The sequence below is a fragment of the Manihot esculenta genome, chromosome 18 (genome assembly GCF_001659605.2).
Source record: "Manihot esculenta cultivar AM560-2 chromosome 18, M.esculenta_v8, whole genome shotgun sequence".
Taxonomy (NCBI): Eukaryota; Viridiplantae; Streptophyta; class Magnoliopsida; order Malpighiales; family Euphorbiaceae; genus Manihot; species Manihot esculenta.
This window is the reverse complement of record NC_035178.2, coordinates 13899776-13971864: the sequence shown is the minus strand read 5'-3', so window position 1 is coordinate 13971864 and position 72089 is coordinate 13899776. Positions and strand designations below refer to the sequence as shown.

Here is a 72089-nt window from a genome sequence, read left to right as displayed (position 1 = left end):
TCAAATCTTGATACATCTTGGTGGCCCCTAGGTGAATATTGTACCTGGCATTATGAGCTTCCCTCATAATGTCTCCCTTTAGACTGATGTCATCTGGTACACATAATCTGCTCCCATTGCGGAGGATCCCCTTGCTGTCCAATTTGAATTCACTATCTTTGCTTGACTGAATAGTCCTGGCAATCTTCACTAACTCTGGGTCCTCATGCTGTTTCTGAGCCACCTGCTCCAGAAACACAGGTGTCACTCTCAACTGGGCTATCAAAGCACCTGTACCAGACAACTCAAACTGTAGACCTTCATCAATGAGCTTGTAAAACTCCTTCACCACCGGTCTCCTCTCTGCCGATATATGGGACAAACTGCCGAGTGATTTCTGGCTTAAGGCGTCTGCCACAACATTCGCCTTACCCGGATGGTACTGAATCTTGCCATCATAATCACTTAGCAGCTCTACCCATCTTCTCTGTCTCAAATTCAAATCTCTTTGACTCAGGATGTGCTGCAGGCTCTTATGATCTGTGAAGATCTCACATTTTACCCCATAAAGGTAATGCCTCCACATCTTGAGTGCAAAGATTACGGCTGCCATTTCCAGGTCATGTGTAGGGTAATTCAACTCATGCTTCTTCAGCTGCCTAGAAGCATAAGCAATCACCCTTTCATTCTGCATTAGTACACAACCCAATCCCACTCGGGATGCATCACAAAACACTGTGAAATCCTCATTGCTAGCTGGCAAAGCTAACACTGGTGCCGACGTTAACCTCTTCTTAAGCTCTTCAAAAATCTCTTCGCATTGGTCGGTCCACACAAACTTCTGATTCTTCCTGGTTAACCAGGTCAGAGGAGCTGCAATCTTAGAGAAATCCTGGACAAACCTCCTATAGTAACCTGCCAAACCCAAGAAACTTCTGATCTCTGTCACTGAAGTGGGTCTAGGCCAGTTAGCCACAACTTCTACCTTCTTGGGATCCACCTCTATTCCATTTTCCGATACAATATGCCCCAAGAATGAGATGCTCCTCAGCCAGAACTCACACTTGGAGAACTTGGCATACAAGCCATGTTCCCTCAAGGTCTGCAGAACCAACCTCAGATGATGGGCATGCTCCTCTGCATTCCTAGAATACACTAAGATATCATCTATGAAGACAATAACAAAGTGATCCAGGTATTGGCTAAACACTCTGTTCATGAGATCCATGAATGCTGCAGGGGCATTGGTTAACCCGAACGTCATAACAAGGAACTCAAAATGCCCATATCTGGTCCTGAAAGCTGTCTTTGGCATATCTTCCTCTTTTATCCTCAGCTGATGGTACCCAGATCTCAGATCTATTTTGGAGAAACAACCCGCTCCTGCTAGCTGGTCGAATAGATCATCGATCCTTGGCAATGGGTACTTATTCTTGGTAGTGACCTTGTTCAATTGCCTGTAGTCGATACAAAGTCTAAGGGATCCATCCTTCTTTCTCACAAATAATACTGGAGCACCCCAAGGTGAGGTACTCGGTCGGATGAAGCCCTTGTCTACCAGCTCTTGCAACTGCTCCTTAAGCTCCTTCAATTCTGCTGGTGCCATCCTGTAGGGAGGGATAGAGATCGGTCTGGTTCCAGGCATTAATTCTATCTCGAACTCTATCTCCCTAGCAGGTGGTAAACCTGGCAGCTCGTCTGGGAAGACATCTAAGAACTCTCTGACCACTGGCACCGAGGCGGGCTCTCTAACCTGACTGCTAAGCTCTCTCACGTGAGCCAAATACCCCTGACATCCCTTCCTAAGCAACCTACGAGCCTGAAGAGCTGATATCAGACCTCTAGGTGTACCCCTCCTGTCTCCCCTGAAGACAACCTCTGACCCATCCTGACCTCTGAACCTGACTACCTTGTCCCTGCAGTCCAAGGTAGCACCATGGGTAGATAACCAGTCCATCCCTAGAATGACGTCAAAATCTGTCAAGTCTAGAACCACAAGGTCGGCGGAAAGGCATCTCCCCTCAACAAAAACTGGACTGCACTGGCAGACTGACTCTGCCACTGATGGATCACACTTGGGTCCACTGACCCAGAGAGGACACTCTAACCCAGAGATCATCAGACCCAACCTCTCGACGGCTCTCGGAGCAATAAAAGAATGAGATGCACCAGGGTCCATCAAGGCATATACATCTGAACAACCAATGACGAGATTACCTGCCACCACGGTGTTAGATGCATCTGCCTCCTGCTGAGTCATCGTGAAGATCCGCGCTGGAGCTGATGGACCTTCACCTCTGAAACCCGCTGAAGAAGAGGCTGACCCTCTCCCTCTGCCTCTGCCACTGGCCTGAGTCGTGGCTGGAGCTGCTGGCTGCGCTACACTACCTGAAGCTGTCTGCTGGGACTGAGCCATAGGTACTGTCCTAGGACACTCCCGAGCCATGTGTCCCTCTTGCCCGCATCTGAAGTAGGCTGCTGTCCCAGCCCGGCAAACTCCCTTGTGTGGCTTACCACACCTTGCACATACTGCATTATCCGCACCAGAGCTTAAGCCACTCCCTAATCCCAGACTGAACTTGATCTTGTCCTAGAACTTGTTCTTCTTCTGCTTCCTAGTGGTGTTACCCCACCTTTTGCTACCTGAAGCTGCTGCACTCAGAGAAGAAGAGCCTGGGGTCTTAGAACCAGAAGGTTGTGCCACTAACTGCTTAACCGTCCCCTGAATGATGGCACTAGCCTCCATTTTCCGGGCCATATCCACTATGGCATGGAAGCTCTCCCTATCTGCTGACTGAATCAAGGAGGAATACCTGGAATGAAGCTTCATGATATACCTCCTTGACTTCTTCTGGTCTGAGTCAAGATTTTGCCCTGCAAACGGCAACAGCTCCAAGAATCTGTCTGTGAACTCATCTACACTCATATCATCAGTCTGCCTCAACTGTTCAAACTCTATCATTTTCAATTCCCTTGAGCTATCAGGGAAAGCCCATCCTGCAAACTCATTAGCAAATTCTTCCCAAGACATACTATCCACCCTCGGATTCACATAATTCTTAAACCACTCACGGGCCTTTTTGCATTTGAGTGTGAACCCAGCCATCTGAATGGCTCTACTGTCATCAGCTCCTATCTCATCAGTAATCACCTTGACCCTCTCAAGATACACAAACGGGTCATCCCCTTTTTCATATTGAGGGGCACCAAGCTTCATGTAGTCGGTCATCTTGACCTTGCTCCCTCCAGATGAGCTAGGTTTAGGTACTGGGGTTTCTGGGACAGCTGGTGCTGCTGGTGGAGGAGGAGGTGCAGCATCCCCTGGGGTAGGGTTTGCTGTACCTGGATAGTAAGGTGGAGGTGGGTACATGGGGTACTGTGGGTATGGTGGGTAGTAAGATGGGTATGGCATGTGAGAAGGGTAAGGATTAAAGCTGGGGTAATCCGATGTACCTCCCATCGAATACCCGGGATTTTGTGAAAAGGGTGGGTAGTGAGGTGGCTGAACAAATCCCGAGGCCTGGGTGCCTCCTTGGGACTCTCCCATTCCCTCTTCCGACATGCTCACTCCTAAACTGCCATCCCTCCTCTGGTCCACATCCATCTCATCCCCCAAATCAACTGACATTCCTCCCTGAACTGTTCCCCTCACTGATCTGCTTCTACCCAGATCCAAAGACCTTCTAGGGTCTCTTACTGCTCTTTCTCTGCTGGACCTACTTGACATTGCCCTAGGCAATGCTGGAGGACGGGCATCAGTGCCCTCGTCCTGGGGTGGTACTCCAGTCAATCGTGCAGATCGACGAGTTCCTCTCATCCTGTTTTCTGAAAAATAGTACACATCACATAAACATTAGCATCATATGGTTCATGTGAGAACACATGAACCCGCATCACATACATATCATTCAAATCATAGCATTAATGCACATGTATATAATCATGGCATTTCACATCATCATACAAGACAGGACTCCACATCCTATCCTAGTGGACATGACCTTTCCTATTGTGCTTGACCTTCTATGACATCTATAAGCCCAACACACTATAGGTCCGACCATATGAACCTAGGGCTCTGATACCACTCTGTAACGACCCGAAAATCGGACCGCTACCGGCGCTAGGATCCAGATCGGCTTAAGGCCGCCGGGACCCGTAGCAAGCCTGACATACAACCTGTAAACCTGTTTAATCCCATACATGATCAACATATACATAAAAATTTGAACTTTTCTCATTCAATTACCAAACTCAACCTGTGCATGCATAAAATCATAACTATAATCATTAACCCCACATTGGAATCCTCATCAATGCTCCAATGGGGTAACATTCATACATTAAGTTTGGTTTACATAAAACATTCATAAATCATTACTTTGGAGAGATCATGTATCAAAAGGGATAACCATACAAACTAGGGTCAAGCACATTCTAATCCTCAATAACATCATTTCATTACATAACTATTCAATACAATACATTTCAATATCCGTCATGTCCACCACTAGCTATTACATAAACAAGACTTTACTCTAGCTGACCTCCTGGTCTATCCCGTACCTGCAAACCTGGGGGATTAGGGAAAGGGGTGAGCTACTAGAGCCCAGTGAGCAGAATAATAAAACATTTAAAATACATGCTATCATGGAATGCATCACATCACAGGTAAATCACATCAAGGATGGTGTTGTCACCTATAGTCCTCTACATTCCAAAGTGCCGGGACGTAGAATGGGTCAACCGGTCTTTCTCTTAAACATAACATAACATAACATTCCAAGATGCCGGGACGTAGAATGGGTCAACCGGTCTTTCTCTTACATAGTGCCGGGACGTAGAATGGGTCAACCGGACTTCCATACCATACCATACCGTATCATATCACATCGCATCATATCGAGGACTAAGGATCATCCAACATCCATCCACATCCATCATAGAATTATGCAATGCAGCATATTCGTGAATTCTAATGCAAACAACCTAGGATAACATGGCATTCATGATGCATGAACATGCTCAAACTTTATAATTTATTTGCTTTAAAACATAAAGGTTTATTCTACTCACCTCAGCTAGCTTTGACAATGACTGAAGCAGCTGACTCACTGCTGGGGTCCTCGGTTCCTCGGGTCTGAACCTACACAGGTGGACTCAAATGAGGGACCAAACATACTAGAACATGACTCTAAAAATATCCCCCAAAAACCCCCTAAAACACCTCAAAATAATCATGCAAAACATGCAAAGGAAGGCTGAACAGGGCACTTTCGGCGGCAGGTTCGGCGGCCGAAAGTCCCTCCAGAGCCGAAAGTCAGGCAGGTTCGGCGGCACCTTCGGCGGCCGAAAGTGCCCTCCAGAGACGAAAGTCCATTTTCGGGGGCATGCTTCGGCAGCCGAAAGGCTTGCCTCCCAGGCAGGTTCGGCGGCCGAAACTCCTTCGGCTGCCGAACCTGGTTTCTGCCAAAAGGGCAGAAACTTGGCTCTTATGCACATTTGCCTCCCAAAACCTTCAATCATGCATATAACTCAACCAAAACATGCATAGAAACATACATCAGCTCCTAGGGGCTTCAAACTATCCTAAACCCCAACTACAACACATAGCAAACAACACATCAACTCACATTGTCCACAAGTTCACATAAAACCTAACCATGCTCATCTAACCTAAACATGCATTTCTACCCCATGAATCAACTTAAAACTTACTTAAAATATAAAAAGAGTTCAAGATCGACCCTTACCTCTTGAAGATCGAGAGGGGAGGCGACCTAAACTTGGAGAACGAAGGGAGAGGGCTCCTGAGTCTTCCAAGCTTCAAAACTTGCTTTATGCTCAAAAATCTTCAAAACAAAGTTGTAAACTCATAAAAATCATGAAGAATGGAAGGAAAAAACTCAAAATCGGCGAGGGACGGCGGAGAGCTCACCTTGGCCGAAAATGGGGAGAAAAGCTCACCCGTTTCGGCTAAGGGACCCCTTTATAGGTGGCTGGCCAGGCCACATTTGGGGGCCGAACGTGCCTCCGCATGCTTCTGTAACGACCCGAAAATCGGACCGCTACCGGCGCTAGGATCCGGGTCGACTTAAGGCCGCCGAGACCCGTAGCAAGCCTAACATAAAACCTGTAAACCTGTATAATCCCATACATGATCAACAACATGCCTAAAAATTAAAACTTTTCTTTCCATGAACATCAACCAAACTCAACCTGTGCATAACATTAACATAACATTGATCCCTCTGTGCGATCTCATCAGTGTCCCCAATGGTGACAAAACATATGCTGAGTTGGTTTACATAAGTGACATAAAATAACCAAGATCATGTATAAAAAGGGATACAACATTCTATGGTCAAGCACACACTAACAACCATAAACCTCATTACATAACTATACTGTACTTTCACATTACAATCTGATCATGTCCATTGCTAGCTATTACATAAGCATGACTTCTTTACTCTATCCGGACTCCCGCACTATACTGTACCTGCAAGCCTGGGGGTAAAGGGAGAGGGGTGAGCTAAAAGCCCAGTGAGCTGAACTATAAAACATATTAACACTATGCTTTAATGAAATGCATCATAACACAGACAATTCACATAAGGGTTGGGTGAACTTGTCACCAATTAGTCCAAGCTAACATAGTGCCAGGCCGTAGCTGTAATACCCGGCATGTTCAGACATCGAAATTCCTACCGTCCGATGGAATCTAGGATGTCAGAGCATCCCTGAAGGGTAGAGTGAAGGTTTTCTAAAATGTTTTTACATGTTTTAAGCTTTTGTTTTAGAAAAGAAATGAGTTTTGAAGAGAAAAGGCTAAGGAAGTCTTTGCCACTTTCGGCTCCCGAAAGTTGAAGTTCGGCCGCCGAAAGTACCCCATGTTCGGCCCCCTAAACTCTAATGTTCGGCCTCCGAAGGTGGTGAGGTGTTGCATGTAGCTTTAGCCACCAAATGTGAAGCGGTGGTTCTTTGTTAAAGGTGTTTTTTGGCCGAGAAAGGAGGTGCTTAAGCTTTCCTTTGGGTCAGAGACATGTTCATGCTTCCCCTTAGTGACTTACCTAGTTTCTCATCAAATCTTTCAAAGAAAAACAAGTTTAAAGTGAGTTTAAGATAGTTTTGAGAAGTTGTGGAGTTTAAGAACTTGTGAAGCTTGAATCTCCATCTTTTCAAGTTTGGAGTCACACCAGCCTTTGTTCTTCAAGAGGTAAGTGTGAATCCTTAGTTTTTATCATGTTTTACATAAGCTTGATGAAGGAGAAGGGGAGTTATGCATGTGTATGCATAAGTTGTGCATAGTAGGGTGCATAAATCGTTTATGCTATATGTATGCTTGATGTGTGTTGTTGGTTGGAGTTTTAATGTGGTTTAAGACTCCTATATGCATGATTAAGTGTTAGAGCATGTTTGGAGAGGTGGGATGCATGTTTGGAGGGTTAGTGTTTGGATGGCATGGTTGTGCACGAAGCTGAGTTCTGGATGAACTCAGGTTCGGCCGCCGAATGTGGGAGTTCGGCCGCCGAACCTCTTCTGAAGGCAGTTTTGGCTGCCTAAGGTTGCCCCCGAACATTTGGACTTTCGGATCTGTCATGCACATTCGGCCGCCGAAGGTGCCCCCGAAAGTGCCCTGTCCAGCTTTCCTTTGCATGTTTTCCATGATTGTTCTAAGGTGTTTTAAGGGGTTTTTGGGGAGATGTTTAGAGATATGTTAGAGTATGTTTGGTCCCTCATTTAAGTCTATCTGTGTTGGCACAGACCAGAGGAACCAGAGAGTTCAGCAGTGAGTACCGCTTCAGGAGCCTGCAGAGTCAGTCAGAGTCTGTCAGAGGTGAGTGGAACTACACTTAATTCTTTTAATTAAGAAATGTAATGTTTTTAGCATATTTCATTCATCATGAGTATGCATAGGATGATTGCATTAGAAATCACGAATATGTTGCATTGCATAGTTAATTGTTGATGTGGGTGAATGCTGAATGATCCAATAGTCCCAGACAGGAAGTCCAGGACCCCATTCTACGGCCTGGCAGGTATAGAGAGTTCAGGACCCCATTCTACGGCCTGACAGGTTTGTTTTTGTACAGGAAGTCCAGGACCCCATGCAATGGCCTGGCAGATTTATTATTTATATAGGAAAAATCCAGGACCTCATCAATGGCCTGGAAATTTAAAATATGTATGTATGTATGTATGGATGTATGTATGCATTACAGGAAGACCAGGACCCCAGTCGACGGCCTGGCACGGATTAGATACTGGGACTATGTGGTGACAGGTTTACCCTAGATGTGAATTGTCTGTGATATGATGCATTCCATAAGATCATGTTTTAATGACAGGTTTTATTGTTCTACTCACTGGGCTATAGAGCTCATCCCTCTCCCTTATTCCCAGTTTTGCAGGTTTCAGTATACAGGTTGTACAAGGGCAAGTCAGAGGTGCATAAAAAAAATAAAGAGCTTGTAATAGTTAGAGTGGATATGTAATATTAAAGAGATGTATTAGTTGTGTAAATAGTTAAAGTGTGCTTGACTTAGTTATTCTATTTTATAAGTCTTTTGTATACATGATCAAGTTATGTAACTGTTTTACAAACAGGTGAAAAACCAGGCTTAACAGGTATGATTTAACCCATCTAGAGCAAGCTCTAGTCAGGGGTACAGAGTACAAAGTATAGAGATTGTGCATGCACAGGTTAAGCCATAGTTCAGAGAAAGAAAAGTTTTTATTTTCACAGAAAATATATGATCATGTATGAGTTTTTACAGGTACACAGAGAGTATAGCAGGCTTGCTACGGGTTCTGGCGGCCTTATGCCGACCTGAATCCTAGCGCCGGTGACGGTCCATTTCCGGGTCGTTACAGTAGCATGGGGTCCTGGTCTTCCTGTCATACATACATTACTTACCATTATCCCAGGGCCTCCTCTGGGCTCCTGGTCTTCGAGTCCACAATCGTGCCAGGCCGTAGAATGGGGTCCTGGTCTTTCATTTCCGTGCCAGGCTGTAGAATGGGGTCCTGGTCTTCCTGTCATGGACTAATTGGGTCATCCAACATTCACCCACATCAACAACAATCGATGCAATGCGGCATATTCGTGAATACTAATGCAATCATCCTATTGCATAATCATGATGCATGAAACATGATAAAACATTTAATTTAAAAGATTAAGTTTAGTTCCACTCACCTCTGGCTGACTCTGACAACACCGAAGCAGCTGAACTCACTGCTGGGGTCCTCGGTTCCTCGGGTCCGAACCTACACAGGTGGACTCAAATGAGGGACCAAACATACCTCAACATAACTATAAACTACTCCCCAAAAACCCCCTAAAACATCATGAAACAACCATGGAGAAACATGCAAAGAAGGCTTGGACAGGGCACTTTCGGCGGCAGGTTCGGCGGCCGAAAGTCCCTCCAGAGCCGAAAGTCAGGCAGGTTCGGCGGCACCTTCGGCGGCCGAAACTCCCAGACAGAGACGAAGCTCATGCATGTTCGGCGGCACTTTCGGCGGCCGAAACTGCCCGACAGAGACGAAAGTCTCCCTTTCGGGAGCAAACTTCGGCAGCCGAAAGGCTGTCTTCCCAGCCATGTTCGGTGGCCGAAAGTCCTTCGGCTGCCTAACCTGGTTTCTGCCAAAGGGCAGAAACTTGGCTCCCAATGCACATTTCGCCTCCAAACTCATCAAACATGCATATAGCTCAACTAAAACATGCATACAAGTTCCTAGGGGTCTCAAACAATCAAATACCCCAACTACAACACTTCAAACACACACAATCAACACACATTGCTCAAAACATCAATATTAACCCATAACTCAACATATACCCTAACATGCATTTCTATCCATAGATCTTGTATAAAACTTATTTAAAACACATAAAGAGCTTAAGATCAGCCCTTACCTCTTGAAGATCGAGAGGGAAACGACCTAAACTTGGAGATCCACGAAAATGAGCTCCTGAGTTCCCAAAGCTCCAAAACTTGTTTCAAAAGCTTAAATCTTCAAAACCAAGTTAAAACAAGTGAAAATCTCGAAAGATTTAGAGGAAGAACATCAAAAATGGGTGAGGGACGGCGGAGAGCTCACCTTGGCCGAAAATGGGGAAAAGCTTGCCCGTTTTCGGCTAAGGGACCCTTTTATAGTGGCTGGTCAGACCACGTTCGGGGGCCGAATGTGCCTCCGCATGCATGCCATGTTCGGCGGCCGAACATGAGGTTCGGCGGCCGAACCTGGACTTCCCTCACTTATGCTTTCGGGGGCCAAAAGCACTCCCGAAGTGCATGCATGTTCGGCGGCCGAACTTGGGATTCGGCGGCCGAACCTGAGTTTTCCTCCAATGCTATTTTCATGCAAAACTCATTTAATTTCATACTTAAAACCATTAAAAACATGAAAACATTTTACAAAAACATGATTTTACCCTACTAGAGGCTTCCGACATCCGAGATTCCACCGGACGGTAGGAATTCCGATACCGGAGTCTAGCCGGGTATTACACATGCCATGTTCGGCTGCCGAACATGAGGTTCGGCGGCCGAACCTGGACTTCCCTCACTTATGCTTTCGGAGGCCTAAAGCACTCCCGAAGGGCATGCATGTTCGGCGACCGAACTTGAGGTTCGGCGGCCGAACCTGGGTCTTCCTCCAAGATTATTTTTCATGCAAAAACTCATTTCTTACTTGATTAAAACCATAAAATACATTTAAACATTTTATGAAAACATGGTTTCACCCTTCTAGAGGTTTCCGACATCCGAGATTCCACCGGACGGTAGGAATTCCGATACCGGAGTCTAGGAATTCCGATACCGGAGTCTAGCAGGGTATTACATTGAAGATGATGAAGATAATTTTGAGAAGCATATAGAAGATTCAATTCTCTAAACGATTGTTTTGAATTTACTGTTGAAATTGCATGCTATGTATTATTGAATTTTATCTTTTCATGCCTTGACCAATTTGCAGTGAAAGAATGCATGTCTGAATTACATCACTTATATCTTAAATAATGAGAATATCAATATTTTGACAGGGGAAGACAATAAAATAGTACGCAACATCTTCTTTTTTCTTAGTTCTTCGATTATCAAATTGATTTATACCCAACAAGTCAGTTTTTAGTTTTCACAAGTTGCTCATTTATCTCTGGCATTTTGTTTAGTGGTGTTGGAAGCAATTTTTGGATAATGGAGTGAGAAGGAGCTTAGGATTTTGAAAAGATAAAGCATCTAAGGACCCATAATTATGCAATGATATATTGGTAAATATACCTGAAGATGATGAAGACAATTTTGAGAAGCATATAGAAGTTTCAATTCTCTGAAAGATTGTTTTGAATCTACTGTTGAAATCGCATGCCATGTATTATTGAGTTTTGTCTTTTCATGCCTTGATCAATTTGTAGTGAAAGAATATATATTTGAATTACATCACTTATGTCTTAAATAATGAGAATATGATATGTTATGGGTAAGTTTGGACTTCATCGCAATGAGAATAAATGCTGTGATATTTAGGATCATCAAAATCATCCTTTTAAGATTCTATGAAATTAAAGGCTTTTTCCCATATTTTTTAGTGAGTTGTATATTAGTAGATTAAGATATGTTCTTTAAGGTTATTTTCTGTCTATTTAATATATATTTTTATAAAAATTATTTTCTTGACAAAACGAAGGGGAATGACCTTCATTTGTTTGGTTGCAATAGAAAATCAAAAAGAACTATTTTCTAAGTTATGCAATAGCATGCCAAATCCCTCTCCATTTCTCTGTGTTTGTATCAAGTCTTCAAATGAAGGTCAATTTTTTTTTTTTGTTTTAAGGAAAATTTTATAATTTCATAATATACTCTCTTATTTGACTAATGATTTAGAATGTTTAATAGAACATCATGGTTCTATTTTGAAAATATTGACATTTTAATTATATCTAGATATTATAGGAACTAACTAATTAATTTTATTAAAATTTAGAATGTAATGACCCGGAAACCGGACCGCTACCGGCGCTAAGATCCAGATCGGCTTAAGGCCGCCGGGACCCGTAGCAAGCCTAACATACATTTATCACCTGGTCAAATCCCATACATGATCAAAACATTAACACAAAAACTTAAACATTTGATGTATATACCGAACTTGACCTGCATGCTACATAACTGTAAACATAAAAGAACCCCATACTAGAGTCCTCATCGAAGCTCTAGCTGGGTCAACAATTACATACATCAAGCTCGGATCACATCCGATGAACCAAAACCTAACTTGTGCATGCCTCAAAACCATAAACATAAGACCTCCACTAGAGTCCTCATCAAATACTCTAGCGTGGTAAACATCACATGCCACAAGTTTGGTTCAAACACAACTCATCACTAAAACATTACATACATCATGTACTAAAAAGGGATTAACCAGACCTTAGGGCCAAGCACAATACTAATCCATAACATAACTCTACTTTACGTTACATTACATCACATTATCTTACAATACATTACATCAGTTTACATTACATGTCCACTCTAAAACATTAATCTATTACAAGCCATAACCTTTACCCTTGACGTCTTCCTGGACTACCTCTGACCTGCAAAACTGGGATTAGGGGAGAGAAATGAGCTAAAAAGCCCAGTGAGTAGAAATAATAAAAAAAAATAGTTCATTAATTACATGCTGTCATGAAATGCGTCACAGCACAAACAATTCACATCACGGATTGGACATGACCTCAAAACTCCCTCTGTCAGTGCCCGGCCCCCAAAGGAGCTCACACAGGACTTTCAATCACATACTATGGTGCCCGACCCTAAAAGGGCTCACACAGGACTTACCCAACATAGTGCCCGGCCCCCCTAAAGGAGCTCACACAGGACTTTCAATCATGATAGATCTATGGGCTGTTGAAGTCGCCTTGGTCCATCCACATCAACAGTAAATAATGCAATGCGTCATATTCGTGAAACTAGTGCAATCAACCTATTACATAAAAACATGATGCATGAACATGCTTTAGGCATTTGATTTAATTTAAAAACATAAGGTTCAGTTCTACTCACCTCTGGCAGACGCTGGACTGACTCTGCAACAGCTAACACTGCTGGCCTCCTCGGTCCCTCGGGTCTGATCCTACACAGGTGGACTCGAATGAGGTGCCAAACACACTCTAAACAACTCATAAACAATTCCCCCCAAACCCCCTAAAACATCACCAAAGCATGAATAGAAAACACCCAAGAAAAGGCTGGACAGGACACTTTCTGCGGCAGGTTCGGCGGCCGAAAGTCCCTCTAGAGCCGAAAGCCATACAGGTTCGGGGGCACTTTCGGCGGCCGAAAGTCCTTCCAGAGCCGAAAGTCTAGCACCTTCGGTGGTAGGTTCGGCGGCCGAAGCCTCTTATAGATCCGAAAGTCCTGGCATTCGGGGGCACGTTAGGCGGCCAAAGCTGCCTTCCATGCAGGGTTCGGCGGCCGAACATACCTTCGGCGGCCGAACCTGGTCTCCTCTGAACAGCAGGTCCGAATCTGTCACAAGCAAAACCACCTCCAAACCACCCAAAACCTCACATGCTCTCACCCAAACATGCGAACACACTCCCACATGCATATAGGGGCATAAACTAACTTAAAACCCCAACACAAGCATCACATATCATACGTTGGGCATAAAACCCACATAAACCCTAACATGCATATCTATCCATACTCAACCATCAAAACTTCTTTAAACTTGCTTAAAACTTCATTAAAACATAAAGGAAGCAAAGATCTACACTTACCTCTTGAAGATCGAGGGTTGGTGCGATCCCTAACTTGGAGATGCGGAGGAAACAAGCTCCTTGGGTCTCCAAGTTCCAAAACTTCGATCTAAGCTTTAAAACTCTTCAAAACAACCATGAAACTCATAAAAACATGAAGGAGTTGAAGAAAAAGCATGAAAACGACCAAAGGAGGACATGAACACACCTGAGAACGAGAATGGGGATAAAACTCGCCCATTTTCGGTTTGAGGGCCTTTTATAGGTGGCCGGTCAACGACCTTCGGCGGCCTAAACTGCTTCCGCAGCTTCACCACCTTCGGCAGCCTAAAGAGCCTCCTAAAATGTCCCATGTTCGGCGGCCGAACTTGAGGTTCTGCGGCCGAACCTGGCTTCTGCCCTCAAAGCTTTCGGAAGCCTAAAACACTCCCGAAACAGCCCCATGTTCGGCGGTCGAACTTGAGGTTCGGCGGCCGAACCTGGGTTCCTTCCTCCTTGGCCTAATCTTTTAAAACCTCAATTTCTTTTCCATTTAAAACCATAAAATCAAGTAAAAACATTTTAGAAAACACATTTTACCCCTCTAGAAGACTTTGGCATCTTCAGAAATTTCAGATTCCAACGGAGATTCAGCCGGAAGGTAGGGATTCCGATGCCGGAATCTAGCCGGGTATTACATAGAAACTCTATAGTAGTTCTCCCTTTGAGTATTTAGTTTAAATTGGGTGATTTGTGATATTGATTCTACTTTGAATTGGACTATTCCTAAATTTCAGTTCACTTTCAATCCAATCAAATCAATATTATTCAATTTGAAATTTCATTAAAATCCAGAGATCCTATTGTAATTTTTTCCTTTACGTATTTAGTTGAAGGGAAAAGTATAAAACAGTACCATGTGGTTTCATGGATTTTTCACTTTAGGGTCTGTAGTTTACTTTAGAGCGTGTAGTTCAATTTTGTATCAAAATAGTATCTCATGGTATCGTGTCATTTACAATATCTATACCCCAAAATAATGTGAAACTATTAGGGACAGAGACTCATCATTCGGCAAGGCCGAGATAGGAAGAGGACATTCAGAATTACAAGATGTTAGGGGCAGAGAATCATCACTCGGCAAGGCCGAAGCAGGAAGAGGACACTCAGATCTACAAGATAAAGGATGAAAGAATATCTCAATTAGCAACAATAATTGATCGTGATTTCAGTAGCAATTTAAGATTGTAATAAACTTAACTCAAGCCTTAATTTTAGGCTACAATTAAGCTTACCTTTTCTTGTTAAACTCTATGTAATCTCTATATAAGGAGAACATGTTTATGAAATAAACAAGTAAAATTTGATTAATCACACCCGAGGTCTTAAGCTCCCTCTCTCGAGCTTTCTTCTCTATAATCATAGGTCGTTTTAGGAAGGTTTCGGGCACATAACAACTTGGTATTAGAGCCAAGAGTCATGGGAGATGCTGATTGGCAAGACAAGGTGAAAACATTCATGCAGGAAACACAAACAAAGGTGCAATAGATGCAGGAATCTCATGCAAGAGTGGAACACCAGACAGTTGACTTATCACGACAACTAATGGAATTCGTCAAAAGTACTGGCAAGACCCAGCAAACAAGAAGAAAGGGGAGCCACTAGCCATAGCCAAGCCAATTTGCCAAAATGAAATGAAGGATGACTCACAACATCGATAGTTCCTCGATATAATAAGCTAGATTTCCTTTCATTTGATGGGACTGAGGATCCTTTTGGCTAGCTCAATTGGTGCAAGCAGTTCTTCCAAAATTAGCAAACAATAGAAACTGATAAGGTGAGCCTTACAACCTTCCATATGGTAGGAGAAACTCAATTGTGATACTACAAACTCCAACAGGAAGAACCTAGGATTAATTGGGGCACTTTCAAAGAATACTGCAACTTATGCTTTAGTCCTCCAGTGCATGGCAATCCTTTGGGCAAGCTCATCAATTTAAAACAAAGGGGCACTGTGGAAGACTACCAACACCAATTCCAATCTCTACTGGCAAGAGCTAAGACAGTCCGACCTGACCAGCAAGTTGACCTCTTCACTTTTGGGTTAAATGACCCTATCAGAATGGATGTGGAATTGCAGGACCCCCGCAACTTGGCAACAATAATGAATCTCACCTGTGCCTATGAAAGACGTATGCAACTAGAACGAGGTCAGGATATACGAAGAAGCAACACAAACTATCATACCACCCTGCATCTACCATCAACATCAGCCCAAAATTGGCAAGCAACACAAACGAAGGAAGCAGATCAGTTAAGACCATCACAACAGGCATTAGTACGATCAGTAATGCAACATCTTCTCCTATATAAAAAAGCTAAATAAGGCAGAAATGGCTTTGTTATAATTGTGATGAATTATATTCCTTCAGACATTAATGCAAAAGGTTGTTTTGGTTGGAAATGGATGATATTGACTGCAATACAGAATCATAGGAGCCTGAGGAACTTGGGAAGCCAAAGATTTCCATCCACACCATAACAGGAAAGCAAAATGACTGAACCATGCAACTCACAGCTATTATCAACAACCGACCCTAGCAGGTTTTGTAACGACCCGAAAATCGGACCGCTACCGGCGCTAGGATCCAGATCGGCTTAAGGCCGCCGGGACCCGTAGCAAGCCTGACATGTAACCTGTAAACCTGTTCAATCCCATACATGATCAACAATCATACATAAAAATTAAAACTTTTCTTTTCCTCATACACCAAACTCAACCTGTGCATGCACTATACATAGCATAAACATAAACTTGACCCCTCTGTGGGATCTCATCAATGCCCCAATGGGCGATACATCATAAGTTGAGTTGGTTAAACATAAACATTAATAGACATTAAAATCATGTATCAACAAGGGATTACAACAGACTATGGTCAAGCACACTTCTAAACCTCAATATCATCATTACATAACATAGCTAATCATAACATTACATCATTACATAATTTGTCATGTCCACTTTCTATCTATTATGAAACCAGGACTTCATTACTCTTGCTGACCTCCTGGACTACCCTGTACCTGCAAGCCTGGGGGTTAAGGGAGAGGGGTGAGCTACAAGAGCCCAGTGAGCAGAATAGTAAAACATTTAAAACATATGATAACATGAAATGCATCACACCACAGCTAATCACATCAAGGATGAATTTGTCACCAATAGTCCCCTACATGGTCCAACTGTGCCAGGGGCGTAGAATGGGCCTCACTGGTCTTTCTCTTACATAACATAACATAACATAACATAATCCAACTGTGCCAGGGGCGTAGAATGGGCCTCACTGGTCTTTCTCTTACATGGTGCCAGGGGCGTAGAATGGGCCTCACTGGTCTTCCGTACCGTATCATCATCATCATAGCATAGGGGGACTAAAGGATCATTCAACATTCATCCACATCATCAAACATATTATGCAATGCAACATATTCGTGAGTCTAATGCAAACACCCTATTATATTTCATGGCATTCATGATGCGTGAATCATGCTAAAACTGATTTATTTATTTAAAAGCATAAGAGTTATTCCACTCACCTCTGGCTGAAGCTCTACTGACTCAGAAGCAGCTGAACTCACTGCTGGGTCCTCGGTTCCTCGGGTCCGAACCTACACAGGTGGACTCAAATGAGGGACCAAACATACATGAACAAAAATCTAAACTACTCCCCAAAAACCCCCTAGAACATCATGAAAAAATCATGCAAAGCATGCAAAAGAAGGCTGGACAGGGCACTTTCGGCTGCAGGTTCGGCGGCCGAAAGTCCCTCCAGAGCCGAAAGTCAGGCAGGTTCGGCGGCACCTTCGGCGGCCGAAACTCCCAGACAGAGGTGAAACTCATGCATGTTCGGCGGCACTTTCGGCGGCCGAAACTCCCAGACAGAGGCGAAAGTCCTCTTTTGAGGGCAAGCTTCGGCAGCCGAATGCTGCCTCCACAAGAGGGTTCGGCGGCCGAAAGTCCTTTCGGCTGCCGAACCTGGTTTCTCCCAAAAGGGCAGAAACTTGGTTCAAACATGCACAAATGCCTCAAACTCATGCCATCATGCATTTAGCTCAACCAAAACATGCATACAAGCTCCTAGGAGTCTCAAACTACCTTAAACCCCAACTACAACACATCAAACAACACAAATCCAACATACATTGCTCAAAACATAACATTAACTCAAAAACTCATATAAACCTACTCATGCCATGCTACCCCATAGATCTTCATAAAACTCACTTAAAACATGAAACGAGCTTAAGATCGGCTCTTACCTCTTGAAGATCGAGAGACAGACGACCAAAACTTGGAGATTGGAGATTTTCAACTTCCTTGGGTCTCCAAGCTCAAAACTTGCTCAAAACTTGAAAATCTTCAAAACAAGATGAAAACTTGTGAAAATCGTGAAAAATTTGAAGGAAGAACTCAAAGATTGGTGAGGGACGGCGGAGAACTCACCTTGGCCGACAATGGGGAGAAAAGCTCGCCCGTTTTCGGCTAAGGGACCCTTTTATAGTGGCTGGCCAGGCCACGTTCGGGGGCCGAACGTGCCTCCGCATGCATGCCATGTTCGGCGGCCGAACTTGAGGTTCGGCGGCCGAACCTGGACTTCCCTCACTTATGCCTTCGGAGGCCTAAGGCATGCCCGAAATGCCTGCATGTTCAGCGGCCGAACTTGAGGTTCGGCGGCCGAACCTGGGTTTTCCTCCAAGACTATTTTCATTCAAAACTCATTTTCCTTTTTACTTAAAATCATCAAAAACATTAAAATATTTCATAAAAACATGATTTTACCCTTCTAGAGGTCTCTGACATCCGAGATTCCACCGGACGGTAGGAATTCCGATACCGGAGTCTAGCCGGGTATTATAGGTTTCTTGGCCTTTTACAGCCTTGATGAGCTTCTGTGTATTTTTTCAGCCTTAATGAGCTTCCAAGCATTTTCTCAATCCTTACGAGCTCCTTGGCTTTTTACAGCCCTGACGGTCTTCCTGGCCTTTTATAGCCCTAACAGGCTTTCATGTATTTTTTCAGCCCTGACAAGCTTCCGAGCTTTTTTGAGCTCTGACGAGCTCCTTGGCCTTTTCTAGACCTATTAAGCTTTTAGGCATTTTTCAGTCCTGACAAACTTTTGGGCATTTTTCTATTCCTTGCAAGCTCCTTATAAACTTCATTTTCTCATTTGGCAGCTCGCACTGCCTTCGTCGATCATTAAAAAGTCTCACCCACCTACAATAGGCCTTCCTCTTTAGCAAAAAGTTCTAACTCTCCAAAAGTGATTTTAAGAGCACCGACATATGCCTCTGATTCTCTTTGTGAGATGGGACCAATACTCTTGGTCATATGGCCTGGCTCATACCTGTCTTGAGGCTTGAGCATCAAATGCCTTAAAAACTTCTCATGAAGTAGGATTAACACTCGGTAGGTCGGCCTGGCATATACCCGCCTTGAGGCCTAGCATCAAATATCTTAAAACTTCTCGTGAAGCGGGACTAACACCCAGTAGGTTGGCCTGTTATATATCCGCCTTGCGACTTGGCATTAAATGCCTTTAGAAATTTATCTATAAAGTGGAACTAACACTCGGTAGGTCGGCCTGATGTATACTCGCCTTAAGGCCTGGCATTAAATGCCTTGAAATCTTTTTGTGAAGCAGGACTAATACCCGGTTAGTCAACCTGATGTGTACCTGCCTTACAGACTGGCATGAAATGCCTTTAGAAACTTTTCCTGTGAAGTGGGACTAACACCTGGTAGGTCAACCTAGCTTATACCCGCCTTGAAGTCTAACATTAAATGCCTTAGAAACTTCTCGTGAAGTAGGACTAACACCCGATAAGTCGGCCTGCTGTATACCCACCTTGTGGCCTGGCATCAAATGCCTTAAAAACTTCTCATGAAGTGAGACTAACACCCGGTAGGTTAGCTTGGCTTATACCCGACTTGAGACTTGGCATTAAATGCCTTAGAAACTTCTCGTGAAGTGTGATTAATATCCGGTAGGTCAGTCTGGCTTATACCCATCTTGAGGCCTAACATTAAATGCCTTAGAAACTTCTCGTGAAGCAGACTGACACTCGGTAGGTTGGCCTAACGTATACTCGCCTTGAGGCCTAGTATCAAATGTCTTAAAAACTTTTCGTGAAGTGGGATTAACACCTGGTAGGTCTACCTGGCTTATATCCGCCTTACAGACTGACATTAAATGCCTTAGAAACTTCTCGTGACGCAGAACTAACATCCGGTAGGTCGGCTTAGCGTATACTCGTCTTGTTCTTTGGCATTAAATACCTTGTTATGCGGGATCCATGTCTGAATAGTCTCGTGGCCTTTTATGAATCTATTTGTTTCCACGATCTAATGCCCGAATTATATACAGGACTTATGTCCGGATGGCCTTGTGGCCTTTGTTTGCTTGTTTTCGTTGCCCAACGCTCAAATTATATGCGGAACCCATGCTCGGATTGCCTTGTGGCTTTTGTTTATTTATTTCCGTAGTCCAACGCCCGGATTATATGGCCTGGCAAATTCCCGCCTTGTGACCTAGCATGAAACGCATTGCTATGCGAGACCCATGCCCGGATGGCCTTGTGGTTTTTTTATGAATGTATTTTCGCGGTCCAACTCTCGAATTATGGCCGGCGACTGCCTTATAGCCTAACATGAGATGCCTTGCTATGTGGGACCTATGCCCAGATGGCCTTATGGTCACTTTATGGATGTGTTTTCACAGTTCAACACCCAGATTATGGCCTGGCGACTGCCTTATGGCTTGGCATGAGATGTCTTATTCTGCTAGACCCATGCCCGGCTACCCTTGCAGTCGTTTTATGAATGTGTTTCTGCGGTACAATGCTCAGATTATGCCCTTTGTTATGGTCTCCATGCTTTCATCCATCCGACGTTTCTGATTTTCCTATAAAAAAATAAGCTTGAAGAATGCATCATAATTTTATAATATTTCCATAAATCACAGACATTTTCTAAAGATAAAATAAGAGACTCGATCATTTGACTTGACCAATTTTAAAACTCAGAGTTTGACTCACGATATGGACATCTGTGATATTCTCTGTCATCCCTATCAAAATTTAGTCCTCCTGCAATTGCCTGAATAACCCCATAGGTTCACTATGGAGAAACCAACCTGCCGACCTAAGCAAACTTGTCCGGAGAGCTTGGCCTTATTCTTTCTTTTTTTTTTGTTTGATATGATTTCTTCTTTTCCTATTAGCTGGCACCAAACATCAACCTTTCTACTCTTTCTGATAAACTTCTGAAGTGTGTTGTTTCTTGTTAGCATCTCAATCTCGTCTTTCAACTGTCGGCACTCCTTCGTTATATATCCGTGGTTTTCATGAAAATGGCAGTACCTGGTCCTATCTTGTTTTCTGGCTTTCTTAAGGTTGAGTTTGAGAAGTCACCTGATCTTCTTATCATTTTTCCTAATCCACATTAGAATATGTATTCGTGAATCATTCAATAGGGTGTAATTCTTATACTTACTTTGGTCATTTCCTCCTTTGGAGACTGGGTAACTTTGGTGTTCTTCCCTGTATCCTTGCTTCTCCAGCTTTTGGTCTTATTTTTGGCTCGTTCTTTTGTCCTCTTTTTATCCTCCCTGGTACCTTGGAGCAACCCGTACTAGCTTCCTGCCGATGTCCTTCGGAGCATCGTCTGATGACCCCTCTCCCTTGAACTTATCTTCCCTTTGGACTGCATCTAGATTACCATTGTCCAAGGTCTTGAGGTATCAACGGAGACTTTCTCCCTTACTCTGAGTGTAATACCCGGCTAGACTCCGGTATCGGAATTCCTACTGTAATACCCGGCTAGACTCCGGTATCGGAATTCCTACCGTCCGGTGGAATCTCGGATGTCGGAAACCTCTAGTAGGGTAGAAACATGTTTTCATAAAATGTTTTAAAGTATTTCATGATTTTAAGTATGAAAATTAAATGAGTTTTTGCATGAAAAGTCTTTGGAGGAAAACCCAGGTTCGGCCGCCGAAAGTCAAGTTCGGCCGCCGAACATGCATGCTTTTTGGAGGCACGTTAGGCCCCCAAAAGCATGAGTGAGGGAAGTTCAGGTTCGGCCGCCGAAACCCAAGTTCGGCCGCCGAACATGGCATGCATGCGGAAGCACTTTCGGCCCCCGAACGTGGCCTGGCCAGCCACTATAAATGGGTCACTTAGCCGAAATGGGCGAGCTTTCTCCCATTTTCGGCCATAGCTAGCTTCCAACCTCCCTCTCCCCAGATCTAGTGTTTTTCCTTCAAATCCCCACCATTTTTCTTGAGTTTTAACCTCACATTGCAAGTTTTGAGCTTTTAAACAAAGTTTTGGAGCTTGGGGACTTAGGAGCTCTTTTGCTTGAATCTCCGAGTTTAGGTCGTCTCTCTCTCGATCTTCAAGAGGTAAGGGCCGATCTTAAGCCCCATGTATGTTTTAAATAAGTTTTATGAAGTTTTATGGGGTAGAAATGCATGTTTAAGTTAGTTGAGCTATGTTAGGTTTTATGTGATTTTTGAGCAATGTGGCATGTTTGAGTATGTTTGAAATGTTGTAGTTGGGGTATATGTTTGTTTGAGGCCCCTAGGAGCTTGTATGCATGTTTTGGTTGAGTGGTATGCATGATTTGAGCTTGGGAGTCGAAATGTGCTTAGGGGAGCTGAGTTTCTGCCATTCGGGAGAAGCTCAGGTTCTGCCGCCGAAGGGACTTTCGGCCGCCGAACCCCCTTGTGGAGGCAGGCCTTTCGGCTGCCGAAGTTGCCCCCGAAAGGGAGACTTTCGTCTCTGTCTGGGACTTTCGGCCGCCGAAGGTGCCGCCGAACATGCATGAGTTTCGTCTCTGTCTGGGAGTTTCGGCCGCCGAAGGTGCCGCCGAACCTGCCTGACTTTCGGCTCTGGAGGGACTTTCGGCCGCCGAACCTGCCGCCGAAAGTGCCCTGTTCAGCCATTTCTTGCGTGTTTTCCTATGATATTTCCATGATGTTTGAGGGGGTTTTTGGGGAGTATATTAGAGTTATGTTTATGTATGTTTGGTCCCTCATTGGAGTCCACCTGTGTAGGTTCGGACCCGAGGAACCGAGGACCCCAGCAGTGAGCCAGCTGCTACAGAGTTGCCAGAGCTAGCCAGAGGTGAGTGGAATAAACCTTAAGTTTTAAAATAAATGAAATATGAAATTTGAGCATGATCCATGCATCATGAATTGCCATGAGATATAGTAGGTTGTTTGCATTAGTATTCACGAATATGTTGCATTGCATTTATGATGTTGATGGGGATTGGTTATTGGATGATCCTTTAGTCCTCATATGATATGATGATGTTATGGCATGATATGGTATGGAAGTCCAGGTTGTACCCATTCTACGTCCCTGGCACGATGTAAGAGGAAGTCCAGGTTGTACCCATTCTACGTCCCTGGCACAGTTGGACTGTATGATATGTTATGTTAAGAGAAAGACCGGTTGTACCCATTCTACGTCCCGGCACAGTTGGACTATGTAGAGGACTATTGGTGACAATACCATCCGAGATGTGATTTGTTGTGATGTGTTGCATTCCATGAAAGCATGAAATTTTAATATATTGTTTTCTACTATTCTGCTCACTGGGCTTCGTAGCTCACCCCTCTCCCCTAACCCCAGATTTGCAGGTACAGGGTAGACCAGGAGGTTAGCCAGAGTTTTGAAGTATGTTTATGTAATAGCTAGATTGTGGACATGACAAATTGTACTATGATGTAATGTAAGAAATTTCAGTATGTTATGTAATGAGGTATATTGAGGTTATAGTTGTGCTTGACCCTATGAGTATTGTAATCCCTTGTTGATACATGATCTTAGAAATGTTTTATAATGTTCATGAAAGCCAACTCATCTCATGTTGTATCGCCCGTTGGGGCATTGATGAGATCCCACAGAGGGATCATGATTATGATCATGACTATGTACATGTATGTTCAGGTTGAGTTGGATGTTTAAAGGAAAAGTTTAAATTTTTATGCATGTTGTTGATCATGTATGGGATTATACAGGTTTACAGGATGTATGTTTGGCTTGCTACGGGTCCCGGCGGCCTTAAGTCGACCCAGATCCTAGCGCCGGTAGCGGTCCGATTTTTGGGTCGTTACAGAATGGTATCAGAGCCCTAGGTTCATAGGATCGGACCTAGAGTGTCGGGCTCATAGATGTTATAGAAGGTCAAGCACAATAGGAAAGGTCATGTCCACTAGGATAGGATGTGGAGTCCTGTCTTGTATGATGATGTGAAATGCCATGACTTTATGCATGTGCATTAATGATATGCTATGCTATGAGATGTATGTGATGAGGGTTCATGTGTGCCCACATGAACCATATGATGCTAATGCTTGCTTGATGTGTACTGTTTTTCAGAAAACAGGATGAGAGGAACTCGTCGATCTGCACGATTGACTGGAGTGCCACCTGAGGATGAGGGCACGAGCGCTCGTCCTCCTACATTGCCTAGGGCAATGTCTTGTAGAGCCAACAGAGAAAGAGTGTCAAGGGACCTTAGAAGGTCTTTTGATGCTAGCAGAAGGGGGACAGATAGAGGAGGAGGTTCTTCAGATGTGAGGGAGGTTACAGGAGAGGATCAGAGGAGGGATGGGAACCTGGATATGAGCATGGAGGAAGAAGGGACAGGGGAGTCTCAGGGAGGCGTTCAGGCCTCGGGGTATGGTTTTCCACCCCATTATCCACCCTTCTCACAGGGTTCAGGGTATCCGATGGGAGGTACATCAGATTACTCCAGCTTTAACCCCTACCCTACCTACATGCCTTATCCACCTTTCTATCCACCTTACACACAGTACCCAGCTTATCCACCCTCACCCTTCTATCCAAACCCGGCAAACCCCACCTCGGGGAATGCTGCACCTCCACCTCCACCACCTACAGAACTAGTAGCCCCAGTTACTCAACCTCCTAGACCTAGCTCAGCTGATGGGAGCAAGGTAAAGATGACAGATTACCTCAAGCTAGATGCTCCCAAATACAAGTCAGGGGATGACCCCTTTGAGTATCTGAGAGTGGTGAAGACAATAACTGATGAGCTAGGGGCAAGTGACAGCAATGCCATTCAGATGGCAGGGTTCACCTTAAAGTGCAAGAAGGCACGGGAATGGTTCAAGTGTTATGTGGACCCGAGACTAGACGGTATGACATGGGAGGAATTTGCGAATGAGTTCGCTGGATGGGCTTTTCCAGACAGTTCCAGAGAACTGAAGATGATTGAGTTTGAGCAACTGAGGCAGCCAGAACACATGGGTGTAGAGGAGTTCATGGATAAATTCTTGGAGCTATTGCCTTTTTCAGGGCAAGCTCTAGATACAGATACGAAGAAAGCCAAGAGGTATGTTATGAAGCTGCATTCCAGGTACTCCTCACTGATTCAGTCAGCTGAGAGAGAAAGTTTCCACACTGTGGTGGATATGGCTCAAAGAATGGAAGCAAGTGCTATAGTTGAGGGGTCAGTGAAGCAGTCAGTGACCCAGTCTTCACGGGTTAAGACCCCAGGCAGAGGAGGACCAGGTTTCTCTTCTCAGAGCTCAGGTAAGAAGAGGTGGGATAGCACCACCAGGAAGCCGAAGAAGAATAAGTTTTGGAACAAGTTGAAGTCCGGTCTGGGTTTTGGCGGTGGCTCGAGCTCAGGCTCAGATGGTACAGAATGTCAGAGATGTGGAAGACCGCACAGGGGAGTGTGTCGAGCTGGGACTAATACATGTTTCAGATGTGGACAGGAGGGACACATAGCTCGGGAGTGTCCTAGAGCGCCTTTTATGGGCCAGCCCCAGCAGACAGCTTCTGGTAGTGTGGCACAGCCAGCAGTTCCAGCCACAACTCAGGGCAGTGGCAGAGGTAGAGGGAGAGGGGCAGCCTCTTCTTCTGGTTCCCGAGGTGAAGGTCCATCAGCTCCAGCCAGGATCTTCACCATGACTCAGCAAGAGGCTAACACATCCAACACCGTGGTGTCAGGTAATCTCGTCATTGGGTGTTCTGATGTGTATGCATTAATGGACCCGGGTGCATCTCATTCATTTATTGCTCCGAGAGCCGTTGAGAGGTTGGGTCTGATAGTCTCTGGGTTAGAGTGTCCCCTATGGGTCAGTGGACCCAAGTGTGACCCGTCAGTGGCAGTGTCAGTCTGCCAGTACAGTCCAGTTTTTGTTGAGGGAAGATGCCTCTCCGCCGACCTTGTGGTTCTAGATTTGACAGACTTTGACGTCATTCTAGGGATGGATTGGCTATCTACCCATGGTGCTACCTTGGACTGCAGGGACAAGGTAGTCAGGTTCAGAGCTCAGAACGGGTCAGAGGTCGTCTTCAGAGGAGACACGAGGGGCACACCTAGAGGTCTGATATCAGCTCTTCAGGCTCGTAGGTTGCTTAGGAAGGGATGTCAGGGGTACTTAGCTCATGTGAGAGAGCTAGACAGTCAGGTCAGGGAGCCGGCCTCGGTGCCAGTTGTTAAAGAGTTTCAGGATGTTTTTCCGGATGAGCTTCCAGGTTTACCACCTGCTAGGGAGATAGAGTTCGAGATAGAGTTGGTGCCTGGAACTAGACCGATCTCTATCCCTCCCTACAGGATGGCTCCAGCCGAGTTGAAAGAATTGAAAGAGCAGTTGCAAGAGCTGGTAGAAAAGGGTTTCATCCGACAGAGTACCTCACCTTGGGGTGCTCCGGTCTTGTTTGTGAGGAAGAAGGATGGATCCCTTAGACTTTGTATCGACTACAGGCAGTTGAACAAAGTCACTACCAAAAATAGGTACCCTCTGCCAAGGATCGATGATCTATTCGACCAGCTAGCAGGAGCGGGTTGTTTCTCCAAAATAGATCTGAAATCGGGGTACCATCAGCTAAGGATCAGAGAAGAAGATGTGCCAAAGACAGCTTTCAGGACCAGATATGGGCATTTTGAGTTCCTTGTAATGCCGTTCGGGTTAACCAACGCCCCTGCAGCATTCATGGATCTCATGAACAGAGTATTTAGCCAATACCTGGATCACTTCGTTATTGTCTTCATTGATGATATCTTAGTGTATTCCAAGAATGCAGAGGAGCATGCCCATCATCTGCGGTTGGTCTTGCAGACCTTGAGGGAACATGGCTTGTATGCCAAGTTCTCTAAATGTGAGTTCTGGCTGAGGAGCATTTCGTTCTTGGGGCATGTAGTGTCAGAGAATGGTATAGAGGTAGACCCCAAGAAGACAGAAACTGTGGCTAACTGGCCTAGACCCACTTCAGTGACGGAGATCAGGAGTTTCTTGGGTCTGGCAGGTTACTACAGGAGGTTCGTTCAGGACTTCTCGAAAATAGCAGCTCCTCTGACCAGACTAACCAGGAAGAATCAGAAGTTTCTGTGGACCGACCAGTGCGAAGAGAGTTTTGAAGAGCTTAAGAAGAGGTTGACTTCAGCACCAGTTTTAGCTCTGCCATCTAGTGATGAGGACTTTACAGTCTTTTGTGATGCGTCCCGTGTGGGACTGGGTTGTGTGCTGATGCAGAATGAGAGGGTGATTGCTTATGCTTCTAGGCAGCTGAAGAAGCACGAGTTGAATTACCCCACACATGACCTTGAGATGGCAGCAGTAATCTTTGCACTCAAGATGTGGAGGCACTACCTCTATGGGGTAAAATGTGAGATCTTCACAGATCATAAGAGCCTGCAGTACATCCTGAGTCAAAGAGATTTGAATTTGAGACAGAGGAGATGGGTGGAGCTGCTGAGTGACTATGATTGCAAGATTCAGTATCATCCGGGTAAGGCGAATGTCGTGGCAGACGCCCTAAGCCGGAAGTCACTAGGCAGTTTATCCCACATATCGGCAGAGAGGAGGCCAGTGGTGAAGGAGCTTTACAAGCTTATTGAGGAAGGTCTACAGATGGAGTTGTCTGGTACAGGTGCCTTGGTGGCCCAGATGAGAGTGGCACCCGTGTTTCTGGTGCAGGTGGCTCAGAAACAGCATGAGGACCCGGAGTTAGTAAAGATTGCCAGGACTGTTCAGTCAGGCAATGATAGTGAGTTCAGATTCGACAGCAAAGGGATCCTCCGCTATGGGAGTCGATTATGTGTACCAGATGACATAGGGCTAAAAGGAGACATTATGAGGGAGGCTCATAATGCAAGATACAGCATTCACCCCGGAGCCACCAAGATGTATCAAGATCTAAAGAAAGTGTATTGGTGGCCAGCGATGAAGAAAGAAGTGGCACAGTTCGTGTCAGCCTGCGAAGTGTGTCAGAGGGTGAAGCTGGAACATCAGAAGCCGGCTGGAATGCTTAACCCGCTACCTATTCCAGAATGGAAATGGGAGAATATAGCTATGGACTTCGTAGTGGGGTTACCGGCGGCGTCTAACAGAGTGGACTCCATATGGGTGATTGTGGACAGACTCACCAAATCTGCTCACTTCATTCCTGTCAGGAGTGGCTACTCTGTGGACAAGTTGGCGCAGGTATATGTGGATGAGATCGTCAGGCTGCATGGGGTTCCTGTTTCGATAGTGTCAGATAGAGGGCCCCAGTTCACCTCCAGGTTTTGGCGGAGTCTGCAGAATGCCATGGGTACTAGGTTGGACTTCAGTACTGCCTTCCACCCCCAGACTGATGGACAGTCAGAAAGGACCATCCAGACTATCGAGGATATGCTTAGAATGTGTGTGCTGGACTTTGGCGGTTCTTGGAGGCAGCATCTACCTTTGGTGGAGTTTGCCTACAATAACAGCCATCATGCTAGCATCGGGATGGCTCCATATGAAGCTTTGTACGGGAGGAAGTGCAGGTCACCTGTTTGCTGGGAGGAAGTTGGAGAAAAGGCCTTGGCAGGGCCTGAGCTAGTTGAGATCACCAGTAGGGTGGTACCCATAATCAGAGAGAGAATCAAGACTGCTGCCAGCAGACAGAAGAGCTATGCAGACGTCCGCAGGAGACAGTTAGAGTTTCAGGAGGGGGATCTGGTATTGCTCAAGGTGTCTCCAATGAAAGGAGTGGTTCGCTTCGGGAAGAAAGGTAAACTAGCCCCACGATACATCGAACCCTTTGAAATCTTGCAAAAGATTGGGAATGTGTCGTACAAGCTGGATTTACCTGCTTCAATGGAAAGAATCCATCCGGTTTTCCATGTTTCAATGTTAAGGAAGTTTGTGTCAGATCCGAGCAAGGTTCTTAGTGAGCCTGATGTGGAGGTCTAAGAGGATCTCACCTATGTTGAACAGCCAGTACAGATCATAGACACCCAGATCAGAAAGTTAAGAAACAAGGAAATCCCGATGGTGAAAGTCCTGTGGAACCACCACAACTTGGAAGAATGCACTTGGGAGACACGGGAGTCTATGCTCCAGCAGTACCCTCATCTCTTTTAAGGTTAGATCTCTTTGTGTTTATGTGCTATGTATGTATGTTATGTGTTATGCCATGCTATGTGTGCTAGTTGAGGTACATTCGGGGACGAATGTTCTTAAGGGGGGGAGAATGTAATACCCGGCTAGACTCCGGTATCGGAATTCCTACCGTCCGGTGGAATCTCGGATGTCGAAAACCTCTAGTAGGGTAGAAACATGTTTTCATAAAATGTTTTAAAGTATTTCATGATTTTAAGTATGAAAATTAAATGAGTTTTTGCATGAAAAGTCTTTGGAGGAAAACCCAGGTTCGGCCGCCGAAAGTCAAGTTCGGCCGCCGAACATGCATGCTTTTTGGAGGCACGTTAGGCCCCCGAAAGCATGAGTGAGGGAAGTTCAGGTTCGGCCGCCGAAACCCAAGTTCGGCCGCCGAACATGGCATGCATGCGGAAGCACTTTCGGCCCCCGAACGTGGCCTGGCCAGCCACTATAAAAGGGTCACTTAGCCGAAATGGGCGAGCTTTCTCCCATTTTCGGCCATAGCTAGCTTCCAACCTCCCTCTCCCCAGATCTAGTGTTTTTCCTTCAAATCCCCACCATTTTTCTTGAGTTTTAACCTCACATTGCAAGTTTTGAGCTTTTAAACAAAGTTTTGGAGCTTGGGGACTTAGGAGCTCTTTTGCTTGGATCTCCGAGTTTAGGTCGTCTCTCTCTCGATCTTCAAGAGGTAAGGGCCGATCTTAAGCCCCATGTATGTTTTAAATAAGTTTTATGAAGTTTTATGGGGTAGAAATGCATGTTTAAGTTAGTTGAGCTATGTTAGGTTTTATGTGATTTTTGAGCAATGTGGCATGTTTGAGTATGTTTGAAATGTTGTAGTTGGGGTATATGTTTGTTTGAGGCCCCTAGGAGCTTGTATGCATGTTTTGGTTGAGTGGTATGCATGATTTGAGCTTGGGAGTCGAAATGTGCTTAGGGGAGCTGAGTTTCTGCCATTCGGGAGAAGCTCAGGTTCTGCCGCCGAAGGGACTTTCGGCCGCCGAACCCCCTTGTGGAGGCAGGCCTTTCGGCTGCCGAAGTTGCCCCCGAAAGGGAGACTTTCGTCTCTGTCTGGGACTTTCGGCCGCCGAAGGTGCCACCGAACATGCATGAGTTTCGTCTCTGTCTGGGAGTTTCGGCCGCCGAACCTGCCTGACTTTCAGCTCTGGAGGGACTTTCGGCCGCCGAACCTGCCGCCGAAAGTGCCCTGTTCAGCCATTTCTTGCGTGTTTTCCTATGATATTTCCATGATGTTTGAGGGGGTTTTTGGGGAGTATATTAGAGTTATGTTTATGTATGTTTGGTCCCTTATTGGAGTCCACCTGTGTAGGTTCGGACCCGAGGAACCGAGGACCCCAGCAGTGAGCCAGCTGCTACAGAGTTGCCAGAGCTAGCCAGAGGTGAGTGGAATAAACCTTAAGTTTTAAAATAAATGAAATATGAAATTTGAGCATGATCCATGCATCATGAATTGCCATGAGATATAGTAGGTTATTTGCATTAGTATTCACGAATATGTTGCATTGCATTTATGATGTTGATGGGGATTGGTTATTGGATGATCCTTTAGTCCTCATATGATATGATGATGTTATGGCATGATATGGTATGGAAGTCCAGGTTGTACCCATTCTACGTCCCTGGCACGATGTAAGAGGAAGTCCAGGTTGTACCCATTCTACGTCCCTGGCACAGTTGGACTGTATGATATGTTATGTTAAGAGAAAGACCGGTTGTACCCATTCTACGTCCCGGCACAGTTGGACTATGTAGAGGACTATTGGTGACAATACCATCCGAGATGTGATTTGTTGTGATGTGTTGCATTCCATGAAAGCATGAAATTTTAATATATTGTTTTCTACTATTCTGCTCACTGGGCTTCGTAGCTCACCCCTCTCCCCTAACCCCAGATTTGCAGGTACAGGGTAGACCAGGAGGTTAGCCAGAGTTTTGAAGTATGTTTATGTAATAGCTAGATTGTGGACATGACAAATTGTACTATGATGTAATGTAAGAAATTTCAGTATGTTATGTAATGAGGTATATTGAGGTTATAGTTGTGCTTGACCCTATGAGTATTGTAATCCCTTGTTGATACATGATCTTAGAAATGTTTTATAATGTTCATGAAAGCCAACTCATCTCATGTTGTATCGCCCGTTGGGGCATTGATGAGATCCCACAGAGGGATCATGATTATGATCATGACTATGTACATGTATGTTCAGGTTGAGTTGGATGTTTAAAGGAAAAGTTTAAATTTTTATGCATGTTGTTGATCATGTATGGGATTATACAGGTTTACAGGATGTATGTTTGGCTTGCTACGGGTCCCGGCGGCCTTAAGTCGACCCGGATCCTAGCGCCGGTAGCGGTCCGATTTTCGGGTCGTTACACCTACCGTCCAGTGGAATCCCGGATGTCGGAGACCTCTAGAAGGGGTAAAACCATGTTTTCATAAAATGTTTTAATGTATTTGATGATTTTAAGTAAAAAGGAAAATGAGTTTTGAATGAAAGAAAAGTTTTAATTTTTATGTATTTTGTTGATCATGTATGGGGTTAAACAGGTTCACAGGATGTATGTTAGGCTTGCTACGGGTCCCGGCGGCCTTAAGCCGACCTGGATCCTAGCGCCGGTAGCGGTCCGATTTTCGGGTCGTTACACTGGGAGCCATGAGCGATACCTCTTCCCAAGTTTTGTATTTCTTGAAAATAATATGCAACCTTCTAAAATACTGGAGTATTTTTCTCAATGCTTAGATTGTTGAGATTTGCTTCGCTGGCTATAGGGGGTGTGCCTTGTCCACCGCCAGGAGTGGAAGAAATGATAGCATCTTCATTATTAGCAACCTTAGCAGCAGCTCGTGAATTATTGGCCATTTTGAGAGAAAGAAGGGAGAGATTTCTTTTCCAAGAGAAAAGGAACAAGAGACTGACTTTAATCCAAATGAACTGAAAGGATTCAATGAAACTCCTGACAGTGGAACCAAATGATGTTGCTGAAAATAAATTGATAATGTGGCCGAAATGGAGTTGTACTGCGATTGATCCAACGGAGTTGTGCTATAATTGGTCCAACAGAGCTGTGCTATAATTGGTTCACCTGTAAGACAGAGAATGTGAGGTGGTTGACGCCTATAATAGGCACTCCGATATTTAAGTCAGTAAGTTGAAAAGAATGGCGAGTATAATCTTTAGAATTTAGAGTATTAGTGTGAGAGAATAGTATATATTTGCGTCTGTGATCGTTCTCCTTTTATACTATAAGAAGATGGAGATAATATAACATTCTATGATAATTCATCAATAGTGTGGCCAGCTTATTGGTGAGGAATCTTTATGGATTAATTGGTCAAAAATCCTGTGATTGCAGGCGTAAAGGGAATTTGTTAGATTGTAGCTATTTAACGGTAACTTTGTTATGGAGATTCGCCCTGAAGTTGAGAGGGCGAGTTTGTTCGACCTGAGAAAGACTTGTCCTAAAACCGGCCTGAAACACTTAGATCTTCTTTTCTACAGGTGAGAACACGTTAAGATTTATCAAATTTTTATCACGAGACCCTATTTTATAGTGACAGCTCACTGCCTATTTTGAGTGAGTTTCATATAGCTTCGCTGACTATTTTTAACTTTTCTAATGTTAAAATAAAAAAATAAAAAAAAAAGTGTTGTCTATTTTATATGAAAAAAATGGCCTTCGACATTTCTAACAAATAGAAAAAAAAATACTAAATAAAGAGAATTTAGAAAAATATGTTTAAAATTTAAACAAGTTATTAAGTAAGAGTGTGATACAATTAACTCTTTTTAAGGGTATGTTTGTTTATAGAGAATAATTTTCTATATAAAAATATTTTCTCTTGAAAAATATTTTTTTTAGAAATTAACTTCTTTTTTATACATTAATTATAATTTAAAAAATAAATAATATTAATAATTTATATATAATAGTATTAATAAAATTAAGTACACAAATTATTTTCTTTTTTCAAAAAAAAAATCATTTTTTTTTTAAAAATAATCATACTTTATTTTTTACTATAAAAATATTTTTCATTCATCAATTTTCATAAATACATTCAAAACTTAAAAAATAAAAAAAATATTTTCTTGAAAATTATTTTATATAAATGAACTGGAGTCTAATTATGTGACTTAAATTTGATAAGTTATTAAAAATAAATAAATACTAAATTTTAAATTTGAAAATCTCTGTAAAATCAAAATAAATAAAAATTATGAAAAAAATACTTAAGAATAAAAAAATAAGAATTATAAATAAAGAGTAATTTTAAAAAATTAAAATTCATAGAAATTACTAAATAGGAATGAGAAAATTAGCTTTTTCATTCATTTTCATACGAATATATTGATATAAATAAATATAGATATAGTTGTTAATTTTACTATAATTAATTTAATTAGGTTCGTATTTATTTTTATTAGTATTATTTTTTTCTCATCATTTTCTAATATATATCGTAAATATTTCTATACTAATAAAATAAAATTTAATATTGATTTTTTTTTAAAAGAAGTCTAAAGTTTTTTATTAAAATTTAAAATACAATATTTCAATCTTAATAAATTTAAAAATAACATAATTAAGATATATATTGCGTCTCTCATATATTTATATTTTAATTTTTTTAAAAAAAATTACCATATTAATCACTAATATTGTATCTTATTTTTACGATCTTATTTATTAATTTTAAATAAAAGAACCAATTAGTTCAAATATTAAAAATTAGAGGATTATTTACAATTTAATAAAACCTCATATTAATTCTGTATTTTCTGAAAACCAATTATTTTTTATAAAAAATATTTTTCATAAAAAATATTTTTTAATAAAATAATTTATTTTTTTATTATTTAATTTAAATTAAAAATAAAATATATTAATAAATTCATATTTAAAGATATTAATAAAATTTTCGATATATAAATTGATTTATTTTTTAAAAAAATAAAATTATTTTCTTTAAATTAACTTAATTTTTCTTTAAATAAAAAAAATTTTAATTAATTTTTTTTAATATCTGAAATACTAAAAAAATGTAAAAATATTTTTCTAACATATTTGGTTAAGGCATTTAAACTAGGTCCAGGCATCTTTAACGCTTAAGACGAGATGTGTGCAAAGTGAAGAGAAGGGAAAATAACTTATGGAAAACAATTGAGAAAATTTTCACTTCTCTTTATTTATGGGACAAGAAATATCTTTCATCAAACATTTTCTCTCCCATTTAAAAAGGAAAAAACACTTTTATTTGAAATAATATATTCATCCTATAACAAAATTAAAAAACACAAAATATAATGGAAAATCTAAAAAAATATAACTATTTTCCATTTACTCTAATATTTTCAAATAGAAAAAATTACAATCTAATCTTTATAATATTAAAAAACTCACTAGTTAATATTTTAATTTTAAAAATTATATTAAAATATTTCTGAGATTTTAAAAATTTAGTAATTAATTTTTTCATTAATTTTTTTTAAATAGTTAGCACAGAGAATCTTTGTCCACTAGTGACAAATTCACTCCGCTATCATTCCAGTTTCTCTTATCTTATTTCTCAACCATCCAACTCAAAACCACACTACAATGCTACTCGTCTATCGTATTGGCTTGGATCCAACATTCTACACTTCGCATGACTTCATTCTGCACCACCCATTAAATAACTTGATTGAAATTTGAACAAAAGAAAAAGAAAATGGCTGCAGCCACCTGCCTGCAACATGTGGGTACACCACCGTCAGTCAATCTCCAGCAGAAGCAGCATCACCACCAGCCGACAAAGCAAAAAACAGTGATGATGGGGCTTGGAACCGGATGGTCTTCTTTGAAATGTAAAAATGGAAGACGAGTGGGTGGGGTAGTGAGGTGTAGTGGGATAGGAATAGAGGACTTCATAGGAGGGGATTTGGTCAAGTTTGATTTAGGACGTTGGCTATCAGATGTGGAAGAGCACAAGGCCCTTGCCATTTACACTCCTCATGAAGGAGGCTATGAGGGCCGTTACTTTACTCGACTCAGGTACCAAGGCTACTACTTCCTAGACCTCACTGCTCGTGGCCTTGGTGATCCTGAGACAACTCTTACCAAGATTCACCCTGTTTGCCCTGTAAGTTTGTTTGAATTCATACCTTTTAAGTACTTTGTCCACAAATGGATGATTCTGATGAAGAAATATTGCTGTCCTGTTTTACAGGCACATCTTGGGAAGCAGCCCATTGCAAGGTGGTACTTTCCACCAGAAGTTGATTACCGACTAGCTGCTCTGCCCCCAGATGCCAAAGGACTTATCGTCTGGATAATTGAAGCCAAGGTGAGTAACTACCACATGATTTCGGAACACTGAATTTGATGCCTTAAATCATGCACGGAAATTGCTATTAAGGCATTAGCTAGTTCTGCAACTGATTGTAAATTGATGCGTCTTCATGCAGGTTCTGTCAAAGGCTGAACTGCAGTTTCTGGCATTGCTTCCCTCGCTTCGGCCTAAAGTCAGGGTCATTGCTGAATGCGGAAACTGGTATAACTTTCCTCTCCAAGGCTCATTCATGACCAAATTTTCTTCCCCATTAAAATCTTCAGCCCATTCCATCCTACATACAGATCATACATGTAAAAATAGTTTATCAATTCATTATATGCGCAGGAGAAAATTCATGTGGAAGCCACTCAAGGAGATTGCAGGACTTACCACGCAAATGAAGCTTGAGTAATTACTTCAAAGGGACCAGAGAGGGACATCCAAACAGTATCAACCCTGTGCATCAGTTCTGATCTTGCACTTTACCTCAAAGGCTTCGCTGCAATTACGGAGGAGACAATGTTGATAAAATTGACTTCCATCAACCATACTTGTCCCACAAATTTCAGAATATTTATATTGACTATACCAAATGTCAATATATAACTATGTTAGATCCAATAAAAATCAACCATGATTATTTGATTCATAAAAACACCCGTCAGATGTATAGTTTGAATATGCATCCAGAAGAATCCAATGTCATTTACAAATGTAGAATTCCACTAAATAATCACACTTCACACTTGCCCATCCAGTCCAAAGTTGTCCATACATCAAAGGATTTCTTACACTAACATAAAAACATATTAAAGCTTTGAATTGTTGCCAATCCCTAAAATGCAATTTCTAATACGACAATAGCTACAGAGAAATGTTAAGGGATTTACTATATCACTGGAAATGCCTACAACTCTATTGGTCCTTTTGGTTTACAGTGCTCAACTCGACCTTGTCTAAGCTTCAAGTATCAATCTGTTAGTATAACCTACCAAAATACATCTATGTACAGACGCCTAAAACTCAAAAACTAAATTCTTCTCTTCCCACGTCTTCTGTTATCCAAATCAAGAAGCCTTGATGATGAGGAATTTGGTACTGGAGTAGATAAACCAACAGATTCAGGTATGTCTAGATTGACTCTCATGGATTCATTTGCCATGGCACGCTTGATGTCAAACTCCTGAAATTGCTTAACTTCAAGTTTTACTTTGTCTATCTGCTTAGAGAATACATGAAAATAAACTTGTGAGGCAGCTAATTTGGACAAAAAACTATTTATCAAATGTGTAGACATGTCTTGGCCAAAGGCCATAATATGATAGGGGAAAACAAATTGTTGTACCAGTTCAATGTGATGAATGGATGAATGTGCATCTGAGAGTTTCTTTTGCAGTTCATCAGACTTTTTCTTTCGATAGTCCTCATTCTCCATTTGATTTCCAATCTCACCTAATCCTTGATATAACTCTGTAAAGCAAAAGCATTATAATCTAGATGAGATTACTGCACCATTACTTCTGCCTTCTCCTACAATGAGAAAACATAAAGGGCATTTTTAACAATATCAAACTCCTAGGGACATGTTTAGGGCGTCCAGTCAGTATCTTAAGCTTTAAGATAATTGTCTATGATAACAATGCTTTTGTAATGCTTATTGTTCAATTGTCTGTCAATAAAATTTCATCATGGCTGTTGCTATTGGATTGTGTGATGCCTATGATATGAAGCCTGAACCTTGTACACACTGTTTATGATTACTGTTCACAATACCTTAACTGCAATGCGAACAGCCTTCATAATCTGCTTTTGGTTATTACCTTGAAAACCAATTTGAAATATAGTTTGTGATTAAAGTGCATTTGACCCTATAACAGCTTCATACATTTATATTTATAGTTGAATAGAATAAAATATTACATGTCAAGAGAAAACTCTGGTTGTCATCTATAATTGGTCTCTGCTGTGACAGCCAAAGATTATTAATGGTCTGTGCATTTGTGAGTGTATAGCTATGTGATTCCCTCATAAATTTCTTCCATTTTAAGGAGAGTGGAAATCCAGAAATGATACTGTTAAAATAAAAGTCATTTTCCTTGAAAATAGTTTAGTTTTTCCCTTTGATAAGGAAATTGAATTTCATTTGACCAGTTATGTGCTTCGAACACCAGCAATAAAAATATATTTCATCAAACAGATGAAGCATTTATTCAGTTCCACCAGCATCATCTTTCTTTACCTTTCAGTCGCACAGAACACAAAAGTGACCATGAATTGCAATTCTATGACATGCTAAGTATCAAAAGAGTGAAAATCAAGAGGAATTACACGCATAAAGTACACAAAATCACAAACTACAAACAATGGGTGCCAACATCCATGTTGCATTATTATGTGTCAAGAAAAATATTTAATATGTTTAAAAGCTGACTTGTCTTAGCTGGGAAAATTGATCCAAAGAGCAAACCTGTCAGAACAGATAGCACCCATATTTGAGTTGGGACATCATAAAGCTTCTTTGCCAGTGTAAGGGAGGATCTCAAAATCTCTCTTGCTTGTACAGTATCATGCAGCGCAAGTGCCAGATGTCCGAGGATTGTTAAATACTGTGCAATAAGTTGAAGGTTCCCCATGCTATTATGTGCAATCTGCAAGCCCTTGGCTAGCCGAGTTCTGCATAAAAATCACTACTTTAGCAAAAGATGAGAAATATAAAGGATGATTCCACAATTATCTTCACATGTAGCCAGTATCTTATGTTATGTTTGTACCTTTTCTCCTTGAGATTTCCTTTTTCCTTTTTCATTTTTGCATTAAGTATGTGCAATTCCAGTTATTTAAGTTCTAAAAGCATCCAGTGGCATTAAAAACCATATGATAAACAAGAGTGTCCCAAATTGGTCTGTCATGGTACTTACAGACACATTCATGCTACAGATAAAGAGTGGAAAGAAAATTTGTTATTGCCTACAAAAGAAGGGAAAAAAACTTCAATGTAGGACAATGTGGAATGTAAAAACAGGTCATTCGGAAATAAGAATGTATGTCCATTACTCGAGAGATTGCAAAAGCACAGGGAGAATGGACACACTTAAAAGGCCATAAGAACACATTTGGATTAAGTTACATCAATCTGAAAGTCAGGCATCTTCAAGGGTTGGACCTAAAACAAATTGTATTAAGGTTGAGAAGTTCTGAAGCATGTACCGTGCTTCTTCATACTCGTCTTGCCTCATTAACAAAAGGCCATAAGCGAAAAGGACACTTGCTTGCTCTCGAACTCCAACAAAAGAATCCTTCATTCTGTAAATTGGTCCAATCAAATCAAGTGCCTGCATGGAAAGTACCTCATATAACAATATTTAAGAAACTTTCTACAACTTAAAACTGAAGGAGCGTTTGGTATCATTGTGGAGATGGATTTATTTTAAGAGCTTTTAACAAATTTGTTTAAAAAACAAAACTCACTAACCAAGCTGGTTTCTATTTTTGGTTTTCAACTTTTCTTCTTCCGTTTATCCTAATTCTTTGTGTCTTCAAATTAGTGTTGTTTGCTTCTTAATTTCATAATATTGCCTCCTCAATAATGTTCTCCTCCCTCTTTCCCCTTTTCAGCATCCTTTTTACTATCTACCAGAAATTGTATCTCATAAAGCTTCCAGTTAATATCTAAAATTGTTTCCATGAAATTCTGTGCATGTCTATTTCGCACCATGTTGTGTTTTCTCATTGAAATTTCTAGAGTTTTTGGGTCATGATCCATCCAAAATAGGTTTTCCCTATGTTCAAGCAAATGGTTTTTCTCTATGGTGGATTGACATGAGAAATAAAACCTTTTGCAGTGAACATCTCCATATCTAACTCAATGAGCAATGTTAGAAAGTTTTCATTTGCTTTCTTTGCTTGTGAATTTTGTTCGTGTCAAGAATAATGGGCTTTCCCAATCTAGATAATGGGTTTTGTTTCTCCGCAAAAGAGAATGGTTTTAAGAAAGTGGTCTATAAAAACCAGAAACAAGTTTTTAGTTTTTCAGAAATCAAAAACCCAAAAACTACAGTGATACCAAGCAACCTCCTTATCATCAATTATCAACATAACCAATATATACAAGAAAGAAGATATTCAACCTGTGAGAGTGATTCAGCATCACCAATGCAGAAATTAGAGACAGCTGCATAAACCTGGCACATAGCTTGCATTGATTTGCTCTCTGTTAGCTGAACACCACAATAAAGAAAATTATAAATAAACAAATAAAAGCATACACACAAGGAATGCTTAGTGATTTTAAAGGGTGAACATGCACTTACTAAACAGAATAAGCACTTATATATACAGCAAATAGCTTGCACAGTTTATCAGTAACATACTATGAGGCTCAGTATCCTAAGCATTATCAAAAAATCAACTGACTAGTAATTGAACAATCCGTTATTAGCAATGGGGGAAATTAAATAACATACTTTTGCTGCTTCAATATAGTGAAAAGCTGCTTCACTATAACAGCCAACGGAATGAGCATATTGGCCCCTGAGCATCTCAATAACACTCTCACAGGCCTGGAGGATTGTTGGAAAGCGAATGAACCAATCTTTCATTTGAACTAGTGCCTACAACAAAAACTATAAAACTTTAATTTCATAAACTACAAACAAATATCAAGTTTTAAAAGATGGAAATACCTGATAGCCTAAGAGCAGGCAATGGAATTCCAGTACAGTGAATACAGTTTCAACAGTTTGAAGTTCAACTAATATGTTATCATGATATGTATTTGATAAACTGTAATTATTAAATTGATCAAGAAGCATTTGGGTGTCCTATAGGGAAGACATCCTTATGTAAAGTACTGAAAAGTGGATCAAAATTCATGCAAGTACTAATTGATTATATAAACTTTATTTATTTCTCAGTAAGTGGAGCAACATAGGTTCAAGGAGAACTCATCATCAACTGTCTAACAGAAGGAACCTCAGCGTAGTAGTACAGTACAGGTTTCACATTCCAAGGTACTCATAGTGGACCCAAAGTTCAAGTGACCAGTGTCCAACTCATTGATTCATTTGCTTAGCAGGGGGCATATCACAGATCACCAATCCTAAAATTCTATCAAATTAAAAGGCTTAATAAGATAATAACAAAAACTGCAAATCTTACAGTACACACATAATGAATAATGCAACAAAAACATTTTAGATGTTTGATTTAATGTACACAAGCATAAAATAGTAGAAGTACCAAACCGCTTACCTCTTGTGCTTCAACAAATTCAGATCGTGTGAGCTCCATAGCCACTTTGTTTTCAAGAAACTGCATTAATAGCATTAAATAGACACCAGCCATCCAAATGGCAGAGTGTCGCAAATCCACTTCTGCAAGACATAAAAATACAGACAGATAATGCAAGTAACAATACAATATCAATAACTGAAACCATATTTCATTGGCAATAAAAAATGAAGCTAACCTCTAACACCATCAGTTATTCCAAGCTTTACCAGCTCCACTGCAAAATAATTATAATAATAACTGTCGCATTTCTCAACTGAGCATTCAACCAATCCTTAATGGTAAAATGTTATGATTAAAGCAGAATCATTCTCACTATGAACCTAATGTGTAAAAGCAAGAACTAAAATTCAAGGGTGCAAGAATAGTTTAATGCAAAATCTGCTCAAATATAATAAAAGATGTCGATGGTTCCAGTACACATGATAATTATAAATCTGCAGTAAAGTTGAACAAAGGAAGGTTCAGTGCTTTGAACTGGATTATAAGTTATGTGCCTGTCTTAGTTGGATGCCTGAGCAGGAGGGGGATGAAAGTTGATGCAGATAACAGCTTTATGGTTACTTTAAAGAATGCAACTGAAAATCAGACATGGTAAAGGACCCAAAACTGACTTTGGTACAAAAACCAACCTTGAATAGTTTGCATTCCAGATTGAATGCGCTTGGTGCACTCCTTAAAATTTCCCCGTGGACGGCCAAATATGACAGACATAAGATCAACCAATGCATATACGGCACTCTTTGGTAACCACTCCCCATCCATTGGAGGTGGTGCCAGCACTAGCTTATCTTCTGATGCCCGCCTTGAATTTCCAAAGTACGCAGGTTCCAGAGAATGTTCAGGAAACGATGAGGATTTAGACATGCTTGTCAGTTTCTGTTGAATCTGAGAATGCTTCAAAGACAATAATGACCTATCTCTGTTGGGCAAATCAGGCCTGGAGAGACTTTGATTTAGGGCATTAAGTTCATTGTTTAGGCGCTGTATTTCACGCATTTTCTGTAAGTCAGCCTTCATAACAGCATCCAACTTGTCAACATGTTGGGTAGCGTTCTTGAAATCACAGATGCGGAGTTGATAGAATATGTGAAGCAGTTCATTGTAAAAGAGCAAACCTAAGCATTGTTCTCTCTTTAAATGATAAAAAATAACCATGAGTAAGGAGAAATCCAGTTCAATAATCAAGCTAAATACATTATTAAATACACTGGTAGAAATGGTAGTAGACAGTGAAAAGAAAAATAAATTTAGAAAAGAAAAAAATGTAAGCTTACTCTATCAGGGCCCAAGGAATCCCACAGCAGATCACATCTATTAAGAGCAGACTGAACTAAATTATCATCATACCATTGCATGAGGTGCACATGTAGAACAGAAGTTGCAAAGAACATCTGAGAGACACCATATTAAAATAAATAAATAAAATTTTACAACAATGAAGCCACAAGCATAAAGGGGACCAAACAAAAACAGAGAACTTAAAGAGAAAACCTGTAATTCTGGATAACAAATTTCAGCAGCACAATCATAACCAGATTCCAAAGCAGAAATAGCAGAATGATAATCCCCTTCGATTATCAATGCATTGGCAAGCTGTGAACTGAAGTTGCAGGACCATAATTTAACTGTTACCCTAATTTTCATTCACAAAAAGCAAGTGAGCAACAAACAAAAGTAGATAAAAAGAAGAAGAGAGTAATCATCTGCACAACTACAGATAGCATACTCAGGAGCAGTGGAAGCAGTGAGGTCGAGGGCCTTATGGAGAATCTGTTTCTGCGGAGGAATAGCACCCACCAGATGATAACACTGACTCAACAAGCTGTAAGTACGGCACTTCAATTCGAAGCAGGAAGGGATGGATTTGAGAAGCAATTGAGCTCGCTCGAGGTGGGATTTTGCCTCATTGACGTTGTGAGAGTGTTTAAGAAGAAGAGTAGCGATGCGAAGACGGGTTTTGACTTCGATAATTGGCAAGAAAGAGACCTGAGATTGGCAAATAGCTTCAAGGCTCTTCACTGCCTTGCCTATCTCCCCCTTCTGCTCCTGGTAATCAGCCAATCCCCATAGTCCCTCAGCCACCGCTTCCATTTTTTTTTGGTTTTTTTGGTTTTCTTTCTTCTTCTCCTCTGCTTCTCTGAATCAAGCAAGGCTTTATCTTTCTTTCTTTTGGTTTCTCCCTTAATTTACAGTTCAACCTAAATTATTTAAAATTTTAAATTTAAATACCTACCAGCACAAAAAAACCGAAAAAAACTCAAATTCATTGGAGTTCCGGACAGTGAACCACCGTGTGTTCATATTGGGGGAATGGATTTGGGATTTGAGATTTTCAAAATACTTGCAAAATTTTGTGTAGATTTTTGAATTGCAAAATTAGTTCTATTATTTTATTAAAAAAAAAGTTTTATTACTTTTTTTTTTAACTGAAAAACTAAATGTCTGAGTATAATTTTTCGACTGTTAGTATTTTAGTCGGTCAGATATTATAGAAAAATTAGTAAGAGCGGTAAATTTGATTAAGGTAAATGTCAAACTTTTGTAATTTTGTTAGGTAAACCTCTATGATAATTTATATTTTTTAATTTATTATAATTATAGTTTAGAAAATTAAATTGAATTTATATAAATTAATGATAAATTATAATATAATTTTTAAAATTTTATATTATTAATATAATATATAATTTTTTATTTTAAATTTTCTATTAAAATTAAATATAATTTTTATTTATTTTAGTAATATTAAATAAATATATATTATAAATAAATTGTTGTTATATAAAACATCCTTAAGAAAGTTCATGATGGATTTTAAATTATACGTCATCCTGTGATTGGCCATCATATAGAGTGGATCGTCGATTGTGGCTCATCCCTTGTTGCCTCCGATAGAATTCGGTGGGGTGCTTCCAGTGGCGGAGCCGGACTCTTCTCTTTGGTAGGGCACCAACTATGCCGTTGTGGCACTGTCAAACCCCTTCAAAATATTTTCCGATCACCGGTACGGCACATGCCCCTTACCGTACCGTCCCTCCGCCTTGGATGCTTCTAATGTGGCTATCAGGTTCAGGTTGAATTTACAAATTTGAGGATTCTTTTTAGTTGTTTTTATAATTTTATGAATTTAACTTCAGTAATTTAGAATTTTTAGTACAATAAATTAATTTTTTAAATTGAAATTATAACAAATTGTGCTTTCATCTGCATGACAAGCCATGTAGCAATTTTACTATTATTTAATAGAATCACTTGATATATTACTACGTAGTTTTAAATTAAAAATTAAAAATTAAAATAAATTAAATTAACCGTTCGATTTGATCGATTAATCTATTTGATTTACATCTAACCTTAATTTTCAATAATAAAATATATCTATATAATCTGCAACTTGTGTTTTGTTTTTGAGAGTTTGTTGATTGTTAATTATATATTATACATATTTATTAATTTTAATATTAATATCATTATTATGCGATCTTGAGTAGATAATTTAATTTTGTCTTTTATTATAATATCAAATTATTATGACTGTAAATTTATATTTAATTATAAAATGAAACAAAATTAGAAAAATTATAAAATAATACTTGAAATGAGATGGAAGGGATTGTAAGGATTTGCAGTGGTAGATTGTAATTTGCCATCAATGGCTTTGGCATATCCTTTCATCAATTTGTACGGCCATGTAATATTAACAAGTCAGAAATAAAAATTATAGGGTTCTTAGAAAAATAAATACAATTAATCCTTTTAAAGGCCAAATAAGTTGAATTTATCTTTTTAGCTAATTAAATTGACTGTACTTTTACTTGTACTTTTATTAAATTTTGATCTTATAAAATTTTAGTTTTTACCAATAAAATATTTTTATAATAATATTTTTGTAATTTTAAAAATTATTTATTATTTTTATGTATTTTTTAATTTTTATAATAATTAAAATACTAAATTTAAAAAAAAAATACTTTTTTCATTCAATAATTTTTATTCACTTTGCTTTCCACACATATTAAAAGAGATAAATTTTTTTATTAATTTTCTAATTATATCCATCTTAAAATTATCAAATATCAAATTTAATAAATACTAATAGATATTTTAAATAATTATTTAAAAAAATAACAATTAATAAAATATTATTTTAGAAATAATATAAAATTAAATAGAATTATAATAGTTAATTTATATGTTAACCATTATATTAAAAAAAAATTGATAATAATTTTATAATAGCTAAAAAAAAGAAAGATAAATAAAATTATAGGACCGAGGAAGTACTATGTTAAACAATAACTTATTTAACCCTTAAGCAAAAGTATGAGCTTAATTGATAAAAAATATTGAATTAGACTTATTTGGCCTTGAAACAAAAGTATGATAATTTTTTTTCTCTCAAGATAAATCATTGCCATTATCGAGACAAAAGATAGTACACAAAATTCATCTGATGATAAGAATTACAATGAAAATAGCAATCTTTGACTTTCTACACTAAAGAGAGTGTTGCTTGATTAGTGTTGATAAACAAAGGAGAAAGAAATGGAGGAAAAGCCTTTATCGAGCTCATAAATATCTATAATTGGGTCTTAGATAGAAAGTGGTGTTGGTTCTCTCTCACATGCTTCTACCATTGAGCTAGAGTCATTTTCCATAATGATCTACACAAAATCCTATTCTTCGCTAACAGCATAGCCTCTCGGCATGCAATGTTTTCCAACAGTAAGGGATCCATAATGGATGTCCATAAATGACAACACCAGTCCAAGACTTTACCATGATGATCGCGAGCTACAACTACCGTGGAACTACAGTTTGATCTAGCATCTATAGCAACATCCTTATTGAGCTTTATACAACCTACTGGAGACAGTTGCCAACTATTAACACGTGTAACATAATGGCTAGGGGGAGGGGATGGCTACAACAAAGCCTGCCTAAAGTCCTCTTAAGCACGAGATGCCAAGTCATCTACAACATGAAAAGATTTCCTTCTCTGGTTAAAGATAAAATCATTCATGTCTTTCCAAATAAACCACATAAGAAAACCAAACAATTGAGTGAGATTTGACCCATCAGAGGTATGGTAAAGAATAGTGCATACTTCAGGCCATTTATCAATCATCTTCATGCTATTCAATAGAGAGGATCGAAGCCTAAAGGGGGAATGCAACCAAATCTCCACAACATGCGGGTAGGAAAAGAAAATATAATCAATAGTCTCACACTTGCTATAAAACAACAATCCTAGAAAATATGAGGGATCTACTCATGAAGAGTTGACCTGTAGGTAGCTTTTTTAGACAAAAAAGCCAAAGGAAAATGCTTATCTTACTAGGAAAGTTCAGTTTCAAAAAATGCTTCCAAAACATGGTATTATGAGCCATAGAACTTGGGCTTAGATCTCTTATGAATGGCCATTGTTGTACAACTTCATGCTTCTTACGATTCTATAGATGGATCTAACTTAGTAAAGGCCACTCCTCTCAAAGTGCCAAATAATGCAGCCTTCTCGCTCAAAAGGACTAAGAGGAATAACAAGAATATGTTTAATGTCATCCTGCTCAAAAATAGCATTTAAAGTTGATAGATTCCAAGAATGAGTTATTGAGGAAAACATTTGTGAAACTCTAGAGATACTCATGTCATGTCCCAACTTCACTCTTGGTTTCTTTAGAAAAAAGAGTAGGAACCAAGAAACCTCTTTATAAAATATGGATTGTCCATTGCCCACATACCATCTCAAGCCCTTCGTAAGAAGTTCTACCCCACAAGATACTTTGTCAACCCCAAGAAGCTTTGCTATCTTATTTAGCCTTGAGAAAAGATGTACTAGGAAAGTATTTCCCTTTAAACACTTTGGCAAGAAGAGAGTTAAGGTTAGTAAGAATCCATCCTACTTGCTTTGCCACGAAAACTCTATTAAAGCTTTCCATGTCTTTGAATCTTAAGCCCCCATCACTTTTCAGATTGCATAGTGATCAAGCATAATTTAGCCACATTTTTATTATCATTATTACTATTTAAATATGCATTTTTCTAATATAATCTATGTTTTTATGATATTTTTGCAGAAAAGGAAGAAAATGAAAACTTGGATAAAATTTACAGAAAAAGCTGAAAAATCGATTTGGTCGAAGTGATATGGCCAAATCACCTGTAGAAAGCTGAAGCAGAAACCTGGAAGTGACTCACAGAAATTTGGGCAAATGATTTGCCCAAATCAACTGCCCAAATCAAATTGACACCAGCAAAATCCAGCAGTGCGGGAAGAGAAGGAAATTCAAATTCTAAAAGTATAAGAGTACTATCCTACTTCAAACACTATAAGACCAATCCTATGACAACTCCAAGAGCCACACCAAAGAAAGTCTTTCACCAAAAGAGTTTTATTCATGATAAAATACAAAGGCAAAGGAGGAATTAAAAGACCATCAAGAGACCAAGTCAAAATAGGATTCTAATTCCAAGAAGGATTAGAACTCATCATCTATAAAAAGTGGCAGTAACCAACCAGCAAGATATCTTCACAACTACTTCAGATTTTCGACAGCAACTTCTCTCTACTTTTCTTCTTTCTCTTTTTGTGTTTTTATCTACCATGAGTGGCTAAATATCTTTTTCTCTAGTTGAAGTTGGAGAAATTTCAGTTTCGTTATGAATTGGGAGATTTGAAACTCCATTGTTAAACTTCTATTTTTCAATATTTATGCAACTTGATATTCATGTTATTATTGCCTTGCTTTTAGAATCAATTAAGGCCTATTGCTTTTAATTGTATATATAATATATTGTTAGTTTGAATGATTTGGGTCCGTAATTGCTTAGATTATTTGAACACAAGCACAATTGGTTGCATGATTTAAACTTGACTACGCGGTTGGCAAGATTAGAATTAGGTTTCTTTATGTCTTAATGCAGTTAACAGTTGAAAAATAAAAAACTCCAAGGACGTTCCTTGGCAACTTGTTAACTAGTGTTTGATTAGTGAACGTTTCCTAATCAAACTAAAACTAAGGAGGAATTTGGTTGTGAGAAGCGTCTTCCACATCCTAAACTAATTTATTGAAATAAATAGGAGTATCAAAGAATGAATGATCAATTCTAAAAACTGAAATATATCCTACACTTCAACTAGAGTCCTTTTACCATTGATTTGCTCATCTCTAGAATTATTGCTTTCTTTTACTCATTTTTAATTTTAGTTCACTATCATCAAAACAAAACCCCCCTTTTTATTTTACTTTTGTTATTAATTTGTCCAAGTCATAGTTAGGAGAATCCCTAATGTCAAATCCTATGGTTCGACCCTATTGCCACTATCTACAAGTTATTTGTTGATTGATTAATAGATTTATTTTTGACGGCTTCGACAACCGCTATCACATAAACTAGACCATACTAACCAATGCATCTTCTTTTCTTCCTTAACTTGTTCTCGTAAAAAATTTACGATAATGCTATTAATCTTTAAGCATAAGGATGTAGGAAGAAGGAAGCAAGACATAGGATAAATTAGTATGGCAGAGGAGATAACCTTGATCAACACCTCCTTCCCACCTTTAGAAATAAGCTTCTCCTTCCACCCCACACATTTATTTTCAAATCTTTCTCTAATGAAGTCAAAATTTTGAGTTTTTGACTTTTGAACGCAAGCTTTCCCGTTACCTTTGAGGAAGTTAGATGGATAGTTTTTTCCTTTAACCCTTCTAAAGCTCTAGGTGAGGATAGTTTTACTGCCATCTTCTATCAAAAATATTAGGAGGTAGTATAAAGCCCCAAACATTTGGGTCATGATTCTTGGAGAGTGAATAGTACCACCCGAAAGACGCTCGGTATTTTTACTATCCGTAAATAGTACTATTCAAATAACGATCAAATAAATAATTTGGAACTAAAATAAGTCCATCCGGATGGCGAAAAATTCAAATGAAAAATCAATATATGTACTTATTTGATTTTATTGAAAAAGATTAAAATTAAAGAAAAAAAGTATGTCATAGGTTGTCTTAGGCTAAGTTTGGAAAGGACATATTTGATCAAATAAAAAAAGATTTGGGAAAAATGTGTAATAGAGAGAAAATATGAGGTCAATGTGTAAATATAAACTTTTTGTGAGTAAAATAATAGAATAAAGATATTTTTAATAGGGCCAATAGACTCTTGACTCTTGACACTTGACTTCTTCCTAACCATTTTAAAAAAAAGAGAAAAAAGAGAAAAAGAAAGATAGAAAAGGAAAAGGTGTTTTATAGGGTTTTTTGTCTATTTAGGATTGAAAATAAAAAAAAATTGCTAATTCAGAGTCAGAGACAAAATATTTATGGATTTGAAATTTGTCCACCAGGCGACGGTTAAAAAGGTCCCTGGCGCCTTTATAAAAAGCATAGAGTCTAACGCCACTCAGACCATTATTTGAATTTTTGTTATTAGTAAATAGTACTTGAATTATAGTGAATATTTAAAATTAGAATAAATGAAGAAAATGATAAAATGAAAATTTTAGTATCAATATGTAATTTGGCCAAAATTCAAGAAAATGATTAAAATGAAAATTTATCATTTCTATATGTTAAATTTGAAATTTTAGATAAGATTTAATTATGAAAATTTCTTGGACTTAAGACTTTGTATGTTAAAATTGTAATTTGGACTAAAATAAAGCTATTGGAATTCTTTTGGATTAAGATAAAAATTGTGAATGAAAGAGGAGGAGTTGGTTGAAATTATCAAGGATTAAAATGAAAATTTAATACATTTATATTAAATTGAAATTGTGAGATTTATAAGAGATTTGTGCAATGAAAAATATAGAGGGATGAAATTAAAATTTTAAAGGCTAAAATGAAATTTATTAAGATAAAATTGAAATATATTTGAGAAATGGATATATTTTATTTAATGTTAAATGTTATAGAAAAATATTAAAATGAAATTTTAGGATAAAAAAATAAATTAAAAGGGTAAAAGAAAAGTAGAGTCAAAATTTTAAAGAAAATTAAAAATTATGAGACTAAATTAAAATATTAAAAATATATTAAATGAGTAATTTTATAAATAAGAATAATAGAAAAAGAAAATTTTGAGTTAAATAAAAAATCTTGATAAAGTCCTAGATTATTAAATTGTAAATTGTGATGTTAGGCTAAAGTAATTAAATTGTAAATTGAATGAGATGTTGAGTGGGAATTTGAGAAATTTTTGGATTAGATGAGAAATTTAAATAAAATTATAAGGATTGAATCCAAATTTGAAAGTTAAATGAAATTCAACTTATTGTATTAAATGTGGTATGACAATTTAATAAATGTATAGAGCGAAAAATGATGTTTAATGTAAATATTAAGAATTAAAAGTAAATTGCTAAAATTAAAAAAAGTAAAAGTAAATTTATGAAATTAAAATAATTTATAAATTTAATAAAATATTTTACTTTATATTTAAATAATAAAATAATTAATTTTATTATTGCTGAACAAATATAAAAATAATAATTTAAAAATATTTGATTTAAAATAAAATTGAGACTATTTTAAGTCAATTGTGAGTTTAAATTTTTATTATAGAGAAATAATAATTTAAAAAGATATTTGAAAAATTCTTAAATTTGTTATATGTTATAGTTTTAAAGTTAGATTTTTATTATCAATTAAACTACTGATTTAAGGAAAATTATCATATAGAGTGTTAATTATTGTTAAGGATATGATGAAGTATGTGACATTAATTATATGTATAAAGTTCTATGTTATTTAATTGAATATGATGATTTGATAATTGATTTAAATAATTTATTCAGTTGAATGCTAAAATAGAATCATATGTATATTTTATTTAAGTTTTCTTAATAGATCAATTACGTTTTTTTTTATATTGTAATTTAAAAATAATTTAGTAATTTTTTGTATTTTCAAAGAATTTTATAAAAAAGTTGAGCCCCACTAAGAAAATTGCTTAGCGCGTAAGAATTTATTTTTACTCGCGTAAGTTATTTTTTCAAGGAGTAGTAGATCAAGATTTGCATCGGCTCAACCAGAATTACATTACTATCTTTGGGTATATTTTTGAAATTTTATGTAAAGTTGATTTTGAAAATAGGCATATACATGAAGTTTTAGACATAGAGTTGTATATGGTTAGAAATTAGATGTATTTAGAGATTTTTTTTGGTATAAATATATGATTATTAGTATGAGATTTTTGTGTTGAGATTAATGAGATGATATATAAAGTGTTTGATTTGAGTTGAAAATTGTATTGGCTATTGAAAGAAGTTTGGGTTAAAATTAGAGTTTATAGAAGTGTGATTTTATTATTCAGGTGGAATTAGATCCATATTACAAAGGAGACTCTATCGAATTTTCGATAAAAAAAATAGCCATAAATTACATGATATTAATTAAAGAAAAAATTAGAGAACTATCATTGAATGTGACATTTGTAACTGGAGAAATCAAATATCCAGGTAGGGGGTGTTACAGGTCGTGGGGCAAGATATTTTCAATACGGTTTTGAAATTTTTTGAGAATGGATGTTGCCGAAAAATATTAACTATACAGTCAATTTCCTCGTTCCAAAGGTGAAACTTGTGTAATCTATGAAGGACCTTCAATCGATTGACCTGTGTAATTTCCTTTATAAGATCGTAGCTAAGATCTTAAAATTTAGATTTCGTTCTTTTATAGATGCAATCGTAAATCCTGAACAAAATGCTTTTATTAGGAGCAAATTGATTTTGGATAATATTCTCATATGTCATGAACTAATGCATAGTCATACACTAAGAAAAAACGATCTATTTGCAGGGATGATAGTTAAGTTAGACATAAGCAGCGCCTATGAATGCTTTAGGAATAAAACTAGTAGAGATTTCTTGGAGACTCGGTTGGATTTCAAGTGGAATAAATGTAATGAAAATAGTTGGCAGTAATGTGTTGGATGTCCTTCAAGTTAAAATGCCAAACCCTTCCGTCATCTATCAACCTATAAATAAAATTATGCTTTCTTCTTTGAATAGCTTGCATATGAAACTAAGAGGTTTTTTTTATCCTTCGACTTCAATCAAGTAACTCTTGCCTTCTGTTCTCAGTAGTGTTCGTTACTCTTCTTTTATATTTCCAATTTGCCCTAAATCCCAATTCTTCATATTAGCTTTCAGCGACTCCAACTGTGCCTGAAGATGCAAGACACAACAATTTGAATTGGAAGCATGGTTAAAATTCCACTCAACTAGACTTCTTTTGCAAGTTTGTTCTCATCATCGTCCAAAATCTTAATATATTATAAAAATAATCACAATTAATTATATTAAGATTTATACTTTAAATTACTCAAAACTTAAATGTTTATAAATTTACGATAGATATTCAATATCATCAACTCATATATAATATTAAAATATAATATTAAATATAAAATCAACAATAAATAATACACAAATCAATAATCAAAACATTGTTTATCACAATATTATCCACAAAAGCATGAAAAATACTTTAATCTTACAAAGATAACAATAATTTTGAAAACTATATACATCTAACATAGACCTAGGTTATTAGAATAAACACTCAAGTAACTAGTAAAGATCCTCTTCTAATCGATTAAGATTACAATCAATTTTACGAAATTTTGACTTAACAGTAAACCTACTATTAAGTCTTAATAGTCCCCTAGAAAGATAAATGTTTTATTTATAATCCACTTAGAATATTTATCGATGAATTAGATAACTAGTTGCCTATAGAATTTATTTACTTTTTTCTAGTTAGAATCTGAAATTCTTTTTAGGTTGAAATTAGGCAACATACTCTTTGATCTGTCTTGCAAGAAATTATCGTTCTAAATGATTACTTGATTTTAATATTCACATATATGATAAAATGCACTAAACAGTCTAATTTATCTAAACTGTTTGTAGGATCCATCTCTAAGACAATTAGCTATTTAATCATCTTATTTATCTTAACTCTTTATTTGAAAAAAAATAACTATACGAGAAATATGAATGACTTACACCTAACGGGAAGCTCGCAGAATAAAATTAGGTTCAATAAATAACAAATAAACGATCGTGACAAAACAAATAAAAAATTATTGAAAATATTTTTTTAAACTTATTTAATAATGATTAAATATTACTAAAATAATTATCTAAAAAACGCCCAACATTTTTTTTAAAATATCACTGATCAATTTTTTTTATTAAATTTTGGATCAAGAATTTTCTTTAAAAAATTATATACACATTTTCAATTTTTTTAATTTTAAAAACATTAAGAAAACAGACTTGGGTTGCTAAGGAGCTAGGCTGTGCGCCTGGCCTGGGCCCATGCCTAGTACTCACGCGCGCCTAGGCCCGCGAGCCAAGCGCACTAGAACTTGAACTTGTGTTCTAGTTCCTTGCACTAGAGCTACCCAGTCCAGGCCTTATGGCCTAGACTGCCTCAGGTGCTAAGTACGTGAGGCCCCACACGTCACACGCGTCGCCTTCGAAATCTTTTTAGCTTCTCCCCTCTTTTCTGGTGGGAGGTTTTTATGTGTTCTAAATCATTCTATGGTGTCTAAATTTGCCAAAAAATGAGTCTATTCTAGAGTTTGAGATTCACTAAACCATTACTATGACTAAAAAATCAGAACTCATACGAGTTTGATCTAATTTTGATCAATTATATATTATTCATCTTTGATTTAAAAATTATGTGTTATATACTATTGAAAAGTCTATTTTATCTACTTTTTAATGATATTAATATAACAAATAAAAAAATTTTAGATCGTAAAAAATAAATAATAAAAAAAAGCTATATGAATATACTTGAATAATTAAAAAAAAATTAAATTACCAAGCATACCTGTGGAACACCAAAGATAAACTATGAATTATAAGAGTTAGACTTTGATATCACTGTTAAAAAAAAATTCAAAAGTAAATAAAAATACTAAAATTCACCTAATTCAATTTATATATTTTATTTATTATTTAATTATTCAAATTATTTAATTACTCATATTCTATCGATTATTAAAATAAATTTTTTATTAATTAATATTATACTAATTATGAAATAAAATAAAAACTCGTTCAATCTCAACTGTAAATTTAAAAATACAATAGAAAGATATAAATTAAAAAGTGTTATAAAAATTAAATGAAAATAAATAAATTAAATTTATATATTACTTTCAAATAATAAAGAAGCAAAAAAATATTTAATTAATTTTAGAAATTATATACTTTTAAAACTTATAACTAAAAAAGGTTAACTTCAAAATAAAAATTGTATCTTTAATTTTAATTTTTAAAAAATTAAAATAATTTCTGCATATTATTTTAAATTTTTTCAGAAATATAACTAATTTTAATTTTATAAAAATTAAAAAATAAAATATATTTTGCACATTATTTTAATTTTTTTTAGAAATGTGACTACTTTTAAATTTAGCACAAATTAAAAAACTAAAATAATTTTTACATATTAATTTAACTTTTTTAAGAAATATGACTAATTTTAATTTTATAAAAATTAAAAAAAAACTTATAAAATGATTATTTATTAGTTAACCGATAAAAACTATATAAATTGCATAAAATATTCATACCTATCTAACATAACCATTTAACTAAGTTTGTGGTTCGGATTGAATTGAATTTTATGAACATCCTTGTACATGAAGAATGAACTATGCATATATGTTTATAGTTTAAGTGTTATTTAGATCAGAGTATTTCTCGCTAATAATTTTAAGTCTAGAGTTCGAATTATAGTTTCACCAAATTATCTATAGTATCATTAATTTATTTTATCCATACGAACGTAAAAAACTTTGCTTTATGAATAAAAACTGAAATAGCCGGTACAAAGAGAAATTCTATTTTTTCTCTCTCAAGAATTCCATTTTGAGTTTAGATATTATTAATTTTATCGTTTCCATCTTTTAAGATGTAGAAGTGATGCTATATAAGAGTCTCTCAAAATAAGCCATGAGTTGTCACCACAAAATAGGTCTATGTGGCAAGGATATGATAAGTGAGTAAGTAACGTGGTTTCACCCGAGAAAAGAAATATCCGAACACCTTTACACTCGATTCATCATCAAAACTCACCATCCCCTAGATAGGTTAAGTCTTGGCATAAAGTTACTGTTATCAGACACAGTCCAGCGTATCCCCATTATGCCTGTAATCACGAGATCACCGACCTATTAGCTGACGATATCTCTTATCAAGCAATCGGCCACATTATTACCAGAATATTAGGAAATACTATATTTATCTTTATCTTCTTACAATATAAAAGGAAAAGGATCACAGAGGCAAAGGTACACATTCTAAGCAATTCATTACATTCGCCATATTCTCCAGTATACTGACTTGAGTATCAGAGTGGCTGCCGTGAGTACCCACCACCTCATGTTTTCTTTCTTGCAGGTCTAACCAATCACAATACAACTTTATTTTTTGGCAACATCGTTTGGTTCCATTTTGGAAAATCCATTGAATCCTCTAAGTTCATTTGGATTACAACTGGTCTTCTACTCTTTTTCTCGTAGAAAGAAATCTCTCTTCTCTCTCTCAAAATGGCCAGTAGTTCACGAACTGTTGCTAATATTGCTACCAATGAGGGCATTATTGTTTCTTTCACCTTTGGCAGTGGAGAAAACACACCCCTAATGGTCAATAAAGCATATCTCAATAATCTAAACAACGAGCAAATGATCCAATACATCCAAAAGTTGCAGGCTACTCTCGAGCAATATAAGAATCGGGAGGAGGCGTCAGTCACAGCTCCTAGAGGAAGGGAGAAAGGCTTCATTGACACCCCTAGGTCTCAGATAGAGGCGATCAAGAGGTGATCCAAAGGGAAAGTCGAGTTTGAAAAGGGTGAATCAAACAATGCTCTAAGAGGTGTTGACTAGAAGTTAATATGGGCTGTCCAAAGGTACCAGAAGGAGTGAGAGGAGGATTTTAGCCTAGATGTTCTTTCGGAGAAAATCTTAGCAGAAACATTCCTGACCAAGTTCAAGTTGCCTAGCTTGGAAAAATATGATGAAACAACAGATCCTAGGAGTCACCTGGTGATCTTTAGGACGACTATGCAACTTTAAGATATCAATGATGTAATATCCGGCGAGATCAGGCATCGGAATTCCTACTGTCCGGTGGAAGTCGAGGATGTCAGAGGTCTCTGGAAGGGTAAGAGAAAGGTGTTCTAAAATGTTTTCAAGTGTTTTAAAGGGTTAGAATGGAAATGGATTGAGTGTTGAAGAGAAAAGGCCAAGGAGGCATTTTGCCATGTTCGGCCGCCGAAGGTAAAGTTTGGCCGCCGAAAGTGCCCAATGTTCGGCCCCGAAGTTCATGTTCGGCCCCTGAATGTTGCATGGTTTTGCATGCGATTCGGCAGCCGAAGTTGAGTTGGTCAGCCAGCTATTGTGCACTCCTCCGTCGGTGAACTGGCCAGTTGTTGATTTGGCATCACAAACAGAGGATGAGGCCACGTCTCTCATGACTCATCTGCAGGGGTTATCACCCCATGCGTAGGTTTGGTGTTGTTCAAATGTTTTTGACGGTTTTGGGTCAAAAGGAGAGGTTTGGTGGTTTGGAGCTTTTAGAGAGGTGTTAGTCCATAAATCAGCTTTCCGGTTGTTCCTCTTCTGGTTTCAGAAGGTAAGGGAAGGTTTTGAACTTCTTTTACTGATTTAGAACGCTTTTAAAGCGGTTGTGCATATATAGGTTGTAAAGCTTAGTATTTGATGTGTTAATGGTGTAAGCATGAGCATATGTATGTTTGTTGTTTGTGTTGGGGTTGTTAGGTAGTTTTAGACCCCTTTGAGCATATACGTAAGTATATGTGAGTTGAGGGAGGAGTTATGCATGTTTTGAGAGTTAGAAGTGGATGAAGGAGGGAGGTTGCCGTCGGGGCTGAGTTCTGGATGAACTCAGGTTCGGTAGCCGAAGGAGGATTCGGCCGCCGAACATGCCCAACTTTCGTCTCTGGAGGAGACATTCGGCCGCCGAAGGTGCTGCCGAAGGTGTCCTGTCCAGCCTTCCTTTGCTTGTTTTGCATGCATGTTTTGAGGTGTTCTAGAGGGGTTTTGAGGAGTTGTGTAGCAGTTGTATAGAGTATGTTATGGTGCCTCATTTATGTCCTCCATTGTAGGATTGGACCCAAGGAACCGAGGTGGTTTGCAGTAGTAGCTGCGTCAGAGTTAGAGGTACTGCGGCAGAGTTAGAGATAGCCCAGAGTTAGCCAAGCAGAGGCTACAGGTGAGTGGAACTAAACTTACTATTTTACTTGCAAAATGACACGCTTCTAGCATGATCCATGCATCATTAAATGCCATGATCTGTATTAGGGTGTATTGCATTAGACTTCACGAATATGATGCATTGTATAAACTGTTGTTCCTGTGGATGAATGTTGGATGATCCTTAGCCCTTTATAGAGAGCAGATACAGAGTTATGGCATGAGATAGCCATACCAGGTCGCTCCTGGATAGTCCAGGTCGCTCCTGGTACTATGAGTTAGACAAAGATCAGAGAAGTCCAGGTGATGACCTCGTCTCCTTGGCACAGTGGGACATGTTATGATATGAGACAGATAAGAGAAGTCCAGGTGATGACCTAGTCTCCTTGGTACAGTGGGACATATTATGACATGTAGTAGAGGGCTATTGGTGACAAGTTCATCCGTAAGATGCTATGATTGTGCTGTGATGCATTCCATGAGAGCATGTAATTAATGAACTGTTTTAGTGTTCCTCCTCACTGGGCTATAGAGCTCATCCCACTCCCTTAACCCTAGTTTTGCAGGTTCTGAGATAGCTATGGGCAGTCAAAGTCAGCAAGAGTACAGAGGAAAGTGATGCATGAATGTATGTTGTAATAGCGTAGTGGACATGATGTAATTAAAAGAATAGTTGTAATGTAAGATATAGATATGTACTGGCATATACTGGATAGACTTGTGCTTTCCCTAGTGTCATTGGTATAGTGTGATGTATGATTCATCGCTTGTACATGAATCCTGTTTTACGTTTCTTGATGAGAAATGTGTGTATTAGGCTTAACGTATGGCTTTGATGAGATACTAGTGCATTGTGTTACAGATTCAAAGGGTTTAATCCCTTGACCCACAGCAGAGAGTAGGCACTGGTATAGGCCCTGAGGGCCATTTCAGATTTGCATATCTGAGTAGCAGTAGTTAAGCCTGGAGAGTTTTACAGGATTATTGAGTATTGTTTGTATCATGTATGGGATTTATCAGGTACACAGAGAGTATAGTCGGCTTGCTACGGGTCCCGGCGGCCTTAAGCCGATCTGGATCCTAGTGCCAGTGATGGTTCGGACCGTTACAGAGGGGTACCAGTTTCCGGGCTGTTATAGATTGGTATCAGAGCATAGGGCCTCAAGAGTACGGTGTGCTGAGCATCTTTGTTCAAGGACTAGAGATATTCCACATCGGAAAGAGGTGTTGTCTTGTATAGGAGGGAAGCACAATAGGTAGAACTCATGTCCACTAGGATAGGATATGGAGTCCTGTCTTGCATGCTGCTGTGAAATGCCATGATGAGTTGCATGTGCATTATTGATATGTTTTATATGTGTTGTGGATTCATGTGTTCTAACATGGATCATTTGATGTTTTGTGTTGTGCTTTTCAGAGGCAGGATGAGAGGAACTCGTCGATCTGCTAGATTGACTGGAGCTCCGCCGGAGGATGAGGACATGGATGCTCATCTCCCCGTTTTGCAAAGGACAACATTAGATAGTTTAAGTAGAGAAGGTACATCAAGGGACCCTAGAAGGTCTGTTGCTGAGAGTAGAAGGGGAGTTGGTCAGAGTGGTATGTCAGGGGATATGAGAGAAATAGAGGAGGATGAGCAGAGTAGAGAGGGTGGCTTTGGCATGAGCAGGTTAGGAGGAGATTTGGGTGAGTCCCAAGGAGGCACTCAGGCCTCGAGATTTGTTCCACCTCAGTATCCACCTTACCTGTGGGGGGCAGAGTACCCGATGGGTAGTACATTGGAGTTTCCTCGATATAACCCAGATCCCACCTTTATGCCCTATCCTTCCTTTTATCCGCCATATCCACAGTATACCATATTTCCACCCTTCTTTGGTTATCCAAGTTCAGCAAACCCTAACCCAGGCCATGTTACACCTCCTCCACCACCAGTAGAATCAGTAGCCCCAGTTGTCCAAACACCCAAGCCTAGTTCACCTGGAGGAAGGAAGGTGTAGATGACAGACTATTTGAGGTTGGATGTTCCCACATTTGAGACAGGTGATGACCCTTTTGAGTATCTCAGAACGGTCAAGATGATAACTGACGAGTTGGGAGCCAGTGAGAGTAGCGCCATTCAGATGGCAGGGGTCACATTGAAATGTGAGAAGGAAAGGGAATGGTTCAACCAGTATGTGGACCCGAGGGTAGAAAGCTTATCCTGGGAGCAGTTTGCTACAGAGTTTGCCGGATGGGCTTTTCCAGAAAGCTCAAGGGAGCGTAAGGAGAGTGAATATGAGCAGCAGGGGCAGACAGAAAACATGAGGATAGAAAATTACCCAGTGAATAGTGATCATTTCCCTTTGGGTGAGGCTGCTGCAAAGAAGAAAAAGAAAGTTAGAGGCCTGAAAGGGTCAAAGAAAAGAGAGTTCTGGAAGAGGGTCAAATCTAGTATGGGTTTTGGTGATGGCTCGAGTTCTGGTTGGGATCGTTCTAGATGTATGAGGTGCGGTAGGAGGCACAAGGGAGTCTGTCTAGTAGGGACAACAGCATATTTCAGGTGCGGACAGGATGGGCACATAGCACGTGAGTGTTCCACCGCGACTTTGATAACACAGTCCCAGCAGACAGCCTCAAACAGAGTGGCTCAGCCAGGAGCTCTCGCCATGGCGTTGGGCAGAGGCAGAGGGAGCGAGATCACTCCTTCTTCCACAGGTTTCCCAGGTGAAGGTCCATCAGTACCAGCACGGATCTTCGCTTCGACGCAGCCGGAGGCTCACACATCGGACATGGCGGTGACAGGTATTTTTCACTTCCATATGTTTTGATGTGTCTGCTATTAGAGACTCTGATGTTTCGCTTTCCTTAGTGCTTTGAGAGCTATAGAGAGTAGGGGTGTGATAGCTTCTAGGCATAGAATGTCCTCTTTGGGTCCATAGACCCAAGTGTGATCCATCAGCAGCAAAATCAGTCTGCCAGTTGAGTTCAGTGCTAGTTATGAGTAGGTGCCTTCCAGCTGACCTAGTGGTTCTAGAGTGATTGGTTGATATCATTCTAGGGTGGATGGGCTAGCTACTTAGAGTACTGCCTTAGATAGCAGAGACAGAGTAGTCAGGCTTAGAGATCAGGGTGGATCACAGGTAGTTTGTTAAGGGGACAGTGTAGATCAGCCCTATAGGCTCTTAAACTGTTTTGGAGAGGTTATCAGAGGTTTCTTGTTGTGTCAGAGAGCATAACAGTTAGTCAGATTAAGAGGGGAACCAGTTTTAGTGCCCGCAGTCAGAGACAAGTTTTAGATATTGTCCCAACGAGTCGTCAGGTTTACCACCTGCTAAGGAATGGGATATAGGAATGGTGTCTAGACCCAGAAACATTCCTAGTCTTCTCTGCAGAATGGCACCAGTAGAGTGAGAGAGATAGTAAAAGCCAAACGAGTAGTAACTAGAAGTTAGTAGCTAGGAAAGAGCTCAAGAATGTTGCTATGAGATGCTATGGCCTTGGATTTTATCCAGGTATAGGGAGAGTGATCTCTCATCTCCGAGTGCAGCCCGCAAGTATAGAACAAAGTAAAAAGTAGAAGAGGAAGAAAAGAGTAACAATAAGTAAGATAGCTCAGGATAAGAGTAAGATGAAAGTAAGGAAACTAGAGCAGAACAAAGAAAGAAAAGAGGAAGAAGAAGTGTAAGGTCAAGAGGAGATTTCAGTTTAGGCTGGGATTAGGTGGTGATTGAGACAAAGGAAAGAGTTGGCCTTTCCATTAGTAGATTCCCGAAGGAAGGTCCATTAGTCTTGGCTCGGATCTTCACCTTGACTCAGTAGGCGGCTATCACATCGAACACAGTGACGTCAGGTACGTTCACGTGTGGAAGTGTTCAGATGTGTATGCTTTTTGTTTTGAACCCTAGTGTTTCTCTTTCCTTGGTGCTTTGAGTGAGCTGTTGATAGAGTGGGTTTGATGACTTCTGGGTTTAGAGTGTTTTCCTTGGGTCAGTGGACCTGAGTATGATCCATCTAAGGCAGAGTTAGTCGGTCAGTTCAGTTCAGAGTTTGTGGTGAGTAGATGCTATCCAGCTGACCTTATGGTTCTAGAGTTGGCTCTCTGATGTCATTCTAGGGCGGTTTGGCTAGCTACTCATAGTACTACCTATGTCTGCAGAAACAGGGTAGGAGAGTTCAGAGTGCTGGATGGATCAGAGGTAGTCCTTGGAGGGGACAGAATATAGGTGCCTAGAAGTGTGATGTCAACCCAGCAGGCTCCTAGTGTACACAGGAAAGGTTGTCAGAGGGTTCTAGCTCTTGTGAGCGAGTGTAGTAGTCAGATCAGGGAATCAGCCTCAAAGCTTGTAAGTGAGATATTTTTTCCCAGACGAGCTTTCTTTGGAAGAAGAGTGGTGTCTGGACGCGGAACTATTTTTCTTTCCTTCTACCCTACAGGATGGCACTTGCAGAGAGAGCATAGTCAGAATAGTATAGAGCAGCTTGGTAGATAAAGGTTATCTCTGACCTAGTACCGCACCCTGGACTGTTCCAGTGTTGGTGTGAGAAATGACAGATGAAACCTTGAGATTTTGTAACGACTGTGAACAGTTGAACAAAATCACTACCAAGTACAGATGTTCCCATACAACATGGGCGATCTATAGGAACAACTAGTAGAAGCTGGTTGTTTTCCATAAGAGATCTGAGAGTTGGGCACTATATGTCGAAAGTTAGAGACAGTTAGTTTAGCAGGTGAGGAGAGATGAGATCTTTATCAATCAAAGGAGTTTATAGTGAAGAGTCTAAAGCAGAGATAAGGGGTAAAACTGCTCAGCGACTCTGAGTATACACGACAATATCTACTGGGTGAGGCAGATGAGATGTTAGCTGCCCTCAGTCAGAAATCGCTTATCAGTTTATCCTACAGAAACAGATAGCTAGAGAGCGAGAGAGCTAGAGATAGTCCATTGTAGTTAGAAAGGATCAAAAGAAAAAAAAAAGAAAGAAAAGCCAGTATAAGAAAGGCGAACAAGGATCAGAATGCGCAGCAAAAGTGTAGACTAGTTCAGAAAAGAGAGAAGCATGCCCATTATCTACTAAGTGTTGTAGATTTTAAGAGAACACGGCATAGAGGCCAAGTTCTGTAATATGAGTTCGATTTCGGGGCATGTCTGTTTTCTGAAGTAAGTAGAGAGTTGAAGCTATAGGCAAGTCCTCTACCATTTCCTTAGAGTTGTTGCTCCTCTGACCGGGTTGAGTCAAGAGACACAAAGGTTAGTGTAACCAGAGTAGTGTGAATAAAGCTGCAAAGAGTCAAAGAGAAAGGAAAAGCAGTAGGCAGTTGTGTACTGACAGAAGGGATAAGCAATCAGTGTAGAGTGTGGACACAGATTAAGTAGGTAAGAATCAGCAGAGTCAAGAAGTGTAAACAACCCGGGAGTTTTTACTCCAATAATATCTGTGTCTCTTCGCAAAGGAAGGTGTTCGGCTTTCCTTACATGTTTGTTTGTTGTATGAACATTCGAGGACGAATGTTTTTAAAGGGGGGAAGAATGTAATACCCGGCGAGATTAGGCATCGGAATTCCTACCGTCCGGTGGAAGTCGAGGATGTCAGAGGTCTCTGGAAGGGTAAGAGAAAGGTGTTCTAAAATGTTTTCAAGTGATTTAAAGGGTTAGAATGGAAATGGATTGAGTGTTGAAGAGAAAAGGCCAAGGAGGCATTTTGCCATGTTCGGCCGCCGAAGGTAAAGTTTGGCCGCCGAAAGTGCCCAATGTTCGGCCCCCGAAGTTCACGTTCGGCCCCCGAATGTTGCATGGTTTTCCATGCGATTCGGCAGCCGAAGTTGAGTTGGTCAGCCAGCTATTGTGCACTCCTCCGTCGGTGAACTGGCCAAGTGTTGATTTGGCATCACAGACAGAGGATGAGGCCACGTCTCTCATGACTCATCTGTAGGGGTTATCACCCCATGCGTAGGTTTGGTGTTGTTCAAGTGTTTTTGACGGTTTTGGGTCAAAAGGAGAGGTTTGGTGGTTTGGAGCTTTTGGAGAGGTGTTAGTCCATAGATCAGCTTTCCGGTTGTTCCTCTTCTGGTTTCAGAAGGTAAGGGAAGGTTTTGAACTTCTTTTACTGATTTAGAACGCTTTTAAAGCGGTTGTGCATATATAGGTTGTAAAGCTTAGTATTTGATGTGTTAATGGTGTAAGCATGAGCATATGTATGTTTGTTGTTTGTGTTGGGGTTGTTAGGTAGTTTTAGACCCCTTTGAGCATATACGTAAGTATATGTGAGTTGAGGGAGGAGTTATGCATGTTTTGAGAGTTAGAAGTGGATGAAGGAGGGAGGTTGCCGTCGGGGCTGAGTTCTGGATGAACTCAGGTTCGGCAGCCGAAGGAGGATTCGGCCGCCGAACATGCCCAACTTTCGTCTCTGGAGGAGACATTCGGCCGCCGAAGGTGCTGCAGAAGGTGTCCTGTCCAGCCTTCCTTTGCTTGTTTTGCATGCATGTTTTGAGGTGTTCTAGAGGGGTTTTGGGGAGTTGTGTAGCAGTTGTATAGAGTATGTTATGGTGCCTCATTTGCATCCTCCATTGTAGGATTGGACCCGAGGAACCGAGGTGGTTCGCAGTAGTAGCTGCGTCAGAGTTAGAGGTACTGCGGCAGAGTTAGAGATAGCCCAGAGTTACCCAAGCAGAGGCTACAGGTGAGTGGAACTAAACTTACTATTTTACTTGCAAAATGACACGCTTCTAGCATGATCCATGCATCATTAAATGCCATGATCTGTATTAGGGTGTATTGCATTAGACTTCACGAATATGATGCATTGCATAAACTGTTGTTCCTGTGGATGAATGTTGGATGATCCTTAGCCCTTTATAGAGAGCAGATACAGAGTTATGGCATGAGATAGCCATACCAGGTCGCTCCTGGTACTATGAGTTAGACAAAGATCAGAGAAGTCCAGGTGATGACCTCGTCTCCTTGGCACAGTGGGACATGTTATGATATGAGACAGATAAGAGAAGTCCAGGTGATGACCTAGTCTCCTTGGCACAGTGGGACATATTATGACATGTAGTAGAGGGCTATTGGTGACAAGTTCATCCGTAAGATGCTATGATTGTGCTGTGATGCATTCCATGAGAGCATATAATTAATGAACTGTTTTAGTGTTCCTCCTCACTGGGCTATAGAGCTCATCCCACTCCCTTAACCCCAGTTTTGCAGGTTCTGAGATAGCTATGGGCAGTCAAAGTCAGCAAGAGTACAGAGGAAAGTGATGCATGAATGTATGTTGTAATAGCGTAGTGGACATGATGTAATTAAAAGAATAGTTGTAATGTAAGATATAGATATGTACTGGCATATACTGGATAGACTTGTGCTTTCCCTAGTGTCATTGCTATAGTGTGATGTATGATTAATCCCTTGTACATGAATCCTGTTTCACGTTTCTTAATGAGAAATGTGTGTATCAGGCTTAACGTATGGCTTTGATGAGATACTAGTGCATTGTGTTACAGATTCAAAGGGTTTAATCCCTTGACCCACAGCAGAGAGTAGGCACTGGTATAGGCCCTGAAGGCCATTTCAGATTTGCATATCTGAGTAGCAGTAGTTAAGCCTGGAGAGTTTTACAGGATTTTTGAGTATTGTTTGTATCATGTATGGGATTTATCAGGTACACAGAGAGTATAGTCGGCTTGCTACGGGTCCCGGCGGCCTTAAGTCGATCTGGATCCTAGTGCCAGTGATGGTTCAGACCGTTACAGAGGGGTACTGGTTTCCGGGCTATTACAAATGACTTTGTATTATGTCGAGTGTTTCCGTCAACATTCACAAGTTTCACTTAGAAATAGTACCAACATCTGAGCTCAGATTTAATTTAAAACTTTTTGCAATTTACTACATTGTTTAAATATAATTTATTACTTGTATACCTTTCAAAAAACTTCTCTCTGACTTGCAAAAGACCCTCCAAAGAGAGGGCGAGTCCCTAAGGAGCTTTATCTCACGGTTCAATGCCGAGACTATACAGGTGGAAGAGTTGAATAACGAAATATCATGTGAAGCACTAAAGAAAGGAACACGCAATGTCAAGTTCATGGATTCCTTAACAAAAAATTCCAGCCTCAACGTATCAACAGCTGATAAACAAGGCCTAGAAGTGTATCAGACTGGATGATGAAGTCTAAGTACTAAGAGAGGACAAAAGGCCGAATTAAAAGCAAAACCAAAAGTTGGAAAGGCAGGGACATGAAGGAGACCACAAGATTTACTTTGTCTCCCAAAGGAGGGATGACCAAAGTAAGTATAAGAATTATACTCCATTGAATGACTCATGGACACGTATTTTAATGTGGATTAGAAAAAATGACAACAAAGTCAAGTGGCCGCCTAAGCTCAATTCCGAAAGAGCGGAGAGACGAGACAGGACCAAGTATTACCGTTTCCATAAAGATCACAGTCATACGACGGAGGAGTGTCGGCAACTGAAAGATGAGATCCAGAGGCTAATAAGAGATGACACTCTTCAAAAGTTCACCAAGGCAATAACTTGTGAAACCACCATTGACTGGGAACCTATGGGAATTATTCATGTAATTGTGGAAGGACCTAGTGATGATCAAGGGAAGTAAGCAAACCACAGATGTAACAATCGGTTTGGTAATCTCGGCAAAAACCAAAAAAGACTATTCAAAATTTCGAAGGTTATTTGCTTAGGGTCTTAGTCTTATAGTTTGGCCAAATTAGATGGCTGAGTCTTGGAATATTTTTAACACTGAGAAAATATTATTAATAACAGTTAACGATGTATTTTTTCACATGTTGTGTTCCACAATGACAAGGAGGGATGGGTTTTGCCTTCTTCAATAAGATAAGGAGCAGTCATGGTAGACCACAATCCGGGCATCAGTCTCATTAATCAAGGCCACAAGGCGGGTTCCGCCAGGCCAGGTCACAAGGCGGGTTTTACCTTCTTCAATAAGATAAGGAGCAGTCATGGTAGACCACAATCCGGGCATTGGTCTCATTAATCAAGGCCACAAGGCGGGTTCCGCCAGACTAGATCAAAAGACAGGTTCTGCCATACCACAACCCGGGCGTCGGTCCCACTAATCAAGGCCACAAGATAGGTTCCGTCAGGCTAGGCCACGAGGCAAGTATGAACTAGGACAGAAGACTGGGCGTTGGTTCTACTAATCAAGACATTCATACTAGGCCACAAGGGGGTTCTGCCTAGCTAGAAGACTGGGCGTTAGTCCCATTAATCAAGGAGTTCATGTAGAGCCACAAGGCGGGATTTTCTAGGCCAATCCATAAGGCGAGTATAAGCTGGGCTAAAAGATTAGGCGTTGGTCCCACTAATCAAGACATTCACACTAGGCCACGAGAAAAGTTTCGCTAGACTCAACTACCGGATGATAGCTCCATATAAAATTTTCGAGGCATTTGAGGCCTAAGCCATAAGATGGGTGTTCACGGATGAATACTAGTCTCAAGGTTATAAAAAATTCTATAAGGTATCTCAAGCCTAAGGAAGGTATCCTCCAGACCATATATCCAAGTGTTAATCTCGTTGTTAAAAATTTTTCAAGTTATTTACTTTATCACTACTTTGATAAATGGGTATTAATCCATTAGCAAATTTTTAAAAGAAATCATTTAAATCTTGAGTAGACTAGATTTATAGTGGAATACTGATCATACAAAACCATCAAAATAAAATATTTTATTCAAATAAAAGACTTATTACAAAGCAGGAGGGACATCATCAATAGCCTCCTCCCAAGCTTCTATCACAAGTTCATCATTGTTTGTGGCACAAGAAGCCAAGTCAGGAGGGTTGTCTTCAATTAGCCCTTCTTCTTCCCGCCCATCCTCATCTTCATTCTCCTTCCCGGGGAAGAGGTTGTTGATCCAGGAGAAGTCCTTTGTGGGAAACGCTTGAGGAGCTCCTTCTTGACGGAGTCTTGGCCTTGTATGAAAATCTCCCCACCTTGGGCCACTGTCTCTTGAAGTTCTACCTCAAGCTCACTAACCCTAGTAGAGGCGGTCTGGGCCTCCTCAGCTTGAGCCTGTAGTTTCAGGATTGGTGATGCAGTAGGGCCACTTGATCTTTTGCAGTCTTTGCCCGATTCTCAAAGACTAGCTTGAAAGCATTGGCCTCACTTAGCTTAGCATGGAGCTTGTCCATGGACTCCAAAGTCTCCTTCATGGTGCCTTCCGCCTTATTAACCCTAATCTTTAGTCTCGAGCATTCCTCTGCCAAGAGCCTCCTGTCTATTTTTGGAGCACCAAACTCCCGCCTTATGACTTTATTATGTTCTTTGGCCACGTAGACATAGAAGGCGCTCTCTAAGGCAGAGTGCATGGCATTATCAAAAAGATCATCCATCTCGAGCTCATTCAAGCGGCAACGATCCTCGGGCCTTAGGGAATTCTTGATTAACAAGACGACTAGGATAGGATCATCAAGGAGAGAAGGCATTCGGGTGCCAAGGCCAGGCGCTGGATGCTAGGAGACCATGAGGAGTCAACCCCCACATTCTTAAAAACGGGCTTGGTAGGAGTGGGGACGGCAACAAAAGGCTAAAAAATAGGGGCAGACTTAGAGGCGCCCATGGCAGAAGACTCAGGCTGCAAATGGACTGTAGTATCCCACATTGATTGTTTACAGGAAAAGGATGGGTTTATAAATAGCATCAAAAACTACTAAGTAACTTGGATTAATCATTTTAAGACAAGTAGAAAATAGGTCCAAAATTTATTTGGGCCAGTTTAGACTAGACTGTTATAATTGGTATAAGAGCTACTTTGAATCAAAAAATTATGCAGAGCTAGTGGGCCTGTGAGAAAAGGGCTACCCGTACAATACGAGAGAGCTGTCCGAGGCACTAGCGAACCATAATACCCAAGGACTCGGTCTTGGTTTAGCAATTGGGTGTGTCGATTCAGCTTGCAATGAGGACATTATAAAATTAAGTGGGGGAGATTGTAGTTTCCCACATCGATTATTTACAGGAAAATTGATGGGTTTATAAATAGTTAGCAAAAACTACTTAGTAACTTAGGTTAACCATTTTGGGTTAAGTGAAAAATGGATCCAAAAGTTATTTGGGTCAATTTGGGTTAGTTTGTTTTATGAGCCGACTCTTTTACTGTAGGCTGAAGAGGAGGAGGAAGCATGATCACTTCTTTTTCTTGGCAAGCACGCTTGGGGGGGCGATCGATTGCCCCGGTGATAGCTTTGCCTTTGCGGGCAACATGCACCGCCTCAACAAATATGCTTTTTGACCTGACCATATCTGTGTAAAATCTAAAAGACTGATCTCTAGCCAAGGAAGTGCTCTCCCAAGTTTGGGAAGGCTGGGCAAGTGAGGGCCCCGAGTCTGGCTCGCCTGCAAATGACTCTGCTAAGACAAAACGACATTCTTCACCGTTGTTAATATCCATCTTCTGAAGAGACCGATCATTTGTTAAGAGAAAGGCTAAAATCCCATCCTCATCCCTCTTCAGTTGGACCTCATCCTTCCTCATTAGGTTTCAGTTTATTTGAAGGTGTCCAAAACCCTCGGAAGTCTAGCGACAGAGGAAAAAAAAACTTATTTTTTTACCTCTTTAATGAAGACGGGATCCAGTCGAACATCGTATGGCATTTTCGCTCACTAAAAAACTAGAATTCTTCATTTTTGCGGGTAACCAGCTGGTACAGCTAAGAGAAGAGGGCTACACTTGGTTCGATGTTGTTATTAAGAAAAATGAACTGGAAAGCCACCAAGATTCTCTAGCTGTTGGGATGCAATTGGGCGATCGAAAGCATATAAAATTGAAGGACATCAACAAAAAAGGGGTCCATGGGAAACCAGAGACCTGACTTGAGCTGCTCCTCGAAGACTATAATTGTATCCTCTGCAGGAATCCGGTCATTCACACCAACCCTTGAGGAAGGGGCAAAGACACGAAAAGTGTCTCAAGGAATATGGTATTTATCATGAAGGTGATCTACATCTTGCTTTAGGATGGACGGAATGTCACTAATCGAGCTACTTTCGCTTTCTTGAGCCGCTTCAATGGAACGATGGGGCTGAGGCACAGATGGGGTCGTCGAAGGAGGAGTTTAAGGCGGAACCTTACTGGGAGTACGAGAAGAAGATGAGGTATTCCTATTCATTCTAAGAGGAAAATGTAAATAGAAATTACCGTGAAAGAAAGGGAGTATAGACAAGAAAGGAGAGATGAATCTTTTCAAGAGCAGAGATGATGATTATGAGCAAAAGTGATATTGGGAGATGAAGAAGGGACCTTATAAGATGGTTTCGACAATGAGCTTTAAATGCGGCTTGAGAAAAGGGGTAGCCATTATTGAAGAACTAGGTAGGCAAAACGGAGTGAGCAGGAAGGAATCAATCTCAGTGGTTACGTGCCTCAAATCAGGAGAACAACTATCACATTCAAATCTGAATAATCAAAGACCAGCGGGGGACCTCTGATACTATACAAAAGTTATCCAAAGTAAGTCATGAGCTATCACCATAGAACATGTCCACGTGACAAGAATCTAATAAATGAGTAACGCAATCCCATCCGAAAAAAGGAAGATCCGGACACCTTAACACTCAGTTCACCATCAAAATGCGCCCTTCCCTGAATAGGTCGAGTCTCGACACAAAGTTACTGTTATCAGGCACAGTCCAGCATATATCCATTACGCCTGTAATCGCAGGATCACCGACCTATTAGTTGGCAATATCTCTTATCAAGCAGCTGGTCACATCATCATTAGATTGTCAAGAAATGCTATATTTATCTCTATTTTCTTATAATATAAAAGGAAAAGAATTACAGATGCAAGGCAAAGGTACACAATTCTTACACTATTCAAATTCTAAGCAATTCATTGCATTCGTCCTATTCTCTAGTATACTGACTTGAGTATTAGAGTGGCTGTCATGGACACCCACAATCTCACATTTTCTTTCTTGCCAGTCTAACCAATTACAAAATAATTCTATTTTTCGGCTATATCAAAAAATAATAACATAAACCGAACACGTAAAAAAAATATCATTTATAACAAAAGAATAATATGTATGGGAGGTTGGGCAGTTCATGCACTTTTCCTTTTTTATTTTTATTTTTTCATTTTCTTTTATTTTTTAATTAGAATATATAACTTTTAATTTTTAAAATTAAATTAAAAAAAAAAGGAGCTTTGCTACATAAAATACTGAATCTTACTTTGAGCTCTATTTAAGTACTAAATCGTATAGGTAGATCATATTTATTTGAAACTTTTAATTTTGGACTCAATCATGAGTAAATTATTTCTCACAATAAATAATATATTATATGAAATTTATATATTTATTTTAATATTTATAAGTTTAATAATATATAAAAATATAAAATTTAATTATTTAACATTAGAAAGTAAAATTTCAATATATAACAAATTAACATTTTAATAAAAAATTTTATAAAACAATATAATATTTAAATTATTATATAAATAAATATTAAATAAATTTTAATGGATAAATTAGAAATAACTATTAAAAATATTAAATATTTATATTGAATAATATATTTTTAAATAATATAATATAAATTGATAGACCAAAATAAATTAATGAGTTATGAGTTGACACGTGACATAAATATTAAAGTATATAATAAATATATTAAATTGAATTAATGGATTCATCATAATATGATGTAATAATGTGGCATATACGATTTTGATACATATACGATTATGATTTTCATATCATGTTTAAAATTGCCACGATAGAGTTGGCCCTCACGACTGATTTTGTTTATTAAGATAATCTTATTTATCTTAACTTAATTAATATATTTTTTTAAAAAAATCTTATTAAAAATAGATAATAACGAATTCAACACGATTAAAAATTTGAAATCCCAAAATTGATAAACTTACTTGATTAAAACTAAATTATGAATAGTTTAATTGATTTACACGCGTCTTGAATTGCAAGATCATCATAGTTGAGATGGAATGCAAAGTTGGCCTTCATCTGTTTTCATTTTCAGTTTCAGGTTGATACCTCACAAAATTTGCAATTTCCAAAAGTGCAAATGTTCAAGCACTCTTCTTTGGTCCTCTTCTTTAAAAAGTAATAGAATCAATTTTTAAGTCATGTACACATATGAAAAGCCTATTGGCATAAGAAAGCAAATATTTTATATATTTTGATAATTTAATTTTTCAAAAAATAATAAAAATAATTTTGATAAAGCCCATCCTAATAAAATTAAAAATAAAAATTATAATATATTTCCTATTACATCATGCTATCATATTAGCACAATTCAAACTACAATGGACAAAAACTTAAAACTTCATAGTTTAATTGATAATTTTTTAATATTTAGAGTGCGATTATCAATTTTTTCTAAATTTATAATTTTTTAATCATTTTATCTAAAATTAAAATTTATAATATTAAAAAATAATTTAAAAAGATATATGATTAACAATATAATTAAAATTAAAAAAAAGCATGATTAACAATATAGTTATAATTGTAACCTATATTAATCTAATTGCCAATTAAACGCTATTATTTCATTATGCTTTTTTGTAAATAATATTTTTCCCCTTTTAGCTATATTGTTAATTATTTATTTTTTAACTAGAATAATAATTAGAGTAAATTTTTTAATAAATAATTTAAAATTTTAAAGAGTTTAATTTAGCCGTTAGATGCAACTAATAATTGATGGGATCTAAATAGTTAAATTAAAATATTTGATAAAGATTTAAAAAACTAGCTGATCTGATAGATAATTTTGATTCAATTCTACAATTAGAGTTGTTTTTGTTAGCTGACAGCGGTTTTGACTTTATTTTTTATTTAGATTACACCATCCTTTTAAAATTTATTAATTAAAATATTTTAAATTAATTTTTTATAACAATAAATTATTTAAAATTATAACACATAATAATAAATTAAATATACTCTAAATAATAATTAAAATAGTTATATTATTTATTATTATATAATAAAAAATTTATATACATGCAT

General features: G+C 39.1%; 2 protein-coding genes across 3 annotated transcripts; one reads left to right on the top strand and one right to left on the bottom strand.

Moving 5' to 3' along the window:
- The first annotated feature begins 34793 nt into the window (after positions 1 to 34793).
- On the top strand, positions 34794 to 36179 carry LOC110606544 (NAD(P)H-quinone oxidoreductase subunit N, chloroplastic). Its single transcript, XM_021745395.2, has 4 exons — positions 34794 to 35338; positions 35426 to 35542; positions 35664 to 35749; positions 35876 to 36179. Exons 1-4 carry the CDS (start codon positions 34928 to 34930, stop codon positions 35940 to 35942), a joined length of 681 nt encoding a protein of 226 aa, XP_021601087.1. The 5' UTR covers positions 34794 to 34927; the 3' UTR covers positions 35943 to 36179.
- Positions 36180 to 36198: 19 nt separating this feature from the next.
- LOC110606543 (sister chromatid cohesion protein SCC4) lies at positions 36199 to 43134 on the bottom strand. Of its 2 annotated transcripts, XM_021745393.2 has the most exons (12): positions 42549 to 43131; positions 42314 to 42455; positions 42097 to 42213; positions 41452 to 41953; positions 40998 to 41036; positions 40781 to 40902; positions 39994 to 40140; positions 39658 to 39747; positions 38738 to 38862; positions 37998 to 38203; positions 36876 to 37000; positions 36199 to 36749 (listed from the first exon to the last, which is right to left on the bottom strand). In XM_021745393.2, exons 1-12 carry the CDS (start codon positions 42911 to 42913, stop codon positions 36561 to 36563), a joined length of 2169 nt encoding a protein of 722 aa, XP_021601085.1. In that variant the 5' UTR covers positions 42914 to 43131; the 3' UTR covers positions 36199 to 36560. The 2 variants fall into 2 exon arrangements, with proteins under 2 accessions (XP_021601085.1, XP_021601086.1); XM_021745394.2 differs by lacking the exon at positions 36199 to 36749 and having other exon boundaries at positions 36926 to 37060; positions 42549 to 43134.
- Between the last annotated feature and the right edge of the window lie 28955 nt (positions 43135 to 72089).

Excerpts from the sequence above, each read along its gene's own strand:
- LOC110606543 (XM_021745393.2), bottom strand. The coding sequence starts at position 42,913 with ATGGAAGCGGTGGCTGAGGGACTATGGGGATTGGCTGATTACCAGGAG. Across the intron at positions 38,863-39,657 it reads ATGCTGAATCACTCTCACAG|GCACTTGATTTGATTGGACC; the intron begins GTTGAATATCTT and ends CTTTCCATGCAG. Across the intron at positions 36,750-36,875 it reads CCATTCATCACATTGAACTG|ATAGACAAAGTAAAACTTGA; the intron begins GTACAACAATTT and ends TTCTCTAAGCAG.
- LOC110606544 (XM_021745395.2), top strand. The coding sequence starts at position 34,928 with ATGGCTGCAGCCACCTGCCTGCAACATGTGGGTACACCACCGTCAGTC. Across the intron at positions 35,339-35,425 it reads AGATTCACCCTGTTTGCCCT|GCACATCTTGGGAAGCAGCC; the intron begins GTAAGTTTGTTT and ends CCTGTTTTACAG. Across the intron at positions 35,750-35,875 it reads ATTGCTGAATGCGGAAACTG|GAGAAAATTCATGTGGAAGC; the intron begins GTATAACTTTCC and ends TTATATGCGCAG.